The sequence below is a fragment of the Aegilops tauschii genome, chromosome 3, assembly GCF_002575655.3.
Source record: "Aegilops tauschii subsp. strangulata cultivar AL8/78 chromosome 3, Aet v6.0, whole genome shotgun sequence".
Classification (NCBI taxonomy): Eukaryota; Viridiplantae; Streptophyta; class Magnoliopsida; order Poales; family Poaceae; genus Aegilops; species Aegilops tauschii.
The window spans coordinates 372,288,759-372,360,847 of record NC_053037.3 but is presented as its reverse complement, the minus strand read 5'-3'; the positions used below and the strand labels follow the sequence as shown (position 1 = coordinate 372,360,847).

General features: G+C 47.0%; 1 protein-coding gene across 12 annotated transcripts; it reads left to right on the top strand.

Annotated features, from left to right (window-relative positions):
* Positions 1 to 29,101: 29,101 nt before the first annotated feature.
* LOC109738290 (serine/arginine-rich splicing factor SR30) lies at positions 29,102 to 33,686 on the top strand. 12 transcript variants are annotated; one of them, XR_012205108.1, is made up of 15 exons: positions 29,102 to 29,212; positions 30,075 to 30,166; positions 30,398 to 30,463; positions 30,640 to 30,714; positions 30,800 to 30,905; positions 30,991 to 31,037; positions 31,154 to 31,211; positions 31,392 to 31,441; positions 31,617 to 31,673; positions 31,783 to 31,856; positions 31,934 to 31,969; positions 32,818 to 32,912; positions 33,142 to 33,175; positions 33,251 to 33,313; positions 33,395 to 33,686. XR_012205108.1 is itself a non-coding variant. In XM_020297388.4 (14 exons), the coding sequence occupies exons 2-14, from the start codon at positions 30,080 to 30,082 to the stop codon at positions 33,407 to 33,409; spliced, it is 768 nt and encodes a 255-aa protein (XP_020152977.1). In that variant the 5' UTR covers positions 29,103 to 29,212; positions 30,075 to 30,079; the 3' UTR covers positions 33,410 to 33,686. The 12 variants fall into 12 exon arrangements, 7 of the variants coding, with proteins under 7 accessions (XP_073366725.1, XP_020152977.1, XP_073366723.1 ...); XR_005773102.3 differs by having other exon boundaries at positions 29,152 to 29,397; XM_020297388.4 differs by lacking the exon at positions 32,818 to 32,912 and having other exon boundaries at positions 29,103 to 29,212.
* Positions 33,687 to 72,089: the final 38,403 nt, after the last annotated feature.

Below are 72,089 nucleotides of genomic sequence, written 5' to 3'. Positions count from 1 at the left end.
TGAAACTACTCCATCTCACGTGTTAATCGGACATGGTTTAGTTGCTTTGGATCACGTAATCACTTAGATGATTAGAGGGATGTCTATCAAAGTGGGAGTTCTTAAGTAATATGATTAATTGAACTTAAATTTATCATGAACTTAGTCCTGATAGTATTTTGCAAATTATGTTGTAGATCAATAGCTCGCGTTGTTGCTTCCCTGTGTTTATTTTTGATATGTTCCTAGAGAAAAATTATGTTGAAAAATGTTAGTAGCAAAGATGCGGATTGGATCCGTGATCTGAGGATTATCCTCATTGCTGCACAGAAAAATTATGTCCTTGATGCACCGCTAGGTGACAGACCTATTGCAGGAGCAGATGCAGACGTTATGAACGTTTGGCTAGCTCAATATGATGACTACTTGATAGTTTAGTGCACCATGCTTAACGGCTTAGAATCGGGACTTCAAAGACGTTTGAACGTCATGGACCATATAAGATGTTCCAGGAGTTGAAGTTAATATTTCAAGCAAATACCCGAGTTGAGAGATATGAAGTCTCCAACAAGTTCTATGGCTAAAAGATGGAGGAGAATCGCTCAACTAGTGAGCATGTGCTCAGATTGTCTGGGTACTACAATCGCTTGAATCAAGTGGGAGTTAATCTTCCAGATAAAATAGTGATTGACAGAATTCTCTAGTCACCATCACCAAGTTAGTAGAACTTCGTGATGAACTATAATATGCAAGGGATGACGAAAGTAATTCCCGAGCTCTTCGTGATGCTGAAATCGATGAAGGTAGAAATCAAGAAAAACATCAAGTGTTGATGGTTAACAAGACAACTAGTTTCAAGAAAAGGGCAAAGGGAAGAAGGGGAACTTCAAAAAGAATGGCAAGCAAGTTGCTACTCAAGTGAAGAAGCCCAAGTCTGTACCTAAGCCTGAGACTAAGTGCTTCTACTGCAAAGGGACTGGTCACTGGAGGCGGAACTGCCCCAAGTATTTGGTGGATAAGAAGGATGGCAAAGTGAACAAAGGTATATTGGATATACATGTTATTGATGTGTACTTACTAATGTTTATAGCAACCCCTTAGTATTTGATACTGGTTCAGTTGCTAAAGAGTAGTAACTCGAAAACGGGAGTTGCAGAATAAACAGAGACTAGTAAAAGGCGAGGTGACGATGTGTGTTGGAAGTAGTTCCAAGATTGATATGATCATCATCGCACACTCCCTATACTTTCGGGATTAGTGTTGAAACTAAATAAGTGTTATTTGGTGTTTGCGTTGAGCATGAATATGATTTGATCATGTTTATTGCAATACGGTTATTCATTTAAGTTAGAGAACAATTGTTGTTCTGTTTACATGAATAAAAACCTTTTATGGTCATACACACCAACGAAAATGGTTTGTTGGATCTCGATCGTAGTGATACACATATTCATAATAATGAAGCCAAAAGATGCAAAGTTAATAATGATAGTGCAACTTATTTGTGGCACTGCCGTTTAGGTCATATTGGTGTAAAGCGCATGAAGAAACTCCATACTGATGGGATTTTGGAATCACTTGATTATGAATCACTTGATGCTTGCGAACCGTGCCTCATGGGCAAGATGACTAAAACGCCGTTCTCCGGAACTATGGAGAGAGCAACAGATTTGTTGGAAATCATACATACAGATGTATGTGGTCCGATGAATATTAAGGCTCGTAGCAGGTACCATTATTTTCTGACCTTCACAGATGATTTGAGCAGATATGGGTATATCTGCTTGATGAAACATAAGTCTGAAACATTTGAAAAGTTCAAAGAATTTCAGAGCGAAGTGGAAAATCATCGTGACAAGAAAATAAAGTTTCTATGATCTGATCGTAGAGAAGAGTATTTGAGTTACGAGTTTGGCCTTCAGTTAAAACAATGTGAAATAGTTTCACTACTCATGCCACCTCGAACACCATGGTGTAATGGTGTGTCCGAACGTCGTAATCGTACTTTATTAGATATGGTGCGATATATGATGTATCTTACCGATCTACCACTATCGTTTTGGGGTTATGCATTAAAGACAGCTGCATTCACGTTAAATAGGGCACCATCAAAATCCGTTGAGACGACGCCTTATGAACTGAGGTTTAGCAAGAAACCAAAGTTGTCGTTTCTTAAAAGTTTGGGGTTGCGATGCTTATGTGAAAATGTTTCGTCCTGATAAGCTCAAACCCAAATCGGAGAAATATGTCTTCATAGGATACCCAAAGGAGACAGTTGGGTACACCTTCTATCACAGATCCGAAGGCAAGACATTCGTTGCTAAGAATGGATCCTTTCTAGAGAAGGAGTTTCTCTCGAAAGAAGTGAGTGGGAGGAAAGTAGAACTTGATGAGGTAACTGTACCTGCTCTCTTATTGGAAAGTAGTTCATCACAGAAATCTGTTTCTGCGACATCTACACCAAGTAGTGAGGAAGTTAATGATAATGATCATGAAACTTCAGATCAAGTTATTACTGAACTTCGTAGGTCAACTAGATCAAGATCCGCACCAGAGTGGTACGGTAATCCTGTTCTGGAGGTTATGTTACTAGACCATGACGAACCTACGAACTATGAAGAAGCGATGGTGAGCCCAGATTCCACAAAATGGCTTGAGGCCATGAAATCTGAGATGAGATCCATGTATGAGAACAAAGTGTGGACTTTGGTTGACTTGCCCGATGATCGGCAAGCAATTGAGAATAAATGGATCTTCAAGAGGAAGACGGACGCTGATAGTAGTGTTACCATCTACAAAGCTAGAATTGTCGAAAAAAGGTTTTCGACAAGTTCAAAGTGTTGACTACGATGAGAGTTTCTCACTCGTATCTATGCTTAAGTCTGTCCGAATCATGTTAGCAATTGCCGCATTTTATGAAATATGGAAAATGGATAAACAAAACTGCATTCCTTAATGGATTTATTAAAGAAGAGTTGTATATGATGCAACCAGAAGGTTTTGTCAATCCTAAAGGTGCTAACAAAATATGCAAGCTCCAGCGATCCATCTATGGACTGGTGCAAGCATCTCGGAGTTGGAATATACACTTTGATAAGTTGATCAAAGAATATAGTGTTATACAGACTTGCGGTGAAGCCTGTATTTACAAGAAAGTGAGTGGGAGCACTACAGCATTTCTGATAAGTATATGTGAATGACATATTGTTGATCGGAAATAATGTAGAATTATTCTGCAAAGTATAAAGGAGTGTTTGAAAGAAGTTTTTCAAAGATAGACCTCGGTAAAGCTGCTTACATATTGAGCATCAAGATCTATAGAGATAGATCAAGACGCTTGATAAGTTTTTTTCAATGAGTACATACCTTAACAAGATTTTGAAGTAGTTCAAAATAGAACAATCAAAGAAAGAGTTCTTGCCTGTGTTACAAGGTGTGAAATTGAGTAAGACTCAAAGCCCGACCACGGCAGAAGATAGAAAGAGAATGAAAGTCATTCCCTATGCCTTGGCCATAGGTTCTATAAAGTATGCCATGCTGTGTACCATATCTATTGTATACCCTACACTGATTTTGGCAAGGGAGTACAATAGTGATCTAGGAGTAGATCACTGGACAGCGGTCAAAATTATCCTTAGTGGAATAAGGATATGTTTCTCGATTATGGAAGTGACAAAAGGTTCATCGTAAAGGGTTACGTCGATGCAAGTTTTGACACTAAATCTAGATGACTCTGAGTCTCCGTCTAGATACATATTGAAAGTGGGAGCAATTAGCTAGAGTAGCTCCGTGCAGAGCATTGTAGACATAGAAATTTGCAAAATACTTACGGATCTGGATGTGACAGACCCGTTGACTAAAATTATCTCACAATCAAAACATGATCACACCTTAGTACTCTTTGGGTGTTAATCACATAGCGATGTGAACTAGATTATTGACTCTAGTAAACCCTTTGAGTGTTGGTCACATAGAGATGTGAACTATGGGTGTTAATCACATGGTGATGTGAATTATTGATGTTAAATCACATGGCGATGTGAACTAGATTATTGACTCTAGTGCAAGTGGGAGACTGAAGGAAATATGCCCTAGAGGAAATAATAAAGTATTATATATTTCCTTATATCATGATAAATGTTTATTATTCATGCTAGAATTGTATTAACCGGAAACATAATACATGTGTGAATACATAGACAAACAGAGTGTCACTAGTATGCCTCTACTTGACTAGCTCGTTAATCAAAGATGGTTATGTTTCCTAGCCATAGACATGAGTTGTGATTTGATTAACGAGATCACCTCATTAGGAGAATGACGTGATTGACTTGACCCATTCCGTTAGCTTAGCACCCGATCGTTTAGTATGTTGCTATTGCTTTCTTCATGACTTATACATGTTCCTATGACTATGAGATTATGCAACTCCCGTTTACCGGAGGAACACTTTGTGTGCTACCAAACGTCACAACGTAACTGGGTGATTATAAAGGTGCTCTACAGGTGTCTCCAAAGGTACTTGTTGGGTTGGCGTATTTCGAGATTAGGATTTGTCACTCCGATTGTCGGAGAGGTATCTCTGGGCCCATTCGGTAATGCACATCACTATAAGCCTTGCAAGCATTGTGACTAATGAGTTAGTTGCGGGATGATGTATTACGGAACGAGTAAAGAGACTTGCCGATAACGAGATTGAACTAGGTATCGAGATACCGACGATCGAATCTCGGGCAAGTAACATACCAATGACAAAGGGAACAACGTATGTTGTTATGCGGTCTGACCGATAAAGATCTTCGTAGAATATGTGGGAGCCAATATGGGCATCCAGGTCCCGCTATTGGTTATTGACCGGAGACGTGTCTCGGTCATGTCTACATAGTTCTCGAACCCGTAGGGTCCGCACGCTTAAAGTTACGATGACAGTTTTATTATGAGTTTATGTATGTTGATGTACCGAAGGAGTTCGGAGTCCCGGATGAGATCGGAGACATGACGAGGAGTCTCGAAATGGTCGAGACGTAAAGATCGATATATTGGACGACTATATTCGGACTTCGGAAAGGTTCCGAGTGATTCGGGTATTTTTCGGAGTACCGGAGAGTTACGGGAATACGTATTGGGCCTTATTGGGCCATACGGGAAAGAAGGAAAAGGGCCTCAAGGTGGCCGCACCCCTCCCCTTGGTCTGGTCCGAATTGGACTAGGGAAGGGGGGCGCCCCCTTCCTTCCTTCTCTTTTTCCCTTCCTCTTTTCCTATTCCATATGGGAGGTGGAATCCTACTAGGACTAGGGAGTCATAGTAGGACTCCACACTTGGTGCGCCCCCTCCTAGGGCCGGCCTCGTCCTCCCTTGCTCCTTTATATACGGGGGCAGGGGGCACCCCATGGACACACTTGATATACGATATTTTAGCCGTGTGCGGTGCCCCCCTCCACCAGATTACACCTCGATAATACCGTCGCGGAGCTTAGGCGAAGCCCTGCGTCGGTGGAACATCATCATCGTCACCACGTCGTCGTGCTGACGAAACTCTCCCTCAACACTCGGCTGGATCGGAGTTCGAGGGACGTCATCGAGCTGAACGTGTGTAGAACTCGGAGGTGCCGTACGTTCGGTACTTGATCGGTCGGATCGTGAAGACGTACGACTACATCAACCGCGTTATGATAACGCTTCCGCTGTCGGTCTACGAGGGTACGTGGACAACACTCTCCCCTCTCGTTGCTATGCATCACCATGATCTTGCGTGTGCGTAGGAATTTTTTTGAAATTACTACGTTCCCCTACACCCGCCCCCTGGCTGTGGCCTGGCTCATAATGGAGCCTTTCACGCAGCCGACCAGGACAGAGCGCGGCAAGAGGCAGAGCAGGTGCCTCAGTTGACGGCTTACCAGACTCCCCCGGCTTACCCGACGGCTTCCGTCGACGTGGGTATCCCTACCAAGACTGGGGGTGTCCCTTGTTTAGTGCCAGCTATCCGCAATGAACGTGTACCCAAGGATTTCAAAGGCCCTAGGAAGGTGCCTAATTACACGGCAGACTTACAACCCGCAGCCTGGATCGAGAGTTACGAGATGGCCATGGAACTGCTGGAGGTCAGTGAGGCGGCAATGGCCAAGTACTTCACCATGATGTTAGATGGGACTGCCCGCACTTGGTTGAAAGGGCTACCACCGAATTCCATCGGGTCTTGGGCTGAGCTGAAAGCCCGTTTCATCCAAAACTTCAAGGATACCTGTAGGCAGTCTATGTCAATTGTGGATTTGACTAACTGCAAGCAGCAGGAGGGTGAGTCCACGACACATTGGGTTCGCCGGGTTAAGGAGATCATACATTCGTCAGATAAGATGGATGCCGGCTCAGCAGTCTTAATGTTGGAGCAGAATTGTCGTTTTGTGCCCCTGAAGATGAAACTCGGGCGGCTTAAGCGCGACTGCAATGATATGGGTACACTGATGGCGGCTCTTGTCAAGTACGCCGATTCTGATGGTACCAAGGACCCCGCTTCAGATGATGAAAGGACAGGGAAGGGAAAGAAGAACGGCAATGGCAAGGGTCCTCAGCATAACCCGGGGAACCAAGGAGGAGGCAAGCGCAAGGCCGATGGCAGCCTAGAGTTTGTAGCCAACGCCAGCTCACAAGGTAATAACCAGCGACGCAAGGGGAGGCCCCCTCCCCGAGGCGGCGGGTCAGGCCCGACGCTGGAGCAGCTGTTGAATGAGCCTTGCCCAAGGCATGGTTCTAGAGAGAAGCCAGCGACTCATCTATGGAAGGATTGTGCAATCATGAAGGCCTTTAAGAATTACAATGGCCCGGGCGGCGGCTCAGGCGCCGGCGGTTTTCATGGCCCGGGCGGCGGCTCAAATTCTAATCCTCAGAACGGTCAAGGGGGCTTTAATCAGCAGTCTGGCCAGGGTCATCAACAGCAGCAGGGGGTTATCAGACCAATCCAAAGCAACTTAGCGGTGGACAGTACCATGTATTTACCACCAGTCTGTGTAAGCGAGATCAGAAGCTTCATAAGAGGGCTGTGAATGCTGTTGAGCCGGCGGTTCCACGCTACTTGCGGTGGTCTGAGCAGCCTATAGTATGGAGTAGAGAGGATCACCCTCCCCGGGTGGACAATCTGGGTCACTTGGCCTTAGTGGTGGCTCCTCAGGTGGGAGGATATAAGTTCACTAAGGTGCTCATGGATGGAGGCAGCAGCATCAACATCCTCTATTATGAGACTTTTCGCCGTATGGGGTTGGTTGATAAGAACCTCAGCCAGTCAAACACTATCTTCCATGGTGTGGTACCTGGTAAGTCGGCTTATCCAGTCGGCAAGATCGAGTTGGAAGTGGCCTTTGGAGATGAGAACAACTACAGGGTGGAAAAATTGACCTTCGAGGTGGTCAAGATAAGAAGTCCGTACCATGCTATATTTGGGCGGCCGGCTTACGCCAAGTTCATGGCACGGCCGTGTTACGTGTATTTACAGCTCAAGATGCCGGGTCATAATGGGACCATTACGGTTCATGGAAGCCGGAAGGTGGCTCTGGAGTGTGAGGAAGGCGATGCAGCTTATGCAGAATCGGTTTGCGCAACGGAAGAGTTGAAATTTTACAAAGACAATGTTGACCCAACTGATATGACCTCTCTGAAAAAGCCGACTACGGAGCATGAGCCGGCAATGAAATTTAAGTCGGCTGATGAGACTAAAATTGTTGATTTCGTTCCGGGAGATTCATCTCAGCAATTTAGCATCAGTGCCAATCTGGATCCAAAATAGGAAAGCGCGCTCATCGAGTTCGTCCGTGAGAATAGGGACATCTTCGCATGGAAACCTTCTGACATGCCAGGTGTACCTAGAGAACTCGCTGAGCACACTCTCAATGTCGATCCGAAATTTAAGCCGGTCAGGCAGTTCCTTCGGCGGTTCAATGAGGAGAGGAGGAAAGCTATTGGTGAAGAGGTGGCCTGGCTCTTGGCGGCCGGGTTTATTGTTGAAGTCTTTCACCCAGAGTGGTTAGCTAACCCGGTGCTCGTGCTCAAGAAGAACGGCACTTGGCGGATGTGTGTGGACTACACGGACTTAAACAAGGCGTGTTCGGCTGATCCTTTTGCCCTTCCCCGTATTGATCAAATCATTGATGCTACGGCCGGTTGTGCGCGCTTAAGTTTCCTGGACGCTTATTCTGGATATCATCAGATTAAAATGGCAGTTAAGGACCAGGAGAAGACGGCGTTCATCACTCCCTTTGGAGCCTTCTGCTATGTGTCCATGCCCTTTGGACTCAAGTGTGCACAGGCGACTTATCAGCGTTGCGTGCAGAACTGTCTTCATAAACAGATTGGGCGCAATGTTCATGCTTATGTGGACGATATTGTGGTTAAATCTATAAAAGAGGAAACCCTGATAGATGATTTGAGAGAAACCTTTGATAATCTCCGGGTTTACAAGATGATGCTTAACCTGGCCAAGTGTGTTTTTGGTGTTCCTGCAGGCAAACTCTTGGGTTTCTTGGTTTCTGACAGAGGCATTGAAGCTAACCCGGAGAAGATCAAGGCCATCACCTCCCTGGCTAAGCCGGCGTGTATAAATGATGTTCAACGCTTGGCGGGTCGCATCGCTGCTTTAAGCCGGTTTATAAGCCGTTTGGGTGAGAAGGCCATGCCATTATATCAGTTGATGAAGAAAACTGATAACTTCGTCTGGAATGATGCAGCCAATACTGCTTTTGAGGATTTGAAGAAGCAGCTGGCAGAGCCCCCCGTCCTTGCTGCTCCGGTTGATAAGGAGCCCTTATTACTGTATGTGGCGGCGAACACACGAGCCGTCAGTGTGGCTATGGTGGTGGAGCGCAAGGAGCAGGGTAAGGAGCATCCGGTTCAGCGGCCGGTTTATTATGTCACCAAAGTGCTCATTGAGTCCAAGCAGCGGTATCCGCATTGGCAGAAGCTTGTTTATGGTGTGTTCATGGCGAGCCGGAAACTTAAGCATTATTTTCAGGGTCATCCCATCACTGTGGTCAGTTCCGCCCCTCTTGGTGATATCATTCAAAACAGAGAGGCCACAGGGAGAGTGGCTAAGTGGGCCATAGAGCTCGGACCCCATGGTCTGAAATACATGCCACGCACTGCTGTTAAATCTCAGGCCTTGGTGGATTTCATCAATGACTGGACAGAGTCACAAGTGCCCGAGCAGAAGCCGGATAACACATATTGGACTATTCACTTTGATGGGTCCAGGCAGTTGGAGGGCTCGGGGGCTGGAGTCGTGTTGGCTTCCCCCAAAGGTGACAAGTTCCATTATGTGCTACAGTTGCTGTTTCCTTGCACTAACAACGTGGCTGAGTACGAGGCCTTGCTCCATGGTTTTCGGATGGCTAAAGAGATGAGCTTGAGCCGAGTAAGGTGCTTCGGCGTTTCAGACTTGGTGGCTCAACAAGTATCTGGCAAGTGGGACTCTAAGGACCCTCTCATGGCGGCTTATCGCCGCGAGGTTGATGCCATTGCTGGGCACTTTCAGGGCTACCAAGTAGAGCACATTGATCGCAGGAAGAACGAGGCGGCTGATGCCCTAAGCCGGCTGGGCTCTCAGCGAAAGCCGGTGCCGCCTAATACTTTCTTGGATGTCCTGTATAACCCTTCTGTTAAGTTACCTACAGAGGAAGACTTGGCTGTCCCTGACCCGGAGGCACGACTGGTGGCGGCTCTCCACATCATCCCGGACTGGACAACACCTTATCTGGCTTACATGACCCGGGGAGAGTTGCCTGAGGATGAAACTTTGGCCAGACAAATAACTCGGCGGGCTAAGTCAATGATTGTTATCAATGGTGAGTTGCATCACCGCAGTGTTACGGGAGCGTTTCAGCGTTGTGTTTCCCCTGAGGAAGGTCAAGAGATCTTGCGTGAGATCCATGAAGGGGATTGTGGCCATCACGCCGGCTCAAAGTCTCGTGTGGCCAAGGCTTTTCTTCATGGTTTTTATTGGTTGACGGCTCATGCTGATGCAGAGGACTTGGTCCGTAAGTGTGATGGTTGCCAAAGGTTCTCGCGACGGGCTCATGTACCGGCTCAAGAGCTGAGGATGATCCCAATTACTTGGCCCTTTGCGGTCTGGGGGCTTGATATGGTTGGGCCTTTCAAAAGGTCCAAGGATAAGAAGACCCACCTTTTGGTGGCAGTTGACAAGTTTACCAAGTGGGTTGAAGCGGAGCCAGTTAGCAAGTGTGATGCAGTCACGGCGGTTCAGTTTATGAAAAAGGTGATCTTTCGCTTTGGTTTTCCACACAGCATTATAACTGACAATGGCACCAATTTATCCAAAGGCGCCATGGAGGAGTTTTGTCAACGAGAGCATATCCGACTTGATGTTTCCTCGGTGGCTCATCCTCAATCCAATGGTCAGGCTGAGAGAGCTAATCAGGAGATTCTGAAGGGCATCAAGCCCCGGCTTTTGGTCCCTTTGCAACGGACGCCAGGTTGTTGGGTGGAGGAGTTGCCCTCCGTGCTATGGAGCATCAACACTACTCCTAACAGGTCTACAGGCTTTACGCCTTTCTTCATGGTTTATGGAGCAGAAGCAGTCCTCCCCAGTGACATCCGTCATGACTCGCCTCGAGTGGCGGCTTATGTTGAGGCGGACAATGAACAGGCGCTCCAAGATGCTCTTGACTTGTTGGACGAACAACGTGATGTGGCCGCAGCTCGTTCAGCGATTTATCAACAAGACCTGCGCCGTTATCATAGTCGACGGGTTAAATTCCGGGTCTTCCAGGAAGGCGATCTGGTGCTCCGGCTCATCCAAGATCAAACAGATGCACACAAGTTATCCCCACCTTGGGAAGGGCCCTTTGTGGTCAGTAAGAATTTGCACAACGGGTCATATTACCTCATTGACATTCGGGAGCACAAAGATTCACGTAAGTCGGAGGAAGAAACCCGTCGGCCGTGGAACATAGCTCAGCTTCGGCCTTACTACACTTGAGCCACCGGCTGTCATGATGTACATATTTCTCTAAGCCATGTATATATTATAATAAGCAATAAAGCAGGACCTCTGTCCTTTTTTCTCCTCCAAATGTGCATGTGTTGTTTTCATTGCAAGATTACATGGTAACTTGAAGGAGGATCCGGCTTATGATCGTATTCGAATCTAGCCGTAGGCAATAAGGTCACTTGGGGGCTTCCAGTTCAAACATAGGTCGTATTCGAACCAAAGAGAACATAGTTGTCGATACCCATTTGATTGGCAAAGTGCCGAGCTCATTGGGGAGTTTTCTTTGATCATATTTGAATCTTAGTTTAACCCCTTTGGGAACCGACATGGATCGTATTCGAATCAGCGTCGTTAAACAATTCTTAAAGTCATTTGGGGGCTTCCTGTTCAAACATGGGTCGTATTCGAACCAAAGAGAACATAGCTGTCGGTACCCTCTTGATTGGCATCGCCACACCCACGGGGGGCTATATGATCGCATTCGAATCCTACCATAACCCCTTTGGGCCGGGTCTCTGGTCGTATTCGAACCGGAAGCCCCTAAGTTCTTCTGCTCTACAGCAAGTTTCTTCTGAATATTTCAAAGTGTATACGGCCGGGTCTCACTTTGCCGGCTTAACGTTGATTTACAGTATTAACTATTACGACAGGTAAATCGGAATTAAGGTACCAACCTTATTACCCGGGTTATCTAAACCGGAAGTATGCTTGCAGACCGCTAAGTGTGTTATCACAGCTGTATTGAGGACATAATTGAGGGATAGTCTTTTTTGATTCATATTCCGGGTTATATATCTAAAGCTTATGATTCTCAGTGCGGTAAGCCGCCTAGAGACTTGTGATTTGTCCTTTTATGCAGGATGATTAAAGGCAACTATTCTTGAGCTTAAGGACAATAATGATCAATTATGACCCGAAGACATATAAGGAAGCAACTTTCATAAGGATTCAGCATTCAATACGTGCGCGATGGCACGGCACAGTTAAAGTGTTGAACCTATTCTATTACAAGACTCATCGAGTCCAAAGGGTGGAGCATTGTTTTATAAGCCGCCTGCCGAGTTAAGATGCCTGCTGGGTTGACGTCTCCGGCTCATCCCTCTCTTCTCCTCTGGCTGTTCCCAAGACCTGGAAAGTTGATGACTTCCAGTCGATGCCGCTCAGAGCTTCGAACTGAGCTTCCTCGTCAATTAACCCCGCCGGGTCAATCTCCGGGGCGAAGGTGTGCTGACGAGCCGGCGGGATTAAGCTGAGGGCTTCATAGCGCGGGGTCGGGATCCTCTGATTTTCCGCATTGTAACCCGGCTGGTATTTGGTCAGATCTGTGTCGTTTCCGATAAGGGTGGCCACCGGGTGCACGACCTTCACGCAGGCGGCAAAGTCTCTTTGGTCGAAGGCCGTGCCGTCTTCCTTCAGACTTGGGTAGCCGAGGGCGATGTCCGCCGGGTCTAACTCGGGGAGGAAAGCCTTGGCCCGGCTCAGCGCGGCGATCGCTCCGGCTCTTGCAGAGGCCCGTCGTAGCTCTTGGATACATTGAGGCAGAACGGCAAGCCGGCGAAGCACTTCTGCCAGGTGAGTCGACACCTCGTTGGATAGGGCCACCACAGCTAAGGCACGCTGTGACCCGGTGTAGAGTTGTTCCACCAGGGTGTACACGGCCTTTAGCTTGGTTACCACACTCTGGTTGAGGTTGGCACTTATGGGGCCTGTTTAACAGAATCAGATAAGCCGCTGACAAGGATGAGTTATGAGATATAAAGATTCTAAAATTTGATGAAAGCCGGTGAGATGACTTACCGAAGATTGCAGCCACCATCTGGGACACTTGGCGCTTTAAGCCGGAGAGTTCGGCGGTCTTCTCGGAGAGAGCCTTCTCCGCCTGTTCAGCCCGGGTCACCAGCGCGGCCTTTTCTTCGGCCCAAGCCTTCCGTTCATCGTCAAACTCCGTCTTCAGCTTTTCTTGCGCGGCGATGCTGGATACAAATTTGGCATTTTCCTTCCGGGTCTCCATTTCTTGCATCTTCAGCTGGTTCTTGAGATCAGCGATGTCAGCCTCAAACTTTTTGCCAGCAGCCTGCATAAATGTCTGGGTTATGGCATGAACAGTTACTATGTAAATTTAAAGTCCCAAGTGTTTTCCAAGCAAAGACACTTGGCACTTGGGGGCTAATGCATATCGAAGGTTCCTATCTGCAAACTACCGGCTCATGGAAATAAGCCGGAACATAAGTCTACAACATACTCAATCATAAGTCGTCGACTTGGGGGCTAGCATGGTAAAGGTAACTATGCAGTAAGTAAGAGGACAGAAGAATAATACCTCAGATTTCTGCTGGATCTGGTTCACCATGGCAACCTCTGCGTCCCGGCTCTTGTGCACTTGGCTAACGTAGCCGGAGATGAGCTCTCCGATGCTCAGATTGGCGTAGTCGGAGAGGTCCAGATTAGCCCGGCGGGGCTGTAGCAACTCCCCCTTGGCGGAGCACTTGGCCAGTGCAGTAGGTCTCCCCGGCTCAACAAATTCCGTCCGGGTGATTACCATGTCCGGATCATCTGCTGGTTGAGCCGAGCTGGAGGCCTCCGGGTTAGCAGAAGCTTCTGCAGTTGCTTTGGCGGTTGGAGCGGTGGCTTCGGGAGCGGAGGCAGCTGGCGGTTCTTGACCTGCTACCTCCGGCTCAGGCAACTCCGGCTCTTCGACCAGCTTAGTCTTCTTCGCCCTCTTGGTGAGCTTGGCCTGGGCACTGAAAAGACAGAAAGGTTAAGCACAATAGTGTAAGTAAAAACAAAGTACAACATGAGGTGATTATCATTACCCGGGCACGGTCTTGAAAGCCGGCAGGCTTGACTGCATAGAGTCGCCAGAAGAGGGGGAAGTTTCCTGATAATTTGAGTCAGAGAAATTAAGTGGTTGACGTATAACACCCGCCAAAGGATGAAAAGGGTACAAAGTTGAGATCACCTCGGTCCGGCGCTTCCTCGACGCGTCTGGTAAGCCGGAAGAGAGGTCGGCGTCCTTGTTGGTCCGGGTGTGCCGCCGGCTCTCATGAGTCTGTTGCTTCAAAATAAATTGAGGATCTTGATAAGCTAAAGGATGTGAAAAGCTTACTTTCCGGGTTACCTTCAGACTTTCAGCCTTGGCAAGGGCTCCGAGTCGGAGGAAAGTGACATTACCTCTTCAACCACCGGGTTACTTGCTCCGGTGTCATCCTGTTGATGAACAAGTGTTGGTAAGGCGGACAAGAAATAAACAATAAACACAACAAGAGCTTACAGGTTCAGGGGTTACCTCTGACTCGGAGCTGTCGCTTAGTTGCATCAGCTCTGAAGCAGTTGGCCTACTTCCCTTCTTGCGGGGAGCGGCTTTCTTGGCGGCTTTCTTCGCCTTTCTGGCCTTCTTGGCCGCCTCATGGTCATATTTGACCCGCCAGAATTTGTCATCAGCCTGAAAAATACAATGATGATTTCTTAAAAGATTCAGATGAAGGTTATCTGTAGACAAAGATAAAATGTTCAAATCAGTGGCTTACTGCTGGGGCTGGGTTGATCTTGCAGAAGGGGGCTAACCCGGTCCTCCCGCAATCTGCCAGGCTCTCGTTCAAGAGAGCCTTGGTCATCTCCTCTGCAACATCTTCAGGAAGATCGTTGCGGCTGTGTCTCTAGGGGTCATCCTTTCGGCCCGTGTACTCGCACATTAAGCCGGGGCGGCGGCTCAATGGGATCACCCGCCAGGAGATCCAGACCCGGACCAGATCGATTCCGTTGAGACCATTGCCCAGAAGATCCTTGATCTTGTTTATGGTGGGGAGCAGAGGCTGGCGCTCCGCTTGAGTCAGCTTGTCTGACAGTGGGTGTGTTGACTCTAGACGCGAGGGGCGAAAGCCGGGCAACGGACTTTCATCAGCCGGCGACGTGTCTTGGCAGTAGAACCACGTCAGATTCCAGTCTTTGGGGTGGCTTGGCGGCTCTGCGTACGGGAAAAGGCAGTCCCTCCGCCGCTGAATGGAGATGCCACCTAGCTCCAGACTTGGCCCATTGGCGCACTCATTCTGACGGTTCAAGTAAAAAAGCTCTCTGAAGAGCAGCAGACTAGGTTCTTCTCCAAGGTAAACCTCGCAGAACACTTGGAAGTTGCAGATATTGGACACTGAGTTGGGTCCTATGTCCTGAGGCCGCAGATCAAAGAAATTCAGAACGTCTCTGAAAAACTTTGAGCCGGGCGGTGCGAAGCCCCGGCTCATGTGATCCGCAAAAATGACCACCTCTCCGTCCTTTGGCTGTGGTCTCTCCTCTGACGGGTCAGGGGCACGGTAGGACATGACATCCTTCTTGGGCAGGTGGCCTGACTTGACAAAGTCCGCTAAGGTCTCATTGGTGACGTTGGACCTCATCCAATTGCAAGTGATGGAGGCCTTAGGAGCTTTGGGAGGCACGGTGAAAGTCGGCAGCCTATGATAAAAGGAAACGTCCAGTTTAAGTATAAGCCGGAGGAAAGTTATAGTTCAGTCTTAAGTGGCGGCTTACGGAGGGGCCTAATGATATATATCTGAGTACATTGAGTTATCTAAGCCGCAGAAAAGATGTCAAGAGTAATTCAATTTGTTTATGGCCTTATCGCAGATGAGCCGGAAAATTCTATGGCGCATGGTTTCCTTTGAGTCGGAAGATTCTACGGGGCGTGGTTTCTTTAAGCCGGAAATATAAACCGCCATGACTCAATGAGTGCAGTTTTTTACTAAGTGTGGTGAAAACAGGTTTCACACTTTGCGGTAAATATTTTGGATCAAAATGGTCGGGTAAAAAGAAAATTTCTAGACCTAAAAGCAGACGCAGGGGAGTTCCTGAGCTCGAATGAGGCCTTTATGCAGTGAAGGAGGGGTCTACTTGCGTGTGAAATGGATGCTAAAACATCTACCGCTGTGGTTATATACAAGGCTAAGATCAAACAGGGGCAGTAACAATCAGAACTACCGGAGCTTGTGGGCAACGGCGACGAACACGGACGAACACGGATGAACCCTACTGCAGATCTATTCTACGGGGTAGTGAGGACTTACTGGTGCTGAAGAGGTGCGGGGGTCGCCGCCGTTTGTCTGGACCGAGTCAGGGTGATGCAGCGGCCAAGGTTGACGAAGACCGGGGGCGCGGCAGCGGCGGTGGAGTTCGAGCTCGAGCAGAGGAACAGTGGCGCGAGGAGGAAGAAGAGTGGCTGAAGGCCCGTCGGGCCGGCCTATTTAAAAGGGCGAGCTCATAAGTGGGCGCGAGAATCAAGGAGACCACGGCGTGGTTATCTCCCCACGAAACGCCTCGATTTTCGGGATGACAGTAAAGATAAGATCTGTTGCGGATCTGGCGGAGTAAAAAATGGGCTTAATGGAAGATGACGTCACGGCGGATTACCCGGAGTCCAGAGGATGACGTCACGCCGGGTTATGGCCTTCACACAATTGTAAGCCGGAGATTTTCTGTCGAAAGGATTGAAGATTGACATGAGCCGGCTCAAATCAATCTGGGGCCTAATGTTGAGGATATAGACCTTAGAGTCACCCGCCAGGAGGGGCCGGGTTACTCATAAAGGTCATTGCCAGAAGCCCGGCGCCAAGCTTGAAGACGGTGGGCCAAAGATGGGCTTAAGACCCGGATATGGCTTAAGGCCCGTAGTTACAATCATTATCATGGTAGAACTTGTAGTGTAAGGCAAGAATAGTTGAGAGTCCGAGCCGGACACTCTTATGAGCCGGCCGGGATTCTGAGAGCTACTGGGCGTCAGCCTCCCTATATAAAGGGACGACCCGGCAGCGGTTTAGGGACGAGCAAGATCTCATCGAGAGCCAGGCATAGCAGTTTAGCTCCCTGGTCATTGAAACCCTAATCAATACCACCTCAAACTGGACGTAGGCTTTTACCTTCACCGTAAGGGGCCAAACCAGTATAAACCCTCGTGTTCCTTGTCCCGCTTAACCCCTTCAAGCTTCCTAGTTGCGATGGCTCCACAACTAAGTCCTAGTTCGAGGACATCTGTCGTGACAATTCCACGACAGTATTCCTACATTCGTAACTAGGTACAATCACCACCGCAAGATGAAATAAGCTTATTCGTACGTTGATTTGCTGATTGCAGTGCGGAACGATCCTGTCATGTGTGGAGTAGCAAACAAGCAGTGCAGTCGAAGGTGGAAATCAACCAAGGACTTATGAAATTGTATATAATCTTCCTCAGGCAGGTCAGTATCCCCTTCGTCCAGATGATCATGTTTTGTCATGCCGAGCTATTGATATGTGCTACTGTTTTGCAACACCGTTTAAGTATAGCTATTGTTTTCCTATCTTTTCAGATTCAGGACAATGAAGATGATTTCAGGGGAACTGCACAATATGGACTCATGTTGAGTCATCATCTCTATTGCATCATGTGTTTGCTGCAAATGTGTCAGCATCAATTGCAAGATGAGGCAGCTAGCTAGCTGTGGAGTTGCCAACATGCTCAAAGTGCTCGCAAGATTGAGAAGAAACAAGCATGCCTAGGAAATTAATGTGTGCGTAGGGAGGCCCTTTGCTCAGAGAAGCATCGACCGATTTTCTTTATTTCCACACCTTCTCACAGCTTTGTGTTGGTTATAGTATGGTGAATCATTGAGATGCATAAACATGCTGAACTTTTGTTCTTCTGAATGTTAGTATGCATATCGTATCTTCTGAAGCTTAGTTTAATGTAAATGTTGACTAGCCTGTGAACCTTCACAATCTAGTAAGTATATTGTAGGCCTGTTATTTGACACCTCACTTTGCCGCGCTACGCGACCAGTGTGAGTGTCTGCATCCAGTACCGCATCCTCTAATTTGGTGGATGCCAAGTTGAAAAAGGTTACCGATGAGTAGCCATAAGCTGTAGGCGTCTTTTTTTTTCTTTCGAATGGGCAATAAGCTGGAGAGTGTCTCGGGCTGCCTCTAGCACAAGGCCCTCCAGTACGAAACACGGGCAGCCGACTGGGCCGATACAAAAGCCTATCCATCTTAAATCCCATTTGTTATTTTTTGCGAGGAGAAGCCCATATTTCTTGAAGAGGGGGCGATCCCAGGAAAACCCTCCTTCCTCCTCGCTTCCACTTACGCTTCCGTCTCGCCCCAATCCCCCCGCTCCCCATCTTCCTCACTCTTCCAAAAAAAACCGCTCACCTTCTTCCTCACTCGTACAGAAAATGCCTGCTCCTCTTCTTCCACTCCTACAGAAAACCCCAGCCCTCCTTCTTCCCCACTCGCACTACCACTAGGCTCGTCTCTGGCTACTCTGCTCAAACTCATGAGCTCGGCGCGACGCCCACAAGGAAAATGGAGTTGGCTGGCCCCAGTGCCAAGAAGATGAGGCTCCCGCCAGCGGCGACGCCGGTTGTAGATCCCGCACCCGGCATTGCGGGGAGAAGCAGCGAGCCCCCCCCCCCACCCAGATCTAAGGAACCGGTAGAATCTCCGGTGGACCGCATCAGCGATCTCCCGGACGTCATCCTTGAGGAGATCATCTCGCTTATCCCCACCAAGGATTGCTGCCACACACAAGTCCTCTCAACTTGGTGGCACCCTCTATGGCACACCGCGCCCCTCAATCTCGACTATCGTCAGATATCTGTCCTTCCTGAATTTGATCTCCTCAGAGCCATCGTCTCCTCTCACCAGCAGGGCCCCGTTCAACGCCTCTGCATCCCGACACGCTACCTGCTGTCCATACCCGGCACGGTGGACGCTTGGCTGACATCCCCTGAATTCGAAAAACTCCAGCAGTTTGAGTTCTACCATTACCACGAAAGTTTAATACCACGAACATACCAAGAATTCGTGCCCACACCACCATTGTCCATCTTGCGGTTTTCCTCCTCTCTCCACACCGCTACCTTCTCCTGGTGCCATCTACCAGAAGATCTGGTACAAATGCTTCGACTCCCACTGCTAAAAAGACTTTCGCTTGTGGTGGTTTATCTGTCGGAGGCCTCACTGCACAGCATCATCCACTCCAGTTGCCCAGCCCTAGAGCACTTGCTGATTGTTTTGGGAATAGAAATCCCTATCAGTTGTCTCCAAATAAAGTCACCTCACCTTAAAAGCATTGGAATTTGTTTTGAAGGACAGCAGCTCATCATCAAAGATGCCCCTTCACTTGAAAGGTTGCTCCTTGATAATTGTTATAAACCTTCGCAAATAACTGTCGTCTATGCGCCCAAACTGGAGACCTTGGGTGTAATTCGTGATCCGTTAATGATCACAAGAAGTTGGTGTTTGGCTCCTCACTTTTTCAGGTACCATATATTATCATCTACACATTTGTAATCATAAGCTGCGTTTTTCATTTGTGCGCATAAGTTTTATATCATCTTGGAGTACACTTTGGGTACTAATATTATGTTATATGCTCAATGAAGAGTTCGTCCATGGATAGCCTATCAATGCTGCTGGATTCTGTCAAGATCTTATATATCGGAATGTATAGTTATGATCTGAACATAATTATTGGCTTGCTGCGATGCTTTCGGTCTCTGGAGAATTTATATATGGAGGTGATGATTTCATGCACATTGAAAGATTGTATATATTGTACTAGAATTAACCGTTCAGCTGTTGCTCTTTCGACATACTCTTTTTCAGACCTTAACTGTTTTCAAATCTTCATGTCTACTTAGGTACTGCAAGCACATGGACAAAAACGTATAACCAATCAGTGGCGTAATAAGCACCAGGATTTTCTCAGTTCTCATGACATTCGTTTGAGGACAATAACAATGGAAGGATATGCATCCAACTAGGCAAACAGAAGCTTTGTCACATTCTTCCTGTTGAATGCGAGGTTACTATTGTCCCTGAGGCTTAAGTTTTACCGCAAGAGATTTCTCACGGACGGACACGTTGAAGAGCAAAAAAAGAAGTTTCAGGTGGACAAATGGGCTTCTAAACGTGCTCGGCTTCTATTTACAACAAGTTGTAGTCATCGTGCAATAAATTTTTATGCACAGGATGTTGATTTTATGGATCAGACAGATCCATTTGTTTGTGACTGCGAAAAAGAGTGGTTGGATTAGATGTTACTGCCATGTTCAATCTGGGTTTTGTCTAAAAATTTGATGAACAATTAATCATTGGGCTTTTTGTACCGTTCGTAAGCTTGAGTTGCATGTTGTTGCCCTCGTACTCCCCTCCACTTGCCACTACACTCCCGCATCTTCCACGGCTGCTATTCCTTCCCATCCGAGGTCTCGCCGTCATTCTCAGCCTTGGCTCGATCGCTGTGCCCGCCTCCGTCTGGCGTTGTCAACATGGTTAACAACCAAGAGGAATCAGGAGATGATTGTATGTGGAGAGGCTGACAGTAGGGACCCACCAGGGTTATTGCATTACGCAAGCAGGTGCCTCATTATTACAAGCCAAAAAAAAATACTTCCTCCTAATTCCTTACTGCTAGAAAATCACTTAGATGTCTTAAAAGGTCAAATGACCCCTGAAATTTTCCAAAATTTGACATGACAGTTGTATTAGTACTACAAAATTTCTCGTTCATTTAAAACACCATCCGTTGCCACTTTACTCCAAATTCGTCTTTCACGGCTAATAAAAAATATGTACAACATCACACACAGTTGTTTTCTAGGAACCATTTGCGATGAAAATATCTGGGTTTATTTAAGTCCCCCTCCTTAAGCTTCGCCGGCTCGTCTGCTCCAGTGCCGGCAACCCCCGAATCCACGAATCCCAATCCCCATTCCCGCACCCCCTTCTTGCAAAGATGACGTCGTGGAAACGCTTCGTGAAGGCCTATACGATGGCCGCATCCCCCCCGAGCGCCGCCGCCTACGTCGAGAGTGCCGCCGCATCCGCATTGAGCGCGGCCGCTTCCGCCGAGAGGGCATCTGCGGCAGCCGACCGGGCAGTCGCGGCAGCCAAGACGACTGCAGTTGCTGCTGCGACGGCGGCTGCAAACGCCGAGAGCGCTCGAGCTGCCGTTCGTGCCGCCGATGTCGCCCTGGCCCGGGTCGAGGCCATCCACGCCAAGATCGAGGATGCACACGCCAAGATATTCCAGGCCACCTCGGACTCCAGCATGCAACCCACGTCTGAAAAGGCGGCGGTGGCCATGGAGCACCTGCTTCCTCATGAGGTCGCCGAGCGGGAGCTGGAGATGCAGGAGGTGGCGGAGATCGAGGAGCGCCGGGAGGAGGAGTTGCGCGTGGCCGAGGTCGATGTAGAGAAGAGTCTGTCCGTCGAGGAATCGGCGGTGGAGTACCAACGCGAGCTCTGGTGCAGCCACTACTACGAGTACTACAACCTTGAGGGCGGCGCCGACGACGAGGACGAGGACGCGGTCGACTTTAGCAAGGGGGATGCGGAGTCCACCAACGGTGGCATGTCGCCAGGACAAGTCATCGACGTCTCATCTCACACCAGCGATGCATAGGCCGGCGCGGCGGCAGATTTGTTAAAATTACACAACGAGCGGATAACACCAGGGACCCAGCAGCTCGCCCAGTTGTTTTTTTAGTTTCAGAGACGGAGCTCAACTGCGCGTTGTGCGGGGGCTGTGGCCCGTCTAGCCCACGCTTACGCTTTTATTTAAGTACATGACGAGCCCAGTTGATATCTTTTTTCTTTCTGAAAATGGCTAGCCCAATTCTTTTATTTTGGAGAACAACAAAACCGAGGCCTACTTGCTTTTCTCAGCCCTGCTGGGCAGCAAATCTTTCAAGGCGAGGAGGGAGGGATGTAAAGTAGTAAGAAATGGGCTTCCCCAGAAAATGGGCTATAAGTTGTAAGAAATGGGCTGTAAATTTTTAAACCAAAGCCAACCGGCAATTACATTAAAATATCATTTTTTTGTGGATTTCCCTACTCTCTACTCTTATAAAAACCAAAGCCAACTGGCAATTACATTAAAAGATCGTCTTTTCTCCCACAAGATAAACTACTCATACAAATGCATCTTCATGTTCCGTGCAACGCACGGGCATCTTGCTAGTTAAGATTTTAAATTTCATTCATTTTTTTGCAGAGAATTGTTTTTTGAATTTTATTTTGATATAATTTTTTAAAAGTTATTTTTAACGCGACTCGAAATTTTGTGATTAAAAGAGTTCGGACACCACTGAAATATGAAAAATTTCGTTGAATTTTTTAGCATTGCCCAGAATATATGGTCTGTAATGCTAATAAAAAGAATATGGGCTTCAAATATCCTTAAGAATTAGCAAATGGGCTGTAAATTATTGAAAATAATGGTTAATGGGTTGTATGTTGTTTTCCACATATTTGGAGGCTGACTTCTGGGCCTACTAGGTTGACGATGACGTTGTCCTAAATTTTTTTTACGTGTACGCAACGCTTTGTCAACTTAGTTAACACAGAGTAGTGACTGTTGGATGTCCATCCAACGGCCGCCGTGCTTCTTCAATCTCTGATCTTCCTGCTCCAGCCGCCCAAACCAGCGCCGATGGGACTGCCTGCTCCCTCCTCCCGTGGCTGGCTGTGCTGCCGCCAGGCCATCCCTCTACACACCCGCACATCCTGTTATTTTCCGGCGACGTCAGCCTCACCTCGCAGCCGACCAGTCAGCGCTCGTACACCCCTCAGCGTGGGCATCCGCTGTGGTGGCTTCGCCAGCTCCGGGTCGTTCCCTTCCTGGGCCTCGTCCTCGTCCACCGCGTTTGTGCTCTCGGCGCGGCGAGGTCAACATGGTCAACAAACAACAACTATCGAAAGAGGCTGACAGTAGGGGTCCACACAAGGAAATGCCTCCTTATTACGCGCAAAATAATGATTCTTCCACCTAACAGCTGGGCCCACCGGAAGGGCCTCTGTATTTCTTGAAAAAAACGTTCCCCCCACTGTCAGCTCAGACCCACCAGCTATATCTTCGCACACAAGGAAGTGCCTCCTTATTATGCACAAAAAATGAATACTCCCCATGCTAGCTGGGACCCACCATTGTGGGAGGCTGACTTGTGGGCCTACTAAGATGACGGGGACGGAGGGCTTTGTCAACTTAGTCAATATGAACGATTCTAACTCTAGTGACCGTACGATGTCCATCCAACGGTTGTAGTGCTTCTTCAACCTCTGGTCTTCTCGCTCCAGCCGCCCAAAGCAGCGCCGGTCGTGCCGCCTGCTCCTGCCTCCCGTGGCCGGCTGTGCTTCCGCGGAGGCCTCACCGCCCCTACTACTCCCACCGCTGGCCAGGCCATCCCTCCACTCACCCACACCCCTTGTTATTCTGCGGCAACGACAACCTCACACCGAAGCCAAACCAGTGAACCCTCGTACTCCTCTACGCGTGGGCATCCACTGCCGCGTCTTCCCCGGCTCCGCGTAGTCCCTTCCTAGGCCTCGTCGTCGTCCGTCACCCTGGTGCTCTCGGCGCGGCGTGGTCAACATGGTCAAGGAACGACTTCCATCGGAAGAGTACTGTACGTGGAGGGGCTGACAGCTGGGTCCACGGCTGCAGTAAGGAAGTGCCTCCTTATTACGCGGAAAATAATGATTCCTCCACCTGACAGCAGGGACCCATCGGACAGGCCACCGTATTTCACGAAAAAAACGTTTCCCCCCTAACTGCTGGGACCCACCAGCTACATTTTCGCACGCAAGGAAGTGCGTCCATATTACGGGCAAAAAAATTGATTCGCCCCCCTGACAGCTGGGACCCACCAGCTACATCTTCACACACAAGGAAGTGCCTGACAGTCGGGACCCACCCGATCGAAGCGTATGTAGTGTTGTCATTCTGGTCGCGAACGTGTACGTACATACTAGTCGATCGGTCTGTCTGCAGATTGCAGGGATGAACCGTGGCCATGTAAGGAAGGGCACTTGTGGTAGTAGAGGCGCGCACGTAGCATGTACACGTACGTACAGCGGCCAGGGTGCAAGAAAGTAAATACGACCACGTACGTACATACGGGCGGGGTCTCGAATGCCTACTCGCGCATACGTACGGCCAGGGCTCGTGTACATGGTTGTGGCTGGGTCGGAACGGAGAAACTGCGTCGTTGTCGTGTTCATGGGGAGGCAACGAAATGCGTCATGTTCATCGGGAGGCAATGGAACGCGTGCTGTTCATCGAGAGCCAACCGGCTTGGACGGAACATGCGATGGAAACGAGGTCTAGCGTACCGCAGAACGGAGGAAACGGCCTTGTGTTCGACCGGCCACGGTGGAAACGGGATCCTGTTCATCGGGAGGGGTCTGGCGTACCGCAAAACGGAGGAAAACGGACCTCCTACGGTCGAAACGGGGTCCTGTTGACCGGGAGGGGTGTGGCGTACCGCAAAACGGAGGAAACGGACTTGTGTTGGAGCGCTACGGTCGAAACGGGGGTCTTGTTCATCGGGAAGGGTGTGGCGTACCGCAAAACGGGACTCCAGGGGATTCTGTTCATCTCCACCGTCAACCTCCTCCAGCCTCCACGGGCTACTGTTCATCCACCGTCGACCTCTCCAGCTTCCACCTGCGAATGTTCATCCACGGGCTCCTGTTCATCCAGCCTCCACCGCGCGCTCCTCCACCGGCTACTGTTCAACCAGCCCTCTCCACGGGGGTCCTGTTCAACCAGCCCTCCACGGGCTACTGTTCATCCAGCCCTCCACCGGCTACTGTTCAACCAGCCCTCCACGGGGTCCTGTTCATCCAGCCCTCCACGGGGTCCTGTTCATCCACCGGCTCGATCGATCGGGATACTGTTCATCCAGCGGCAACGGCCTCTACTACCATGGGTTCCTGTTCATCCAACCCCCACCGAGAACTGTTCATCCAAACCCCCCAACAACGCTCACTGTTCATCCAGAGGCAGCATCGATCGGCTTCAGTTAGTAGCAATAGCGAAGGAATTGCTCGATCGGGTTCAGTGAACAGCCATCGATCGATCGCTCGGGTTCAGTAACACGTAGCCTGCAGTGCAATCGCTCGGGTTCAGTTAGAGCCCAACGCCTCGCTCGGGTTCAGTTAGAGCGCAACGCCTCACACACACGCGCGTACGTACGAGAGGAACGCGCATCGCTCGGCACCCGACCACCCACCGTAACAGGGAACTCCCCCGATATTTTCCTCGCCCTCGCTTCTACCACGGTTTTCTCCGTCATGGACGACCCAAAGAATGTCATGCAGCTGCATCTCCGGCCCGCCTAGGACGAAAAGCCCATTTTCTTTCATGATTTTTTGTCATAGAAGTAGGAGCCCACCACATCTATGATGATAGGTTTTGTCACAATTATCGTCATAGAAGTGTCATAAGCATGACAGGAAAAAAATTTGTTCGACCCAAAATGTCACGGGTGTGTCTTTTTTTGTAGTGCCAGTTTGAGGGGCCCAAGTACCAGCCCGCTGTCAAGGCATGGGAAGCAAGGAAACGGGCCCGAGCTCTATCTCTGTTTGAGGAGCCTCCCTACGCTCCACGTAAATAGGGATACGCCCCCCACAGCATGCCCACCGTAGTCGCACACTACGTGATGCGTCAGCACAACTTTACACTCAAAATACCATGGGCAGTTGCGGGGCCTAAGCCAAACTACACGCCAGGTGTTCGGCTCGACCGAACTATGGTCACACATGTCTTCGGACGCCAAAGGGTACCATCTAGGACTTATCCGGCATTAAGCTAGAACAGCCCGGCGACCTCTCAAGGGCCCGTCGACCGATTATCACCCCCACCACGGAGTTCTTTTTCCCAACAGAAGCAAAGGCACAGACGTGCAACAGGGCACAGTAGGGACATCAAACCACGCATCAAGGCCCTATGTAAACCTTTCATCTATAAAACTTTTTCTTCTTCTTATAAACATCAAACTCAAATACCAGGATTCAAAAGTAAGCAAGAAACGATCACCTCATATTCATATACACGGATTCTGAAGTAAGAAAGTATATTAACAAAGGCCAATAGCATAACAACAGGGATTTTACTTACACATTTACAAAACCTGAGGTGAGATTATCAGTGTCCTCGTGATCAACTCCTTGATCACTATACATGTTATCCTTGTTACCGGTTTTGTTCTCTTTACCCATGTCTATGTTTCGGCATCCCATGATCATCATCACAAGTGTCTGGCCAGACGATGATGATACTGTAACACCGAGTGGGCCTACAGAGTATCTCTCTATCGTGATCACCTCAAATTCGAAGAATGTCAGATGATGACACATGTGTGCTCTGTCCAGCTCTTGTTCATGCGGACATTGTGCATCTCTTCTTCACCTGCAATTTTAGCCATAGGGTCTGGAATTATCTTAGCATTCATTGGGTGTCCCTACCAACCATGACCACATATCAGATGGCTGCTGCCACTAGAAGGTACTTTGGAAGGTCTTTCTTCAGAGAGATTGTGTTCATGGCTGCTTCGAACATTTGGATCATCAGAAATGCAAAGGTGTTCAGAAATGAAACACCATTGTTCAGGACCTGGAGGCACAACTTTCTGCATGACATAACTCTACTCACACATAGGATTAATTGTAAATACAAGGATATTTTCCCTCCTTGGATTTCATGTTTACCGTAACTACGTAGGTGGTAGGTAGTTCAACACTGTAAGTTATCTTTCTTCTGTTCCCTTTGTACAGTTGAAACAACTTGTATTCTTTGTATTATGTTTTAATAAAGAGACTTATAGTAGATAGTCAAAAAATCGGCCTAGGCCTGCCATAGGCCTGTGGCGGCCCATGTGGGCCCTGTGGGGCCCACTAGGAGTGGTCATCTCATGACGTCCTTTCACAACTTTCTTCCACAAATAAAATCCCAGATTTTTCGGATGACTCCGAAACTCATTCCGAGACCCCCAAATACTTTCCATAAAACTGGAATCATGCTATACCCTTCCGGAATTCCCAGAACCCTTCTGGAACCATCCAAAACATTTTCGGAACTATCCAATACTCTATTAGTACTCTTTTAACTCATTTCTCATTTTTCCGCTAAGTGGGACTAGAACCCGTTAAGTGTGTGATCCTACAAGTTTGGAAATAAACTGACCTAGAACACTTTTTGATCAATAGTTAACAGCGGGATCTGGACACCCTTATTAACACCTGCATATTCACGAAGTTCTCGAGCGAACCTTTGTTTATGAATATCATTACCTTTGCTTTGCGATACGTATACAAAACCCGAGGTGAGATTATCGGTGTCCTCGTGATCAACTCCTTGATCACTATACTTGTTATCCTCGTTACTTTTTTGTTCTCTTGTGCATGAACTGTGTGTACGGTCGTTTGGGTATAAAGACCCAAAGTACTAAAGTTGTCCTTTGCTCTAAGGTTACAAGTCAAGTGTTTATGCATAAGAAAAAGGGTAAAGTGGTTGATTTCATCATTTCTAGGTATACCCTCTCCCTTTTCTACGAAGGTTTGCTGCTCCGCCTGCACCAGTGAATTAGTCTTGTCCATGTTTTGGTATCCCATGATCATCATCACAAGTGTCTAGCCAGATGATAATGACACCATAACACTGAGTGGGCCCAGAGAGTATCTCTCTATCATGAGAGGAGCAAATCCCAATCTTAAACTATCGATACAGAGACATACGTTTCCAGTATACCCGTAAGTCACCTTTATTCACATCCAATTACAGAGTGACGTTCGGTAACCCCAAAGTAACCATATGGTATGTTGACATACGATATTCTCATGGTCCAAGGAACTAAGCAAACGTTAACATGTCATATGAAAACAACGATAACATCTCTCAGTATTTAATAACTTGGGTCTATACAAGACCATTGTTTTGGTAACAACGTGTTCTCGTTATTGATAGCATCCTTGATCTAATAATAATGCTCATGATCAGAAAAACAACAATATCATCAATACATGAGCTAGTCTTAGAGGCGTGACTAAGGATCATATTGGTGTTCATGTTTCCTCACATGCATCGGGTTTTCCTCCGAATCTCATATTCAACAACCAATACAGAAACATAAACTTAATTATGAACATGGAAATAAATAACATTTTATTATTGTGTCTAGAACATATTTTCAACATGTCATTCGTATAATAAAGATAAAAGATGCAAGCCACGTAGACACCGTCCTGACAAAACTGAGAAGATAGCTGAACGCTAGCCTTTGGACAAAGGAGCACCAACCAAGAAAGAAAATTACAATCAAGACCGAAGAATCCCCTGAGCTTGACTCCAATGCTCGCCGATTGCCTCTGGCACCACAATAGTCACCAAAGAAAAATGTGAAGGGTCACCTCTTCACCCGAGTTTGACGCTGCTCCATTGTTGATACAGCTTTTCAGACCTCCAAAATAGCTTACTAAAGACGAAACCATTGATGTTGAAAGAATCTAGACGGAGAAGCACCCTGGACATGCCATTATTCTCCAGATCTGGCACCCCTGCTCAACTGAAGCGTCGGAGGAGGAAACCATACTTGTCAGCCACCAACCACAAAACCCAGCACATGCCGCCGACGCAGACAACTATCTGCATCTGCTTCTGGACTACCTCCCAAACTCTAGCCAGCGCTAGAGCAAACACTATCGCAATGACGGAACCCTAGGACACAAGTCCACCACAAGAATGTCGCCGCCCCCACGTCATCCCCGTTTGAACAAACTAATTCCCAAATCCTTCACCGGCCATAGAGTAAAAAGCCTCATCGGGGACAGTCTGGCGCTTCTTTATTCGACACCATTATCGGCGTTGCCAAAGGCAAAACGTCGAGCAATCCAAAAACTTGAGCTACTAGGGCACTAAAATCAATAGCTACAAGATCCGTGCGCGGTGATCTGACGACCCTCATCATTGACAACAATGAGGTTGTCGACGGAGGGAAACCGCGAAAGGACGGCACCACAAGTCTAACCACTCCTCGCAAGATCGCCTTTTTTCTCAGGAAGAAAGAAAACGAGCTCGCAAGTAATTCCGAACGAAAGGAGTGGATGACACGCTACCAAACACGAAGCATCACTGATGGCCCCTAATCACTGAGGTGGTAGTGTACCTCGAGTCAGATTGTGCCACGTGGGAAAAATAGACATCTAATCTGGCCGTGTTTTTTTTTTCTGACGGGTATCTAGCCGTGCTTATCACTTTGTGAATCACCGACTAAATTGCGCGCACGGGACAAAGTTACCGTGAACGAATTTTACTCTTTTTTTGCTGTTGAGAAAACCAATACGTACCTTTGGCGTAGTGACATTTCCACGCGGCGTCGCCTGCGGAGTCCTGAAGCTTCTCGACCCGCCGGCCCTACCTCTCTGCCTCGCAGGTACTTCAGCCGAAAACCTCGGAACATTTATCCATCTTGATTGATTTCTTCGATCGCCACCGCCCAGTTGAATTCTCCGTCAGTTTCTCCCGTCTCCGCCGCGCTTGCCCCCGCCCGAATCTGTCGGCAACTTTTCCCGTCGTTCTACAGGTGGTGGCAAGGTTTCTCGCGACTAGAAATTCGCGGTTCGTCCCCCTTCCACCTCTGATTTGTGCCGCAAGCACGGGATAAATCTACCCCTTTCGTGAATCGCGATGCGGGGCTGATTGTATCCAGTTTGTCTCATCTACGCCATAGAACGTTACAGATACCGTGAAATCTTATTCTCGAGCAGAGAAAACCTTGGTAGTGCGTAGTTGCGTACCAAGATTGGGCAAATTTTCCTCCTACTGGTGACCATTGAGATCGGTTTTGGCCTTTTGGGTATCATGCTCATGTAAGATTTTGTTTATATCGTATATAAGGTGTTCTGTGCAACTGTCCAGAGTCTGCTGAACAATTCTGAAGTTTTTACTAGCACTAATTCCTGTAGTGAGAAGATAGACGACGGAAGCTGAGGTCGCACTCTGATTCTGACAGTTGTATTAGCTATTCTGTAGTTAAATCGGAAAAATCTGGTAGACATATAATATTCTGGAAATACATGAGTATGAAATTTGTCTTCCTGCTTTCTTTCCTGTCAATTACTTAGGCAACTGTCAGAATTTTATTCTATTTCTAACAATTTTATTTTCTTCTATTGCTATACCAGTTTGTGCTTCTATGTTTATCTGCGCCATTCTAGCTAGTAGTATCTTTTGCATAAAAGAACATCTACATATTCATATATAGGCTGTATGACCTTTATTTTCTTTAACCGCAGACACAATGGGCAGGCGCAACAGCTGCACCATTTATGTAGGCAATCTCCCTGGGGACATTCGTGAGAGGGAGGTTGAGGATCTCTTTTACAAGGTAAATATTCAATTTTGTGTAATGATTCTTGCACTAGCTTTTCTTGTGGCTTTGGCAATTATGTAAAGATAATTGGCTATAGCACAAACTGATGAAGTTCTTGACCATTTTTCAGTTTAACTTGTACATAGTAAGGAAACTAGTATGATATAGGTTGCAGCTCATGTACATCGCATTGTAAGGAATTAAAACAGATTTATTCATGCCTTAATTTTATGTATCATTATGCAGTATGGCCGTATTGTCGATATTGACTTGAAGATTCCTCCAAGGCCTCCTGGTTACGCTTTTGTTGAGGTCAGTATTCTTTCATGGTCATGTAGAATATTTCGCTGTCCTATGAGGCTTATACTCACAATTTCATGATAGAAGCCTTATTGTTCTTATTTTGGCATTAAACTTAGTCTCTTAACTAAGTTTTCATTTTTTATATAACTAATTATTGGATGCTAACAAAGAATGATCTTCTTTAGTTTGAGGATCCCCGTGATGCTGATGATGCAATTTATGGCCGTGATGGGTATGACTTTGACGGCTACAGGCTGCGGGTATGCATGTACTGCGTGTTGCCTTTTTTGGTTCAAAGCAAAGACTGCTTTCTTGTGCCTGTTGTTTGAAAAGTTCATCTCTCAGGTGGAATTAGCTCATGGTGGAAGAGCTCAATCTTACTCGTATGATCGCCCAAGCAGCTTTAGCAATGGACGCCGTGGAGGTGTTTCTAGGCGCTCTGAGTTCCGAGGTTTGTACTTCTGTCTTGTTAATGAGTTGATTGATATGTCCGGATGGGAATTCTCATTTTTCTTTTCTTGTTGTGAGCCACACAGTTATGGTTGATGGTTTACCTTCGTCAGCGTCATGGCAAGATCTCAAGGTACAAGAATTGTGCACGACTTCTGTTTATACATTTTGAGTTTGATGTCCATTGAGTTTGGTTGGCGATGTCTGTTCTTCTTTATTTACTTACATTGCTTAAGTTTACTTATTCAGGACCATATGCGACGGGCTGGCGATGTCTGTTTTTCTGATGTATACCGCGAGGGCGGAGGTTAGTGACAATGCTTCCAATTATATCGACATTATAGCAGTGTGCGCACTAGAAATTTGAGGAGCTAATTGCCCGGCTCAGCTGCCTGAATTGTAACTGCACTGTCCTTTGGAAATCAGAATCACGGTTTAGCATGATGCACTCCCTATTGATGACAATCGTATTTTGTTTGTGTTGCAGCAACCGTTGGAGTTGTAGATTATACAAACTACGATGACATGAAATATGCGGTAGGTTGTCATATCATCTCTACACTCCGCTTTTTTTTAGTGATAAAGTTCTTGTGAAACTATTCTCTATCATCGATTGCTGTTGGAGAGGATCTGCTAAGAGGGCACCTTGGCGATGTGTGGTTTGTTCTTGTTTTAGTTGGTATATACCTCTCTTATCACTGCAATTTTGCAGATTAGGAAGCTCGATGATACAGAGTTCAGAAATGCATTTTCAAGGGCATATATCAGGGTATGGGTTTACTTCTTTTTCACTGATAGTTCAACAGTAGTTAAGATGGCATCTGCATGTCCATTTGATTTTACACTAGCATGAATCTGTTGTTGTTATTTTATTATAGGTGAGGCAGTATGATGCTAGATCAAGAAGCAGGAGCCGTAGCCTCTCTTACTCAAGAAGTCGCAGCTATAGCAGGTATCTTAAATTTCTTTCTTTCGTATTTACACCAAGTTTCATGACAAGTACTGATATTTGAGTGCATTGTTCCTTAGATCTGTCTCTCGATCACCCTTACCTGTGGATGAAAGGTTTGTCATTCTGTATATATAAATAGCTGCAAGTTTTTCTGTTAGTAGTACCAGTGATTTCGCTTTTGGAAGAAATAGGAACAAATTGATCTTGATATACAACGTGATACACCTGAAAGGATCGAATTACTTGAACTCCGTTTTTGCATGCATGTCATTTCTTTGGTTACAAAAACAGAAATAGGTCTTCGAATGGTTGTTTTGATGTACAACCTCTGTTTCTAAATATAAGATGTTTTGGCAGTTTAAATTGAAATGCCAAAACGGCATATATTTAGGAACAGAGAGGGTATCTCTGATTCTCCTCAAGATTATATAGCTAGTTTGTTTAAATCTTGTAGAGAATCTATCTCTTTTCACTGTTAGCTCGGACTCCATCGTTTTTCTATGTTCCAATGAATGATGAAACATGCAGAGCTGGCTAGTTAACCTTGCGGCATTTAAGGTTTTCTTTTGTTTTTCCTAGATCTGGCCATGCGGCAATCTGGGGACTGCTTCCATAGAAAATTGGATGCGTTGAGTTCAACATGATGGTTTGGAACTATGGATAGTAGAGCTGGATTATCAGCATGTATGGCCAGTGAGCAACAAGTCCTAGCAGCAAGATGGTCCTGATAGTAAGGATATGTGGAGTGGGTCTTGTGGTATTCTTTAAATGATATTAATTCTTGGCTTAAATTTCATATAATCACTAAAAGGCCCTTGCTTTCATTAAACTTTTAAGTTTTGAGTTAGTTAATCTTGCATTCTACTGTAGAGAAGATGAATGAGAAATGTTGTTTGTTAATCATTTTCTGGGGCAAGTTTGCTAAGAGGTTGGCAATTTTTTTTTTTTTGCGGGAGCTAAGAGGTTGGCATTAACAACTGGATAGAGAAGGATGAAGGGCAAATGGTTTTATGGGGCAAGTGTACATGCAAAGAGGTTGGCATGACAAATGCGGATGTATGTCTTGGTTACTTTCTATGTTCAGTTTCATATTCAGTAGTCACATCTGGTGGTAGGTATAAAGAGCCAAATGCATAAATATGCACTGTGATATCGCTCTCGTATAATCTACTTAGGCTGTTATATTCCGTAGAGGATGGGTAAGGTTGTCAGGTTGTTTTTGGTGTTAATTTTGGATTACGCAACACTTCTGAGTAATGAACTTGGTTTCTGAAACATTTTGCAGGTCACCGTCAAGATCTCGGTCTCCTGTTTCTTCGGTAAGTCTCGACAATCAGTTGGCAGAATCTTTACTCGAGCCACTTGTTCGAAGCAGCTAATGAACTGTTTTGCAGGTTTCTGGAAAATCCGTGAGCAGAAGCCCTCGGAGCAGGAGCTTATCCCGCTCTGCATCTCCTGTAATACAATAGCACTCGCTCGCCTCTTTCGTAGAAATTGCTTATGGTTAACTTGTGCTAATATGGTGTCTATTCTGGCAGGCGAGGTCGGATTGATCTTGGGCACACCTGGAAGCAGCAAGTTGACTACTTCAGGATCGCAGTATTCGTCGTAGGTGGTCGCATATGCTTTATCATATTCTGCACAACGCTATGTTTGCGAGACTGGAGCATTGTGCTTATCATGATGCCTGTCTGTCTACTTGTTATGTGTCTGCTCTCAGATTTAGAGTTGTATATTCAGAGGAGACCTGTACCTTTTCTTGAATGACTTGGAGATTGATCTGCAGTTTGTGGTAACTTGAATTCAGAGGAGACATGCACTTTGTGGTAATGTGTTATGTTGTCACATTATGTTTTTCCGTAACTCTATGTTTGTAATAAGCACGGCTGGCATAGCCACATTGTGTTTTTCAACCCCAGGTGGTTGTCGTGGACGCCGGTGACCGATCTCGAGCGCGTCGCCATGCTGTGCGCCAATGCCACTGGTGTCCCAGGTGCTCTGATGGGTATGATAGCCAACCCTGGCCGCCGAGTGCCCACATACATAGGCGATCCATGCTGTGCGCCAATGCCACTGGTGTCCCAGGTGCTCTGATGCGTATGATAGCCAACCCTGGCCGCCGAGTGCCCACATACATAGGCGATCGAGGTTGTCTCTTGGTGCGATCCTCGTGGCGCATTGTTTTTGACTAACAAACTCCCTGTGAACCGACAGACTGGTATGCTTGTATTTCAGCTAAGAGCACAGATTAGTTGGAAAGAATTACGAAGCAAGCAAATGGCAAGGTGAAAGCTAGCCTATGTCCCTATTATTACATCGTTGACATTGCTATGTTCCCAACTTGTAGTACTACATTGCTTGCACGGGTTGTCGTCTTGTTTCCATTTCTTCTGTGAGCTTGCTCTGCATCAGCATCAGTTTCTTTCCACGCGGGCTGGGAATGAGACACACCAAGGGGTTATTCTATCTTGATAGTTTGTAAGTGCCAAATTGGTTGATGTGCATTGTAGGCTTTGTAGCCGTATGCTCGTCGAGTTCACAAGGGCCTTTGGATGTTAGGCTTTGGAGTACCACTTGTATTGTGTTAGCTAAACAAAGCGTGGCTTGCAAAACAAAGTTAGCGCTGACAAGAACGAATGCGGCAGAGATAGCAAGCTTAGCTTTATAAGAGACTACTGCACATGAGTGCCAACTTACCCAGACATGACGAGCCTACATTGCTTGCACTGCACTGTGATCAAAAGCACGGGCACTAATAGGCAGCAGGAACACTTACACAACTAGACAAGAGACGCAGCACAAACTGCGACGGTGCGGTGCGACAACGTACACGTAGGCCCTATATGGCTGGCTGGCTGGCTCACTGGTCGGACTTTACTCCCGTCACGAGGAAAATATGACGCCTAGCCAGGAGAAGAGAGACCCTAACCCTGCGCTGTGCCTGTGACGGGTTCCAGTCATTCCACTGTGGAGTGTGGGCCGTACCTCAGCTCAGATTATTAAGGTTGTCACGTACGTACTTTACGCTGTTGCTCGCCCCCTCTTGCCATGATCGGTCGCCGATACACTGTTGGAGATCACTGAATGCATAGTACTAGCAGTGCAGTACGCACACTGCAACGTAATAGGTGAGCGATGGTACATCTGTCCATGGTGCTTTCGGTGAGCTGCATCTGGCAGGCAGAGAGAGTATAGGCTCCACCCCAAAGTCTACGCTTAATACTGTATGTATGTGTAGCTGTCCAGTGCTTGAATGTTGAATCTCGTCGTCCCGAAATTGAGCTTATGACGATGGTTGGAAGTCAAGTCAGAACATGCGTGCTTCAGCCAGCAAGACGACTTTGACAGAACGGCCGGGAAACCAGCCCAGCTCTGGTCAGAATACAGGGGAGACTACGACGCATTGTTTAGGAAGTTCTATGACACAAGTGATTCGCGAACCGATCCACGCACAAAGCAGAGCAGAAAAGGCGCCTGGCTTCCCGTTAACTAGGCCCTAGTGGCCAGCGGGGGCAGATTTATAAGACTCCATCAGCTCGTCCGTGATCAGTGTTCACACATGTGGAAAACAATCTTCACATGCGTGGAGGTGAAGATGGAGATGATGTACAACAAAAACAAATGGCACAGCAGAGCAGGGGGGCTCCTCCAACACCAACCACCCCCCGCCTGGTCAAAAGGCCTTGCTGTCCTAAACAAACAAACCATTTGAATCGCGGGCAGGCTAAATATGCGCCTAATGATACCGTCTACCGACGATGACGGAAAGAGCCCACGTTTTCTATATCCTTTCTCCGGCCGGCCAGCCTTCACATGCCTTGATCGCCCAAACACTTTAGCTTACATATTGCATTTGTACTGCACGCTAACCACCGCCAGGTCAGCCTCATTGGTTCGCCCCTGCCTGCAGCTTGATCGATTTGTTACCAAGCAAAACGCTCAGGTTAGCTGGTGGATCGCGTGGATGTGAATGTGGTGTGAAACGGAAGCTTAGAAGTACTCCGTCCGTCCCAAAATAAATGTCTTCAGCTTAGTATAAATTTATAATAGAGCTAGTACAAAGTTGAGACATTTATTTTGGGACAGAGGGAGTATGAGCGACATCCTGCCGCATGTGTTTATCGAGCATGCGATGCGATGCGAGCACCGGGCCGAGTGAAAGCTAGCCATGCACACATAGCTAGATTAATTAACTGAATATGTGTTAGGAAATATCGCGTGCCTTTTGTTTTCTGGTGAGGGCGGGCGTGCAGTGCAGACGAGGAGTACACACGCCTTTTCCCGCCCGATCTACCCTCCACCCGTCCACGGCGGCGTGATCATAGCAGGATATTGCAGCAATACTACTATATTCACCATTTGCAACGTACGTTGGCTCCATCTGCTGTTGAGCTGGAGGAAGCCCTTGTCGACGCGCCATGACAAAAGAAGAAGAAGAGAGACTCAGCCGGATCGTCTCGTCGTGCTTAATTAAGCGGCAGTGGTACAACGGGAGTTACGGAAAGACACGGCATACGCATGGCGCCATGGCCATGGGCACTGTGAGATAAGGACGGGTACGTGGTGCCAGATTTTTATTATGGAGTACTTTTTGTTTACGTATACTCTGCACTAGTAGTAGTACTGTACAATAGGAGTAGAGTAACTTTTTTTTCGCATGGTACGGTAGTACTATATAATACAGTAATAACGTTGAATGGATAGGAGCACGCACCAAATCACGCTATACCCTCGAACTAATGCCATCGGACAATTTTCTGGCTTCTAAACTGTAGAATGATATTACTCCTACTGTTATTTATTTTTGAAGAAAAACTCGCGCTTCCGTGGATGGATATATATAGAAAGGCCAACAGAAGGCAGCTTATCACCTGATGATGTTGTCGGTTGCTTCACTGCCCGTCGGCGCTCCCGCCAACAGAAAGAGAAAGAATCCGTCAGCGCACAAGAAAATCGAGGTGCTCCATCAGCGGCGCCTAATTATCCCTTTCACTTCCGTCCAAATCATGCAGCTGCTCTACACCTCAGCACTCCCAGCAGTTTCCGTTTCCTCGCCCCTCTCTCTCTCTCTCTCTCTCTCTCGTACAGACGCATAATGACATGTAAACAAGTGCATAGGTGCTAACTGCGAATGTTTATCATGCGAGCTACTAGTGCATAGGTGCTAACAGCGAATGTTTATCATGCGAGCTACTACCTGAGATGATGAATTCAGCAGAGAACGCACCGATTACTTCTTTCTTATTACGAGAAAAAAATGCCAGTGTGTATACTCGGGTAAATTTTAACGAGGGGGAGATGGAGCGACGTAGAAGTTAATGAGACCACTAGCCACCTGCACAAGTAGTTTAGCACATAGGCCAGATAGATAGATAGATAGATATAGACAAGCTAAGACAAACAAGTGGCTTTGGAGGGGACAGCTAAGTTATCTTGTTTTCTCATCGGCCTGGCCCTTATCTGGAACACAACACAATTGGCAAAAAACCAACAGCCAAATCGCAGATAGAATCTTGCCCCCCATCCTAAAAGACAAGAGGCCCATGCGAGCGTCTCTGCATTATTCGAGCACTGCATAGAAAAATATACTCCAAGATATATAGAGAGATAAGCCCTAGAGACACACAGAGAGAGAAAGAAACAACAGCAGGAGATGGAGACGGAAATGAATTGGAACGAAGGCAGCGGGCAATGTCAGCGGTGAGCACGAGACCGGCCAACAGCTGCAAATTGTTTCAGGGGGGAATGCACTTGGCTGGCGCCACTGGTCTGGCCTGGTCCACACTTCATGTGAAGGCCACGCCCCTCCCTCATCCACCTGCCCACCTGCCTTCTTTGGAGCCCCATACTGGAGGCTGGCCCGGTCCCTCCGTCCCCAGTCTACATGCAAGTTTTTTTTTTCCGAAAGTACGCCAATAGCGTACCATATTTTTATAGAACATAGAAATAGTATTTATAAGATATGCTGCTCAAATGCGTACATTTGTGCGAGCACGACACCCCACACCAACACCTATGATTACATTAGGGCTATCCTCTCACAAATCGTTGTAAACCTCCTACACCACCGGCCGACTGCCTCCATTCTTCCAGTTCCCTTAGGATGGCGTGAGCTAAATCCCGTGGCCTCATTTGTTGCTCAAACCGGTTGAAAACCCTCGCATTCCTTTGCTTCCATAACGACCAAGTGACCGTAATGATCAAAGTGTCAAACCCTCGCTTTTCCGCCCTGTAGAACTTGCCTCTTTCTCTCAGCCACCAACCGGGGGTGGTATCCGTGGGCAACGGGTCATTTGCATTGACATGAATTGTGTCCCATATCGTGTACCAGACCTCGCGGGCGTATGTACATCGGATGAGAATGTGGTCTGCGTTGTCCTCATCTTGAAGGCACGTGTAGCAGGGTGAGGGTTCTTCCTGTAAGCCATGTCGTGCTCTCCTATCCGACGTGCATATCCTGTACTGCATCGCGAGCCACACGAACAGCTTACATTTGAGGGGTGCCTAACTCCTCCAAATGCAAGCTGCCATGGGGGATCTTGGCCAATTGGAGCAAAGGCTGTTGTACACCGAATGAGTAGAGTAGTCTCCCGATGCCGAGCATGTCCAGGAAAAAGCATCCAGCACCTCCGGATTTCGGCGAACCGTAGCAATGGCATGGCACAGGTGCATGCACTGTAGTAGTGCTGTGAAGGAAGACTCCGGCTGGTAGTCACCCAACCAGTTGTTGTCCACTAGGGCCTGCTGCACCGTTTTGGTGTTTAACACTCTTGTATGCACCGTAGCAAGCAGCAAGGGCGCGATATCAGCAACCGCAAAACCGTGAATCCACCGGTCTCTCCAGAACAGTATCCTATCTCCTTTGTCAACCACAATATGCACGAGACTATCAAACACTGCCCGGGCTCCTTGATCTTCTACCATAGGCAGACCTTGCCAAGGTCTGTTTGGCTCTGTCCTCTTGAGCCATTCCCAGCGAACTCTGAGAGCAAGTGATTGGAGTTTCATATTTTTTATACCGAGCCCACCATGGCATTTGGGTCGGCAGATTGTGTCCCATGCGACTAGGCATTGTCCACCATTTACCTTGTCTTTCCCTGCCCAGAAAAAAGACCTCATCCACTTGTTGATCTCCTCAAGAACCCATGCAGAGGCCTCTGCGATCATAAGATGATGCACTGGTCTAGCAGAGATGACAGACTGTACTAGTATGAGCCGTCCAGGCCGCTGTATCAGACCTCTTTGCCATGCCGGGACAACTTGTCTCACCTGGTCGAGCATTGGCTGCCACTCTACCCTAGTTAGTTGCCTAATTGCAAGCTGGAGACCCAGATACTTACAGGGAAACTCCGTAAGATTACACTGCAGCCACGTCGCTACCCTTTGCTTGTCTTTCATATCGCCTCTGATCACCACTGCAGCAGACTTCTGATAATTTACCCTTAGCCCCGAAGCCTCCCCAAAAGCGTCGAGCATGGTTTTGACACACCACAGATCCTGAATTGATGGCTTGATGAACAAAGCCACGTCATCCGCGTACACTGAGACCCTTTGCATGGCCGAGACTCCCGGTAATGCACTTAGGACTCCGTTGTCCAAAGCTTTCTGAACCAGCTTTGTCAGCACGTCCATTGCAATTATGAACAACAAGGGAGAGACAGGGTCCCCTTCGCGCAAGCCGCATGCATGCCCGAAGCTTTTTGTTGGCACTCCATTGACGATCACTTTTGTGGAAGCAGTTTGTAGCAGATTCGCCACCCATTTCCTCCATCTTTCTCCGAAACCTTTAGCTCTCATGACCTCAAACAAGAAAGGCCATGAGAGAGAGTTAAACGCTCGCGAAATATCCAGCTTGAGGAAGACCCCAGGTGCCTTGCGGGCATGTATCCTCCTGGCCACTTGCCGAACGAGGAGGAAGTTGTCGTGAAGGTGTCGCCCCTTGATAAACGCTGACTAGTTTAGGCTGACTATCTCATGCATTTCTCTCCTTAGCCTGTTTGCGAGCACCTTGGCGAACAGCTTCGGTATGCTATGCGTTAAGCTTATGGGGCGGTAATCGCCTATCTCCTCTGCCTCCGGTTTTTTAGGGATGAGAACGATGTGCGCCTTGTTTAGTTTTGTCATACCCCTTCCATCGCCTACATAGAATTTCATCATAGCAGCCATTACATCCGGCTTTATAATATGCCAGGCCTTCTGATAGAACTCTGCAATATATCCATCCGGTCCTGGTGCTCGATCCAAGGGAAGCTCCTTAATGACCTCCCATACTTCCTGTTCAGTTATCTCACCTCAAGCTCACTCAAATTATGTTGCTGTATACCCAGATATTGCAAGTCCAGGGAGTGTTCCCTCGCCTGATCTTTCCCCAGCAAGCTTTCATAGGCCTCAAAGAAAGCTTCTTCCTTAAGCTTCTGATCTGTGATGATATCTCCATTACGCTTGATGTGTGTGATAAAGTTCTTGGCCCTACGACCGTTAGCAACAGCTTGAAACAATTTCATGTTTGCGTCCCCCTCCTTTAACCACCTCATTCTTGACCTTTGGCGATCTATAGCACGTTCCAGTGCCGCTAGGCCAAGAAGTGCATGCTTCAGGGTCCGGCGTAGCCACAATTCCGGTTGCTCCAGAACCCGTTGTTCTAGTGCAATATCTAGACGGTGTATCACCCAGTTTGCCACCCTCATGAGTAACTTCACATTGCCTATCTTGCGCTGGCCCCATGCTTGCAAGGACTTGGCCGTATTTCTGAGCAAAGCATCCAACCTTTTGTATGGATCCACAATCGTAGGTTCACATACCCATGCCGTCTTGCAGCCTCCTCAAACCCCTCGAGCTTCAACCAGTACTTTTCAAATCGGAATCGACGTTTAGTGTAGAAACCAACGCTAGTGGTTAGCAAAAGGGGCGCATGATCCGACACACTTGTTGACAATGCCTGGAGGAGGTAGTCCGTATTGTCAAGCTCCCAGTCCACAGAGATAAGAATCCGGTCGATTTTGGTCAACGTAGGCGCGTCCCTCTCATTAGACCACGTATACCTCCTGCCATGCATGTACATTTCCTTTAGTTCCTGATCATCCACGAAGTCCCTAAACCTCGTCATCATCCTCCGATTGATGTTATTATTGCTCTTGTCCGATGCCCGCAAAATCATGTTGAAATCACCCAACAGCAACCACGGCCCCGGGCGCCCCAGCCGCGTGGTACGCAAGTCATCGAGGAAAACAGTTTTCTGCTCATCCCCTTGCGGTCCGTAAACCACTGTTATCCACCATGGGTCACCCATTTTGGTACGTACCATCCCTGTGAGGAAATTAGCATTAAGAGTTATGTTATCCACCGTGATCACCGTACTATCCCAAGCCAACAAGATGCCTCCCCGGGTTTCCATCGCCGACAAGTACGCAAAACCATCAAAAGATGGCCCTAAACATTGCATAACGGTGAAATAGTCCATTACATCCATTTTGGTTTCTTGAAGGCAAGCTAAGTTCACCCGCACCGAGCTAACAAACTCTCTAACAACCTTCCTTTTAGCCGGGCTATTTAGGCCCCTAACATTCCAACATAGCACCTGTGGGTGTATATCCATTGGTATAGGGATACACCAACCACCCGAGCACACTCCTAGTGCGAGCAAACGACGACCGTGGTGCCGCCCTCCATCTCCTGAACCGTTGGCACCGTCTTGCCGAACAGACCCGCTATGATCCTGACATGCTACTCCCGTAGAGGCGAGTCAAAGAGAGCCTGCAGCTCGTGTACCATCCCATCATCCACCACAAGGTCCTCCGGCACCAAACCCAGTGCGTGTAAGAGCACGTTCTCAGCTGGGTTCTCCTTTCGGCTGGAAATAGCAGATTTCTTGGGCGCCCTGGTAGTGCGCTTTGGTGTGTACGGCGTCGCCTCTGGCCTCAGCTTCGCGGCTTGAACTTCCTTCAACAGTGGCGGAGCAAGTTTCTTAATGATGTTTGAACAAAAGCCCTTCAGCTTGTTGTAAGCTGCAGCTTCCTGAACGGTCATGCCCAGCATCTCCTCATCGGGCTGATGCACCACCAGTGTGCCATCCTGTTGCTGCGTCTCCCCCATAGTCTGATCTACGTGACTGGTGTCTTTGCATGCATGTGTTCCCACTTGCATGGCCTCTTCCTGAGCTCTCATTGGTGGTGCTGCAATAGAAAATTCCAATCCCCTGTCCTGATCCTCAGCATGATTCCCATCAGGTGGGGTCTGTGTCACAACTGCCGTGTCCACTAGCTGTTGATGGGTCCCAGCCGCAGCTCCTGCATCCTTGCTCGCCACCTATCCGTCCGCTCCGGCCGAGGCAGATTCGGTCTCACCCGGCTTCCCTACCAGCCTGCCCTGGTTGGCCTGCGCAGTATCGGGCCTCGAGGCCTGAACTTCTGTGTCTACCGGTGCGCCCACCGGATCAGTGGGGATCTGCGCGTGCCCGGGGGGCCTGATCCCATTGGCCATCGATCCCCTCCCACCAGATTCCACATTCCTTTCGGAAGCCTCCACCACCGCAATTGCCTGTGCGTCAGTCGGCGGTCCCATCCCTCCTGCTTTCACAGATTTTCCGGCAGCCTCCACCTCAATTATTGCCTGTGCATCGGTCGCCTCGTTCCTGCCAGAGTGTGTTGTTTCTCTCTCCATGTCCAAACTCCTGCGAGCCAGCCACTCCCCTGATTGGCTACTAGCATTTGCCAGCTGTGGTCCAGAAAGCCGGGGAGGAGTGGTGTCGACATGGGGTTGCGGGCCCCCAGAGATTCCAGCTCCAGAAGCCTCCACCCGTTGCTCTGGGCTCTCCTCCTGATTTGAAATCCCAACTGCCCGCCCCGAAAGTCGGTCAAAAGCCGAAGGCCTGACCGCTATCCTGTTCCATACCGTCACCGCGGGGCCCTCATGCGCCATGTTAGCCACGCGCTCCATCGGCGACAACCTCCATTCCGGGATTGCTTGATCCGCGCGTCCGCCATCGCCGCCGGCGAAGGAACTCCGACGAGCGCCGTGAGATTGGCCTGAATGCTGGCCCCCTCTCAAGTCCCTTGTCCCAAACTGCCATGTCCGGTGACGTGTCACCGGCCTTGCTCCTCCGCCGCCGCTGCCTGAGGAATCTGGCATGCCACTCTGCCCGCTGCTCGAAGACCCACCAGAACGCCATGCCGGCTCGACCACCGCAGAGTAGTCCGTCACCGACTCCAAATGGATGAGAATCCTGTACTCCAGCAGCGTCGGCTCCATGAACGGTGGCACCACGCCCGGCTCCGGAATCGCCAACCATCGAAGAGACGGAATGGCTTCAGGGCCCAAACAGCGGTCGCCATCCTTGACACTGTGCAAAAGAAATAAAAAAATCATTGACACTGTTTATAAATAGTTTTTGTTGGTTCAGTATAGAGAGATAATGGCATCAACTCCAATCTACAATGCTTCGTTGGGTTCTAAGGGCATCTTCAACGCGGACCCTCAAGCCGCCCCATCCATCCGGACCGTGCGGGTTTGACGTGTTTTATCATCCAACGCAGTCTCGCATTAGTCCCCGCACCGGTCCGAACATTTTTTTCTCGTACTGCATCCGACATTAAAGCGGCTTGAGGGCGTCGCACCGGCCGCGGGATGTGCTCCCCTTTAAGAGCTTGTAAATTTCTCATGCCAATGGGGGCGCCGTTGGTGTCATAGCCACCCCACATCGGCTTTGGCCATTAGACATATTGTAAGATGAGTTTCCTCCTTTGAGAAATGAACCATGTAAAGGTTGTCTTCAACATGCCAAGCAAACACAAATTTGAGATTGCTCCTCTTAAAGACGATCACATGGAATTGAACCAAATGCGAATCATAACCGGCACAAAGACTATCTTTTGTTGGGGCGGAGGATTTGGACCGATCTTATTCTTTTTGTTCTCTTCCTGTTCATTTTCTTCCAAGAAGAGGGGCCAAGCACAATTCTCCTTTTAGCCTTGAATGCAAGATACAAGACCATTCTCAAATTGGGCTTTCAACGGCCTATTTTCCTCTAGCATAGAGGTCACTCAAGGACAGATTTAGCGACACCTGAATCATCATGCAACTTAATACGAGGGAAATAATTAAGAGCCTTAATGGTAGTAGCTTTAAGTTAAACATAAGACTCGATGGGGGCAATGAGGTCACCTTTGACAACCTTGGAACTTTTCACAAGGAGCTCATATTCCTCAACAAGTCTCGTGTGAGTAACTAGAAGCTTTTCATTTTTAACCTTAAGGGCATCTTTGTTCTCAAATGCAATTTGCCATTCATCATTAGTTTTAACAAAATCAATTTGGTTGGAAGACATGGCTTCCTGAAGTGGTGCTCTCAAGGCACTCTCTTCATGTAGTTCGTGCTCGAGGAATTCGAGTCTCTCTTTTTTCTCTATAAGGAGGTTTTCAGCATTCTCAAGAAAGTCACCGCGTCCGGCGAGTGACTTATGGAGATCGCCAAAACGAGCACACGCCTCACCATGAAGAGTTTTCATGAAAGCCATTAAGGATTCCTTATCATTATCCACACTATCATCACACTCATCCTCCAACACCTCACATCAGACATTGGGAGTGTGCAAAGTGTGTTTTGGAGATTTGCATTTTGTTTTTACCTCTTTAGCCATGAGGCGATGATGAGAGAAGGGCTTGTCCTGGTTGTGGGAGTCGAAGAGGCTGGTGGTTAAGGAGGAGGCAATCACATGCACGGGAATGGCGGCCGTGCCCACATGTTCATGCATCATCACCATCATCTTCACCTCCCGACATGTACTCCTCATGAAAAAGAGCCTTGTCTTCATTCCTCTTGGTGAACTTGGAGAATTTCTTCTTCATGGGCACAAGCTTCTCGGATTTGTCTTCACGTCCCTCATACGGGAAATCATGCACAAAGTGTCTTGGCCTATCACAATTGTAACACTTTCTCCTTCCAAAGGATTTTCCATTGAGGTTCTTCCCCTTGTTTGTCATGGTGCCCGGATATTTCTTGACCAGAAGAGCCAAGTCTTTCGCAAAGTCATTTGCCACACATAAGGTGTCATCTTTTTCCTCACAACTTTCTTCAACAACATCTTCCACTCTTGATGGTTGCACAACCACTTTATTGTCCTTCAATGCAAGGTTTGTGTTCCAAGTTGCTTGAGCAATGCCAAAGGTCTTCTCGGACTTGGTCTCCAAAAGAACATGAGTTGAGAAGGTTGATATAACTTGTGCCACAGTCAACTTGTGATAGTCCGGGCGTTGGTGTATCATCATCACCATAGTGTGCTCCGTGAGGACCATGGCATCAATAAACTTGTCGTTGATGAAATCATCACTTGCCCAAGATCATCCAAAGGTTCTCAACTTGAGCACAAGGGACGTCAACCGACGATACACCTCATCCGCGGTCTCACCCTCATTCCTCACAAATAGATTGACCTCTTGCTTGAGCAAAGCCAACCGAGATCTTTGAGTGGCTTCATCACCTTCAAGGGCCTTCTCAAGACAATCCCAAATTTCCTTGGCGGTCTTGAGAAGAGCAATGGAGTCACTATAGCCCCTCTAGTTGTAGGTGGTAGCATTGAGTTGATCATCAACTGCTTCTCTAGAAGTGAGATTTGTGGGATCCTTGGGTTGAAATTGTTGACCACAATCCACCATAGTTGCGTAGACACACTACGAATGTGAGACTCCATATCTAGTTTCCACTTAGCAAATGCAATAGCTTTCAAAGGAGGCGGAGGCCCACAGGGGTATCCAGTAACCTTCTATTGTAACAAGGTGGATACCTCTACAGGAGCACTAATATGGAAAATATGGTGGTTGGTGTAGGAGGGCTGGTGTATAAGTTTTGAAGCGCTCCCACATAAAATTCGTCCATGATGACCCCTCTTAATAGTGCGGCTTTTCCTACGACTCAAACCGAACCAAAACGAAAACCATCGAGCCGCCGGGAAAACCACGCATTTTATCTTTTTCAAATGGGGCGGGGGTGAGGGGTCAATATCCCGAGATAAACTTTAGCGATCGATATTAGTTCCACTAATCATACTGTCATCACACCAAAATATAATTAAGTGCAACATACACATTTATCGTCCAACACAAATTGAAAAAAAACACGGGGCCAGGCAGCAAATCTTCACTATGTTGGGAGAGGTTAGAAACGCCAGGGATTTACAACTGATCAATGCGGTGGCTTACAAGGGGTATATATAACAGCGATGACCTAGGTCAATACTGATCTGCTCCTTCCCAAGCCTTATTTTTTCCCCGGCGACGGGCCTCCGCTCCGCTCGTCACAAGTTAGCTTTTGTACTTATATATGAATTTGGATCACAAGATAGGCCGAGAAAAGGTTTAAATCATTGGTCAAAAACTATTTCCAACCTGGGCGCTACCATCAAGGCAATCAATGTTGTCATCTTCATGTGGTGTGTTTTTGAGGAATATAGGCCTCTCACTCTAATTGGAATAAATAACAGAGTAATCCTCAAAGAACACTTGCTTAAGCTACTTCATCATCGCAAGATTTACTCTAAGCAGGGAGCAACCGTCGGGTGGGTGAAGTTGCGAGATGGAAATTCTAAATTCTTCCAAGCAAAAGCCACAATTAAATATAAACATAATCACATATCTATGCTACAAGATAAAAATGGTGATGAACATGTTACCATAATAGTAAAGTTGCTCTACTTTGGAGAGCTTTTAAGAGTTAAGACAAGACTTCGTGAGTCCATGCAGTCCAACAATTTATTGGAGCTCTCTCATGTGACAAAGGCAAGATAATATTGATCTTCTTGAAATCCCTTCCTCCAAAACAGAGATCGATGCTGTGGCGGAGACCTACCCATTGATAAAGCACGAAGACCCAGTGACTTCAATGGTGCTTTTATAAAATCCTGTTGGGATATCATTTCCAATTATTTCTATAGGCTTATTGAATATTTTTACCATGGCAAGGTTAACCTGGAGAGTAGCAATGCTTCATTCTTCACTTTAATGCCAAATAAGGACATTCCCTTGACTACAAGTGATTTTAGAACAATTTAACTACTCAACTGTACTATAAAAATCATCGCCAACCTTCCGGCCATAGGCTACAAAGGGTTATCTTAAGTCTTCTGAGTTAGAATTAGTATGGTTTTATTTAAACAAGAACTATCCAAGACTGACTTTCTTGGGCTTTGAGTATCACTGGTGCAGAGACCTACTATACAAACGGTTTTTAACCCCTTTCCGCGATGGGGTTGGAACCGTCGCCAAGTGAGTGTGGGCGATAGGGGGGGTCCTTCCCACACGACCCAGAAACCATCGGGGATAGGCCCTCCTGGCACATAGGCTGGGGCAAAATGAGCTCGTGTGCGATCTAGCGAGGCTTGAAACCCAATCGTTTCCGTTCGTATGTATCCCACACGGTGAGTCCCAGAAAAACATTTCCGTTCGTATGTATATCACACACAGTTTTGTGTGTGGAAACGTTTGTGCAAGGTGGCCTAACGCAAATAGTTCTCTGCCGGAAGCCGTGTGTGATTGTTAGTTGATCGAACACGCCTACTTTCTAGAAACCGCGTGGGTTGTTTGAGTTCATCGCCCATGGTGCTTTCTGAGTAACCGTCTGCAATAGAAAACCCCAATCAGCAGGGTAATTGGCCTATTATTGATAATCCATGTAGTAATCAAATTGATATTTCTTATAAAACACACAGATATTTCATATCCATATAACGGCAACCAGGATTTCATAATCGAATTACATCAGATAGCTTCGGCACTCAGTTACGCCATTACACAACAGCACCACGTTTCACATGCAACATCGAAAACCTTTGGAAAGTAGCATCATACATGATAAATAGACAGATGAATCTCATCTGGGAAACTATAGAAGCGGAAGGCAAATATTGAGCCTTCAGTGATGTTGAATGTCCTTGCAACTTTAGGCCATTGGCTGTGGACAATTGCCCGCCCAACCTTCGTCCTCTTCAGGAAGACTTCAATATTGTACCGTGGGTGTTGAATGAATACCTTCCTCGCCTCTTGACCATGCAGATGGTTTGAGAGGTAATCATCGGTGAACTACTTTGAAAAGTACTAAAACAAAGATATGCATAAATCGCTGTTATAAATTTTGAAATGGCGCAAGGGGTAAAAACAAGGTAAAAGAGTTAGTACCATCCTATAGTTGACTGATGTCTTCTTCATTGTGCAAAAAAGGATCTTGCTATTATTCGTCGCAAATATCTTCATCCTAACAATCTTTTTGAGTTTCTTGACTTGACTGATATTCATGGACATCTCATTTCCCCATATGCAAAATGGGTCGAACAGTGAGTCTAAGCCTCTGATAGCAGGACCTACATGTGCAAGACCAAATTGTAAACCTAAATATTAGCATGATTCCTGCAACCGCACAATAATGTGCTATTAGCGAAAGGACCATGCATGAGCAAACCTCGATGGTAAACCGCAGTGTCTCCCATTGTTTCCCTGCAACACACATAAGGAAGATCTTGATCAGGTTAACTGAGAGTTGCCATACTATCAGTAGAATATGTATCGAGTACAGCCAAATTCGATTTATTTCTCACATGCATAACAATACAAAATTGTACCCACAACAAATGAAAATCAAATTGCAGAAGTGAACCAAATAGTTAAATGGACAGCAAACCAAATGAACGACAGTTAACTGAGCACGACATTGCAGAACAGAAACATTTACTAGAAGATAAGATAGTTAACAAAACAAAGAATGCTTGAGAACAGTAATACAAAATTTTGCAATTGTTGGACCAAACTGTTAATTGGACATTACATTTCAGAGAACCAAACTGTTAACTGAACATTACATTTCAGAGGACCAAGCTGTTAACTGAACATCAGATTGCATATTAACATTACAGAGGACAAATCACTAGAAGGCACTAGCGGTGGCCTCGAGAAAACAGCATGAACTATATTTTAAAGTAGACAAGCGCGTGGCAGTGTCGACGATGGCCTCGAAGGCGAGGTGCTCCTCCAAGATCTGGCGGTCGGCACGCATGGCAGCCATAGCGACCTCGTGCGCGCGTGCGGCCACGATTTGCTTCTCCGCTACCAGATGCTATTGAGCTCCACGTTATACTGCGTGCAAAATGGCTGTGGGCGGTGCTTAATTGGAGGACGGGGACAGTGGTTTCGGCGGAAGGTGTCGCGCCGTCGGTCGGGGCATGTGGGATGGGGAAGGAGGAGGATGGTGTGGGTGGGGTGTGGATTACCTGACCATACCGATAAGGCCGCGCAGCAAGAAGAAGGGTCGGCAGCAAGGAGGCCGCGCAGCAAGAAGAAGGGTCGCCGGCGAGGAGGCGGCTCTGCAAGAAGAAGGGTCGCCGAGGAGGCGGCTGTTGGAGAACGTAGCAGAAATTCAAAATTTTCTACGCATCACCAAGATCAATCTATGGAGTAACTAGCAACGAGAGAGAGGGGAGTGCATCTTCATACCCTTGAAGATCGCGAAGCGGAAGCGTTGCAAGAACGCGGTCGGTGGAGTCGTACACGAAGCGATTCAGATTGCGGCCGAATCGGATCTAAGCACCGAACAACGGTGCCTTCGCGTTCAACACACGTGCAGCCCGGTGACGTCTCCTGCGCCTTGATCCAGCAAGGGATAGGGGGAGGTTGGGGAAGACTCCGTCCAGCAGTAGCACGACGGCGTGGTGGTGGTGGAGGAGCGTGGCACTCCAGCAGGGCTTCGCCAAGCACTGCGAGAGACTAGGAGGGAGAGGGGTAGGGCTGCGCCAAGAGAGAGGGAGACTCGTCGCTTCTGCAGCGTCAAACCCCCCACTATTTATAGGAGGAGGGGAGGAGGGTGCGCCCCCTCTAGGGTTCCCACCCCTAGGGGGGCGGCAGCCCTAGATGGGATGGAGGGGGGCGGCCAAGAAGGGGAGAGAGGGGGGCGCGCCCTAGGGTGGGCCTTAGGCCCATCTGCGCCTAGGGTTTCCCCCTTTCCCCTCCAAGCTGCGCCTTGAGCCCTGGTGGGAGGCGCACCAGCCCACTCAAGGGCTGGTCCCTTCCCACTCTTGGCCCATGCAAGCCTCCGGGGCTGGTGGCCCCTCCCGGTGGACCCCCGGAACCCTCCGGTGGTCCCGGTACATTACCGTGACGCCCGAAACTCTTCCGGTGGCCAAAACCTCACTTCCTATATATTATTCTTTACCTCTGGATCATTTTGGAACTCCTCGTGACGTCCGGGATCTCATCCGGGACTCCGAACAACATTCGGTAACCACGTATATTTATTCCTAATAACCCTAGCGTCATCGAACCTTAAGTGTGTAGACCCTACGGGTTCGGGAACCATGCAGACATGACCGAGACGTTCTCCGGCCAATGACCAACAACGGGATCTGGATACCCATGTTGGCTCCCACATGTTCCACGATGATCTCATCGGATGAACCACGATGTCGGGGATTCAATCAATCCCGTATACAATTCCCTTTGTCAATCGGTATGTTACTTGCCCGAGATTCGATCGTCGGTATCCCAATACCTCGTTCAATCTCGTTACCGGCAAGTCACTTTACTCGTTCCGTAATGCATGATCCCACGACTAACTACTTAGTCACATTGAGCTCATTATGATGATGCATTACCGAGTGGGCCCAGAGATACCTCTCCGTCATACGGAGTGACAAATCCCAGTCTCGATTCGTGCCAACCCAACAGACACTTTCGGAGATACCTGTAGTGTAACTTTATAGCCACCCAGTTACGTTGTGACGTTTGGTACACCCAAAGCATTCCTACGGTATCTGGGAGTTGCACAATCTCATGGTCTAAGGAAATGATACTTGACATTAGAAAAGCTCTTAGCAAACGAACTACACGATCTTGTGCTATGCTTAGGATTGGGTCTTGTCCATTACATCATTCTCCTAATGATGTGATCCCGTTATCAATGGCATCCAATGTCCATGGTCAGGAAACCATAACCATCTATTGATCAACGACCTAGTCAACTAGAGGCTCACTAGGGACATGTTGTGGTCTATGTATTCACACATGTATTACGGTTTCCAGTTAATACAATTATAGCATGAACAATAGACAATTATCATGAACAAGGAAATATAATAATAACCATTTTATTATTGCCTCTAGGGCATATTTCCAACAGCGGCGGCGCTGCAAGAAGAAGGGTAGCCGCGAGGACGCGGCGCTGCAAGAAGAAGGGTCGCCGGCGAGGAGGCTAAGCTGCCAGTAAGCAGCAGTGAAGGTTTGAACTTGGAAAGCAAGGAGGAACAGTGGAAATGTGGCTTTTGGTGGGAGGGAGGGGGCGGGGAGATAGATATTTCCGCGGTGGCAGAAATATTTCGCTCAGTGCCGCGAGAAACTGGCGCGCAAGTGTGGTTCAAGCGCGGGCTATGGACTGTTGATGGCGAAGCTTCCTGCGTAAGCCAGACAAGATGTGTAAGTGCATCTAGTGCCACCCCTAGTTAGTTTGGGAGTATTGACGGCAAACGTGGTTGAGGGACTAATGTGTTTGTGAGAATTCCAGGATAACACAGGTAGAAGTCCCTCATTGATTCGATTTTCCTACCAGAGAGGACCCCTGAAAATGTATGAAGACAATGGTGGTTCGTGAAGACATTCACGTTGAAGATAATGACCTGTGAAGACATTCACTTGAAGACTATGGAGTGCAAAGACATAGTTTCTTTCGTAGTTTCATTTTCTTCTTTATTGAGTCATAGGAACCACCATACTATTAAGTGGGATCCAAGTGAACAAAGTCAGAAGACTGACGTGATGCTCAACCAAAATCCTATGTCTTCGAGCGAAGACAATGAGAGCAAATCTTATCCAGAGTTGGATGACTCAGCTTTGCTTGTAGCCCAAGCCAAGCTGCCGCGTGTGTTTGAAATCCGACCGTTGAACACGTGTCGGTTCCTTAGTGACCCAGGGTCATTTCGGGTTGCCTCATGGCTATAAATAGCCCACCCCCTACACCATAAATTGGTGGATGCTCAGAGTTAGTTCATATATTTTCTCATTTGAGAGCAACCCACCTCCGAAGCCTTTGAGAGAGAGATCCTTGCAAGGAAAAAGCCCAAAACGCCCAGAGCCAAAGAGTGTTAGGCATCATTGAAGTCTTTCAGTCTGCGTGACCTGAAGACTTGTTACAATTGAGGATCGTGTATCCTCCAGCCGGTTAGGTGTCACGTTCTGAGGATCCAAGAGTCATTGTGGATCGCCGGTGAATGGAGTCTGTGAAGGTTTGGGAGTCTACCTTGAAGACTTATCAGAGTGATTGGGCGAGGACTGGGTGTCCTTAACTCAAGGGGAATAAGGTGAAGACGTGGTCTTCTGAGTTCAATCTCAGCCTCCCTAACCAGACGCACAGTTGTCACAGCAACTGGAACTGGTCTACCAAATCCTTGTCTTCACCAAGCTACTGGTTCTATCCCCCACCTTCTTTGCATTTCAGTTTTTCTTCGTGAAGTCATTGCTTGCTTGCCTGATCTGTTTGACTTCACTATGCGAATACTATTACCTGTTTGGCTTCATTCTGTCTTCCATTCCGATCTGTACTACCTAGCTGCTATTAGTCTTCATGCTTTCATTATATTGCTTACTTGACTATGGCCTGTCTAGTGTAGTCCTTCTTCCGCTGCATATCATATAGGTTCCATTTAATTGCTTGTCTTCAAAGACCTCGTGTTTTGAAGACTTTCGAAAAAATCGCCTATTCACCCCCCTCTAGTCGATAACTAGCACTTTCAATTTGTATCAGAGCAAGGTGCTCCCTTGTCCTATGTGATTCGGTTTAACCAACTGGAGTTTTAGCTATGTCGACTGCAGGGATAATCAAGGTCTCCGCTGCGTGCCCCGTCTTCGATGGCACTGATTACCCCTACTGGAAGAATAAGATGCGCATGCATCTTGAAGCCATTGACATTGACCTCTGGTATGTCGTCAAGACAGACATTCCCAAGGTCGGTGATGGTGTCACTGCCGCTGATGTCAAGACATTCGCGCAACTGTACTCAACCGCCAAGAACATCATCTATGGTCATCTGACCAAAGGACAGTATGGCCGTGTGAGTGCTCTGGAAACAGCGAAGCTAGTCTGGGATTGATGTTCTTCGAAATCTCTTCAATTGATTGAAGAGAAATGACAATGAGAATGTCCAGCTCACGCTCGACCGTGAGTGCTCTGGAAACCGCCATGTGAGTCCAAGGTCAACGAAGGCGTCTCAACCCAGAGAGACTCAAGGATTGATGTTCTTCGAAATCTCTTCAATTGATTCAAGAGAAATGACAATGAGAATGTCCAGCTCACGTTTGACCGCCTCACTGATATCACAAATGAGCTTCGCGCACTTGGCGCCACTGAGATCACCAAGCATGAAATTGTGAAGAAGCTATTGAGATCACTTGACAACTCATTTGACACTTTGGCCTAGATGATACAAGAACGTCCTGACTTCAGAGAACCCGATCCATCTGATATACTTGAGAGGCTCAACACACATGAGTTCCAGCTATCTGAGAAGAGAGATATCTATGGCCCCAACTATGGCCGATCCCGTGCTTTGAAGGCAAAGGTTGTTTCGTCATCTGAAGAAGTATCTAATTGTAGTTCTGATGATCCTGAAGACATTGGCAAAGAGCTAGCAATGCTTGTGAAGAAGTTCCAAAAGTTCTCCAAAAAGAATCGCTTCAGAAAGTCCTCAAGATCCAGTTCCAAGAATGATTGATACATCTCCAACGTATCTATAATTTTTTATTGTTCCATGTTGTTATATTATCATTCTTGGATGTTTAAAATCATTTATAGTCATTTTATATCTTTTTTGGTACTAACCTATTGACATAGTGCCAAGTGCCACTTGCTGTTTTCTGCATGTTTTTTTTACATCGCAGCAAATCAATACCAAACGGAGTCCAAACGCAGCGAAACTTTTTGGAGATTTCTTTTGGACCAGAAGATATCCAATGGGCCGGAGAAGCGCCTGGGGGGTGCTTTGAGGGGAGCACAACCCACCAGGGCGCACCAGGAGGCCCAGGCGCGCCCTGGTGGGTTGTGCCCACCTCGGGTGCCCCCTGAACCGACTCTTTGCTCTATAAATACCCCAATATTCCAGAAACCCTAGGGGAGTCGACGAAAATCAATTCCAGCCGCCGCAGAGTCCAGAACCACCAGATCCAATCTAGACACCATCACGGAGGGGGTTCACCACTTCCATTGGTGCCTCTTCGATTATGCGTGAGTAGTTCTTTGTAGACCTTCGGGTCTGTAGTTAGTAGCTAGATGGCTTCCTCTCTCTCATTTTATTCTCAATACAATGGTCTCTTGGAGATCCATATGATATAACTCTTTTTGCGGTGTGTTTGTTGGGATCGGATGAACTTTGAGTTTATGATCAGATCTATCTTTTTATATCCATGAAAGTTATTTGAGTTTCTTTGATCTCTTATATGCATGATTGCTTATAGCCTCGTATTTCTTCTCCGATATTTGGGTTTTGTTTGGCCAACTTGATATATTTATCTTGCAATGGGAAGAGGTGCTTTGTAGTGGGTTCAATCTTACGGTGCTTGATCCGATTGACAGAAGGGGAACCGACACGTATGTATCGTTGCTACTAAGGATAAAATAGTGGGGTCTATTTCTACATAAATAGATCTTGTCTACATCATGTCATTGTTCTTATTGCATTACTCCGTTTCTCCATGAATTTAATACACTAGATGCATGCTGGATAGCGGTCGATGTGTGGAGTAATAGTAGTAGATGCAGGCAGGAGTCGGTCTACTAATCTTGGACGTGATGTCTATATAATGATCATTGCCTGGATATCATCATGATTATTTGAAGTCCTATCAATTGCCCAACAGTAATTTGTTTACCCACCATTTGCTATTTTTCTCGAGAGAAGCCACTAGTGAAACCTACGGCCCCCGGTTCTCTTTCTCATAATTATTTGCCTTTGCGATCTATTTTCGTTTCCTTTTATTTTTAGATCTATTAAACCAAAAATACAAAAATATCTTGCTGCAATTTATTTTATTTGGCATTCGATCTATCAATATGTATAACTCTCTCACGTCCGTTTGCCTATCTCTGGCGCCGTTGCCCGAAAGGGATTGACAACCCCTTTAACACGTCGGGTTGGGAGTATTTGTTATTTCTGTGCAGGTGCCGTTTACGTATTGTTGCTTGGTTCTCCTGTTGGTTCGATAACCTTGGTTTCATCATTGAGGGAAATACCTACCATCGCTGTGCTGCATCATTCCTTCCTCTTTGGGGAAATACCGACGTAGCTTCGAGCCGCAGCAATGATGAGGCTTCCTCTCGTGACTACAAGAAGAAAACATGCCACAAATGCAAGAAGCCAGGCCACTACATATCTGAGTGTCCTCAATGGGACAAGGAATCTAAGAAGAAGAAGAAGAAGAAGAAGAGCAAGGAATATGATTCTGACGACAATAAGAAGAAATCTGGCAAGGCTCGTGCATTTATTGGCAAGGAGATGGATTCAGAGGAGGAGTCTGCTTCTGAGGATGCGGAGGTGAAGTCTGAGGAGGAGTCTGATTCAGGTGTGGCAAGCCTGGCTCTAGCTTCGGCATTCGTCGCCTAGTCCATCTTCAACACTAAAGACAATGGTCACGCCGCCGACGCTGAAGCCGATGATGAGGATGACTCTGCTCCAACCTACTGCTTCATGGCACGAGGTGCCAAGATAAACTCACATGATGCTTACTTTCAAACTTCCAGTGAAGGTGACACTGGTGCGCGTCGGTGCTATACAAACAGTCTTTAACCCCTTTCCGCGACGGCATTTGGAACCGTCGCCAAGTGAGTTTGGGCGATAGGGGGGGTCCTTCCCACACGACCCAGAAATCGTCGAGGATAGGCCCTCCTGGGACACAGGCTGGGGCTGTGTGCGATCGGGCGAGGCATCGAAACCCAATCATTTCCGTTGGTATGTACATCCCACACGGTAATCCGAGAAAATCATCCCAGAAAAACATTTCCGTTTGTATGTATATCACACACAGTCAATCCAAGGAATACGTTTCCGTTCTTATGTACATCCCACACAGTCAATCCAGGGAAAACGTTTCCGTTCGTAAGTACATCCCACATAGTTTTTTGTGTAGGCTCGTGTGTGAAAGGTGTAACTATCACACACGGTCTGCCTTGGTTAACTGTTTGCTTTTATCAACTATACCACACATGATTTGATGAAGAAAACTGTGTGGCATTGGGCTATCCATCGCAAGCGCTTCTACTGCTAGAACCGTTTGCAAAGGTCCATGACACATTTAGCAGGTTTATTAGTTTACAATTAATAATTCCAGTATTACGCAAATTCACATTTAATATCGAACAACTGTTTGCCAATTTCATATCAGGCGCATAAATATATTATAACATCACAGTACGGTAGCTACATGAAAACAACACAATACAACATATAGCTAGTTCAACTTCATAAGAACAATATATTCATTTCCCTAATCGAGATCATCCAGGCTCGTCTTATCCACCTTTGCTTTCAGTTCAATAAGAACCTGTTTTGCACGGGCCAACTGGGAAAGTGCCTCCTCCTTCGCCAACACCATCTTAGCAAAGTCTGATTTAAAAAATCTGAGCTCATTCTCTACCTTCAACTTTTTATCCCGCATCTTCAAATATTCTTCAGCGTTGACAACATTTTCTCTAAGCCTACGTCTGTTCACTTCCTCATACATGCTCCAGAGCTTCGCTAGGCACATCTTGAAAGACTGTGGCCACTCTTGATCAACCCATTCCAAGTAAGAACACTTCCGTTCATCCTATAATATTTAAAACTAGATCAGTAACAATTGTAGGGGAAATGGGTTTATAGCAACATAGAAAATCACCAATGCTTATTTTGAAAAATGAAGAAACATGTTAATTATGACATATCTTCTCAAAAAGATCAATGTGCAAATGAATTAATTGCTACTGAGACAACAAGCAAATTCTGGAATATCAGAAGCTATAATTAACTACAACGACGCTACAAGTTCTTACTCATGTACAATAAATAACAAATTGAACATTTTATGAGGAAGGTAAATATAACTGCAACAGCATAGCGACAGTGTTTGGATGACATCAAATTGATACTAACAGGTGTGTAGATGCACAAATTTAGTAACATAGAACCAATAGCACTAAGGCCGTCCACTATGTATGCCAAAGCTGGGGTAAAGACAACTGTTGCTACATCTCGCATCGGTGCCCTGCACTGGCGAGCCGATGCAGCCGAAAAAAAATCAGGGACCCGGACTCCGGAGCACGTAGTTGCTCTGATGCCCAGTTCCTTCGTGCCATAAAGATTTACTATTTTACTGCTTGGCTGCTCGGATGTGTGGACCAAAGTTGGCTGCACAAACTGCTGAAGCGGTGCCAAATAATTTTCTAATGGCACCGCTGATGAGATGGCAACAATTTAAGATACTAGGTACAAACTGTGACACTGTCTTAGGATGCGTTTGGTTGAAGGTGTGGTATGAATGGGCTGGGACTGTGACAGTGTCTGAATCACATCTAACAAATGATTTGTAACAACAAAAGAGGGTCTAACCTTCTCTGCACATGCCAGAAACTTCCTCCCACTGTCCACAGATTCAAACGCAACTAGCTTCATGCATGGAGATTGATGGTGACAACGAGCAGATAGATCTTCAGCCACCCCGCTCCAGTCGTTTCCATTGATGGTCCTAGGGAGCTACAAGAGGAAGAAATGACTCAAATCGACCGCCGGGGGTAAAATTCCTTCGCTCCAAGTCATAGCCCGAGAGAGAGAAGAGAGGCATACCCGGGTGGTGAAGGAGTCGTCACCGGAGGAGGAACCGCTGGAGAGGTCTTTGAAAAAGACCGTGGCGACCCCGGCGGTAGGATGCGAGACGACGAGAGCGAGGAAGCGGCTCTATCTTAGCAAGGAAGGAAGGAAGGAGGAAACAGGGGAAATGTGACTTGTGGTCGGGGAGAAAAGGGGGTGGGGAAGGGGGGAAGGGGGCGGGGTAGATATTTTGGCGGTAGGCCAAAATTTTGGGAATGTGGAGGGAAACTTTGTGCGCGGTGCCGCTGGACCATTTACTTTGAACGATTGTGTGCATCGCAAACGATTCTTCTGCTTTGCGCGCATGGGATGAGTTTGATAATTCAAATTTTGGTGGAAATTCCCGGGGTACGTCATTGCATAATTTAACATCGCTTGCTAATTTGGGCACACAAAAGAGCGTACAGCAGACAGACCACACTTACTGAATCGAGAAATTTTAGTAATTAAACTGAGCCAGTTGACCTAAACATTGCTCTAACAAAAGACCAGCATTGAAAACAAAGCCTAAGTACGCATTATTTTAACAAATCCGCCGCCGCGCCGGCCTATGCATCGCCAGTGTGAGATGAGACATCGATGACTTGTCCTGGCGACATGCCGCCGTTGGTGGGCTCCGCGTCCCCCCTGCTGAAGTTGACCGCGTCCTCGTCCTCGTCCTTGGTGCCACCCTCAAGGTTGTAGTACTCGTAGTAGTGGTTGCGTCAGAGCTCGTGTTGGTACTCCACCGTATATTCCTTGATGGACAGACTATTCTCTAGCTCGACCTCGGCCATGCGCAACTCCTCCTCCCGGCGCTACTCGATCTCCGCCGCCTCCTGCATCTCCAGCTCCCGCTCGGCGACCTCATGAGGAAGCAGGTGCTCCATGGCCACCGCCGCCTTTTCAGACGTGGGTTGCATGCTAGAGTCCGAGGTGGCCTGGAATATCTTGGCGGGTGCATCCTCGATCTTGGCGTGGATGGCCTCGACCCAGGCCAGGGCGACATCGGCAGCACGGATGGCAACTCAAGCGCTCTTGGCGTTTGTAGCCGCCGTCGCAACCGCAGCTACAGCCGTCTCGGCTGCAGCAGCTGCCCTGTCGGCTGCCGCAGACGCCCTCTTGGCGGACGCGGCCATGCTCAATGCGGATGCGGCGACACTCTCGGTGTTGGCGGCCGCGCTCTCGGCGCAGGCGGCGGCGCTCGGGGGGACGCGGCCATCGTACGGGCCTTCACGAAGCGTTTCCACGACGTCATCTTTGCAAGAAGGGGGTGCAAGAATGGGGATCGAGATTCGTGGATTCGGGGGTTGCCGGCACTAGAGCAGACGAGCCGGCAAAGCTTAAGGAGGGAGACTTAAATAGACCCAGATATTTTCATCGCAAACAGTTCCTAGAAAACAACTGTGTGTGATGTTGTAGATATTTTTATTAGCTGTGAAAGACGAATTTGGAGTAAAGTGGCAACGGATGGTGTTTTAAATGAATGATAAATTTGTAGTACTAATACAACTGTCATGTCAAATTTTCGAAAATTTCAGGGGTCATTTGACCTTTTAAGACATTTAAGTGATTTTCTTGCCATTTAATGACCGTAATCGAAATTTGAACTACATGTACATGCAACGGCTAACCATAACGGTTTGAAAACTCATATTTTGTGTACTTGTGTATGATTTAATTCCATGTGCAGTAAATTGAAAGGAATTTTCAAACATATTGGTCTAACGGCTATGACACAATTAAGCATGCAGTGACATGGCATTTTAATTCCAAAAAAATCAGAAACACATGAAACCTTGGTTGATGTTTTGTCATGCCACCAAGATGATGTGGTAAAAAAATTGGCATGTTTGATGAAAGATTGGACACACAGCCCTCACAAACGGGAGCAACTCACTAGAAGGCTCGTGGTTGCGAGAGGGAACAATGCATGTTTGATGACGAATGGGAGATAGCTTCCTCTTACGGCCTTCAATTTTGTTCTACGCCTAACGTGCACTACTACAATTGTAATGTGAAATTTTGGAAAATTCTAGGGGTCATTTGACCTTTTAAACACATTTAAGTGATTTTCTAGCCATTTAATGACCGTAATACAAATTTTAACTACATCTACATGCAACGCCTAACCAAAACGGTTTGAAAAATCATATTTGTGTACTTGTGTGCGAGTTAATTCCATGTGCAGTAAATTAGAAGGAATTTTCAAACATATTTGTCTCACGACATGGACACATGCATACGTATGCATGGAGTGACATGGCATTTTAATTCCAAAAAAAATCAGAAACACATGAAACCTTGGTTGATGTTTTGTCATGCCACCAAGATGATGAGGTAAAGAAATTGGCATGCTTGACGAAAGTTTGGACACACACCCCTCACAAACCGAAGCAACTAACTAGAAGGCTCGTGGTTGCGAGAGGGAACAATGCATGTTTGATGACGAACGGGAGATAGCTTCCTCTTACGGCTTTCAATTTTTTTCTACGTCTAACGTGCACTACTACAACTGTAATGTGAAATTTTGGAAAATTCTAGGGGTCAATTGACCTTTTAAAGACAATTAAGTGATTTTCTAGCCATTTAATGACCGTAATTCAAATTTGAACTACATCTACATGCAACGCCTAACCAAAACGGTTTGACAAATCATATTTGTGTACTTGTGTGTGAGTTAATTCCGGTGCAGTAAATTAGAAGGAATTTTCAAACATATTTGTCTCACGACATGGACACATGCAGACGTATGCATGGAGTGACATGGCATTTTAATTCCAAAAAAATCAGAAACACATGAAACCTTGGTTGATGTAATGTAATGCCACCAAGATGATGTGGTAAAGAAATTGGCATGTTTGACGAAAGTTTGGACACACACCCCTCACAAACCGAAGCAACTGACTAGAAGGTTTGTGGTTCCGAGAGGGAACAATGCATGTTTGATGAAGAACGGGAGATAACTTCCTCTTACAGCCTACAAATTTGTTTCTATGTTTAACATGCACTAATACAACTGTGATGTGAAAAATTGGAAATTTTCAGGGGTCATTTAACCTTTTAAAGACATTTAAGTGATTTTCTAACCATTTAATGATCGTAATTCAATTTGAACTACATCTACATGCAATGCCTAACCAAAACGGTTTGAAAAATCATATTTTTGTGTACTTGTGTGCAAGTTAATTCCATGTGCAGTAAATTAGAAGGAATATTCAAACATATTGGTTTCAAGGCATGGGCACATGCATGGAGTGCCATGGCATTAATTCCAAAAAATAAAAAAATGATCAGAAAAACATGAAACCAAGATTGATTTAATGTCATGCCGCCAAGATGATGTGGTAAAACAATTGGCCTATTTGACGAAAGTTTGGACACACACCCCTCACAAACCGGAGCAACTCACTAGAAGGTTCGTGGTTCCGAGAGGGAACAATGCATGTTTGATGACGAACGGGAGATAGCTTCCTCTTACGGCCTTCATTTTTTTCTATGTTTAACGTGCACTAATACAACTGTCATGTGAAAATTTGGAGAAATTTCAGGGGTCATTTGACCTTTCAAAGACATTTAAGTTATTTTCTAACCATTTAATGACCGTAATTCCAATTTGAACTACATCTACATGCAATGCCTAACCATAACGGTTTGAAAAATCATATTTTTGTGTACTTGTGTGCGAGTTAATTCCATGTGTAGTAAATCAGAAGGAATTTTCAAACATATTGGTTTCAAGGCATGGGCACATGCATGGATTGCCATGGCATTTTAATTCCCAAAAATTAAAAAATGATCAGAAAAACATGAAACCATGTTTGATTTAATGTCATGCCACCAAGATGATGTTGTAAAAAAATTGGCCTGTTTGACGAAAGTTTGGACACACACCCCTCACAAACCGGAGTAACTCAGTAGAAGGTTCGTGGTTCCGAGAGGGAACAATGCATGTTTGATGACGAACGGGAAATAGCTTCCTCTTACGGCCTTCAATTTTTTCTACGTTTAACATGCACTAATACAACTGTCATGTGAAAAATTGGAAAATTTCAGGGGTCATTTGACCTTTTAAAGACATTTAAGTGATTTTCTAACCATTTAATGACAGTAATCCAAATTTGAACTACATCTACATGCAACGCCTAACCATAACGGTTTGAAAAATCATATTTTTGTGTACTTGTGTGCGAGTTAAAAAATCATCAAACGATGTAAATATCTGGTGTTCAAAAAAGAAAATATAAAGATCTGGCAAGACAACCGGACCCCACACGATTGGCACTCTATCTCGCGGCTCGAGGTTTGGTAGGTGAGCACTGGGGATCATTAATCAGACACAGTTCTGTATTGGAAACCGTCAGCTATTATGTTCACACACGGATTTGGCTGCGGGAATCGTGTGTAATTCAAACTACAATACTCGTAAATTTCGGCGACCGGAGTGTGTACTGTCCCTGTCGATCTAGATTCCGGCCGCCAATAAATACGACCTTGCTCATGTCGTCCCGCCTACATTCTCATCTACATCCTCCCCTCGCTCGCCCTCTCTCTCTCTCTCAAATATCTGCCATGGCGTCGATGGTCTGCCCACGCGCCGACGAGGACTCGCCGCCCCTCGAGGACGCTCACTCGATTAGCAGCGACGAGGACCCCTACGCGCCGCCTGACGAGGTTGCGCCGGACCCCCCAACTTTGGATTGGTTTTGGGGCCAGTACAATCTTTGTCTGTGGAAGTCGCTGCCGCCGGCTGAGAAAGCCAGGCAAGTGGCGTTCAAGAAGGAGGTGGCGGAGGAGGAAGCCAAGTACCAGGCGGCCTGTGAAGCCCGTGATGCCGCTTGGAAAAAGGAGGCGGCGGAGCTTTAGGGGCGGGCGCGTCGTCGTGCCGAGGAGGTGTACGAAGACGGGTACTTCACGAGGAAGGTCATAGGCGCTGGGCACCTCGTCGTTGCATGGAGGTGGGCCGATAAAATCCAGCGTGCCACCGACGAGGAGCTCCGGTGGGCGCCCAATGAAATGGCAAGATCGTCCGCGCGCGTCCGCCAGCAAGAGGCAGATCGGTACATCAAGCGCTGCAAGGCGGAGGAGGCGGAGTACTGCCTCCGCACTGGGAAGACGCCACGCACCAGCGAGCTGCTGGCGAGGGGCTGCCAGAATACTGGCCCCTGGAGGGACTATTAGTTTTAGTATTGTTTGTTTTCAATTTTATGCATTGTACCTAGTAGTTAAGTATCATCACGTATATGTGATGATATTATATATATATATATATTCTATGATGAACTAATGAACAATTAATATATATATATATTATGAATTCCATTTTCTATCTATTTTTGTATACTAATTTGAATCTAGCTGTTATCATCCACATATACAGAATGGAAAGCGTATACACACACATTGAAACAGAACATATAAGAATGGAAAATGGAGTAGACACATTGAAACAGAGCTATACTACGATTGTTGTGAATACATAGCTATCCACGTCGAAATGACTCAACAAAATAAACGCGTCCATGAGACCATGACCAGCAGCCCTTGCCTACGGCAGCTCTTGGCTCTGCCTAAACTCGTGCAGGCATTCGTCCAAGCGGTCGACACGCTCGCGGTACATCCGGAGCGCGATCTCGAGCTCCAAGTTGGCTATTTCATCGGAGATCACCAGCTCGAGGATGCGACGGCCATGTTCCTCTACTGCGCCCAGGTGGACACCTGGGCCAAGGAGGCGGTTGAGCCTACAGACCAGCGCGTTGGCATCCAGCGGGCCGCGGACAAGGCGAACGATGGCACCCATGCGAACGGCATGGCGGGCATCCGGTGCAAGTACGACGCGGCCGTCCTCTGGTGCAAATACAGCGCCGAGGGCCTAGCCCACTCCTGGCGAGGCATGGGGGTACTGACGGGACATGTACCCAGCTGTGACGCCGTGTCGACAGCAGGCAAGTGCCGATGGATCTTCTCTTTCTATGTAGTGCGCCGCGCCTCTCGCTCTGCGGCGCTCCAACGGTCTTGCCGTGCGGCGAGCCGCAGCCTATCGGCGAGGACGCGCCTAGCTTGCTCTGCGGCGCGCCATCGATCATGTTGTGCAGCGAGCTACAGCCTGTCAGCGTTGACATGCCTATCTTGATCCGTGGCACTCAAGCGCCATGCGCCAAAGGTCTGCTCAACCCTGGCGATGACGCGCATCACGACATCGTCCATCGCGTTGCCGGGGAGCGCCTCGGCCTCGACGGGCCATGGCGCCTGCTCGTTTTCCTTGTCGACGAGGTTGATGGCAGAGGCGGCGATTTGGTGGGTTGGCATGCTTGGAAAAGGTGGATGTGCTACAGGCTGCGCTTGCCGCCTCCGTGTGTCGCGCGCCGCCTGTGCGCAATATCGCTGGGTGGCGGGAAACAAGTGAGGAAATGGCGGGAAATGGTGGCGTGTTCATAAAACGCCATCAATTAATGGAAACTTAGCATAGAAGGAACATCGAGCTAGCACAAGAAGTAGATGATGATCAGATGAACACGGACCACGCTAGGGAACCCGTCGGTGATGAATTCATCAATCGCAAACGGTTGAATACTAGCAAGCGTTTGCCCACAACACACATGGCCTATTCCATCGCAAACAGGTCGGATGGATCAACTGTATGCCACGTATTGCACATTGTCAAGAAGTAATGCGGTAGACCTTCTTTAACTTGTGTTATAAAATAAAATAAATAAAAAACAAGGACCTCGAGGTTAAATTAACTGATGGGACGGGTCATATTAGTCATTTAATTTGACAGATATGACCCATCCTATTAGTTAATTTAACATCAACACAACTTCCCATCCAGTGACCCATCTGATGGCTGCTCCAGCCTGAGCACACTTAACTTGAGAGTTCTCTTACATGAGCTACTGGTGGAACAGCTTGTCCTTGCTGATTGGATGCCTCTTCGCCTTCTTATGGCATATCCGGATGACCGCCCGTCCCCCAATGGCCAATAGATGTTGTGTAGACAGAGCATATCACATACGTCTTATTAGAAGCAATCGTCTGTGTCATTATTGGTCTTTGCACACATTTCTGATTACAGACCTGTTTGCCGCGTATCACACACATCATATTGAACCGTTTCTGTTCTCTTATCTCAACGCAAACAGTTCATCCGAGTGAACCGCATGCCGTATATCGCACACACCTTCATCTGGCTGCCCGTTTCTTTTGTGTTGCCTAATCACAAACAGTTCATCCGAGTGAACCGTATGCTGTATATCGCACACACCTTCATCTGGCTGCCCGTTTCTTTTGTTCTTCCTCATCGCAAACAGTTAACTGAGCTGAACCGTGTGCCCTGCATCGCACACGCAACTAAAATTTGAACCGTGTTTGATGCATCCTCCATCGCAAACGTTTTGCACCTTTTTTGGCAGTTATTTTACACCATCGTTTGCGATTATGGCATCACACACAGTTTCGTCGAAGGGTCTCTGATCGTAGTGTCGCGTTAGCAGCAACCTGCAGTAGTGTGACTCTGAATGTGAATCCAAACCTAGCTATAAAGCACTTGCTAAAATTTCAACTGAACAACAAACTGCTATGGAACACATTCAAAAGTTGCTAGACAAAAGCAATGACCTGATGGACGAGGAAATGAATCGAACTCAGTCCTTAAACGAAGACATCAAAAACCTTCATGTTAAGTACGAGGAACTTGAAAGTCGTCATGAAACCCTCTCAGCCATTCATGAAAAGCTTTCCCATGACTATCTTCAAAGGAAGCAAGATCTAGAGAAACTAAGAGCATCTCATGAAGATCTTCAAAAGGAGAACGATTCACTACTCGCTCAACAGATCAGTTCCGCTTAGGAAGATTTTGTGCCACCATGTTTAAAATGTCTTGAGCGTGATAATGATGTCTCTGTTGCTGAATGTTCCACTGCCTCTGATGTTGCAATATCTTCAACTGCTGATGTGGTAACTAACCCCTCTACTCAGGATACCACTACTATTGCTGATGAGAATCCTAGGTTGAAGACATTGCTTGAAACAGGCATGTACAAAATCCTCAAAGGGCATCAAACACTACGCGATGTCCTCAAGAAACAGATTCTGAACCGAAACCCTAGGAAAGAGGCTGTTGGTTTCGAGAGGAAAATGAATGTTGATGGTTCTTACTGGAAGCCTGAGCAGTACCCCAAAACCACATGGGTTGCTGCTAAGGATCCTTCAGTGGACCCATCCACCTTATCTGGCTTCACTTGTGCTAACCCCATTATCATTGATGAATCCCTTGACGCCAATTATAAGCTATTTAAGAATCAGAATGGTGAAGTGTTTGCCAGGTTTATTGGTACTAACTGCAGGAATGGGCCACCTTTGAAGAAGATCTGGGTACCCAAGAGTTGTCTTGAGAAACTTCCTGTGAATGTCATCATGACACCTCTAGGGAAGAAGACAAACCCCAGACCAAATGCTTCACGTGGCCCAAAGGTTTCATACAGACAGAGGACCTCACAAGGTCATCCTAACGCCAATGTTTTGCAGGGAAACTATCATCAGACTCATGAATATGAGCGGGTTTCTTCTAACTGCTATGTAAGAACTTTTCTGCATATTCTTATGATTATTATTCACCTCCTGCAAAACCATTTGCTAGGGCTCCAAAGCCAAAGTTCTCAGATGATGCACTTAGACTTATTGCTTCTAAGCCACCCCGGAAGATTTGGGTGGTTAAGAAGAATTAATTTCTCTTGCAGGGAAATGTCTCCAGCCGGAAATCAAAGACTTCTGACGCCAATGCTGGGGACCTAAAACATCTTGTGGACGCAAGATAAAGTGCCAGAATGGTCTTACCATTTATTTCGTCCCAGGGTTTCTTGACGAGCATCCTATCTTACCAAACAAGAATCTTAACTTTGATAATATGCTTGTTCATTATATGTTTGTGCTTCAAAATACTCTTGGTGAAGCCTATCCCTCTAACCGCACTATAGGGTACGACTCCGAAAGCTACTGAGTGGATAATGGACGGTGGACGCACTAACCACATGATTGGTGATCGAAGTCTTCTCATGGATTGAACCCTACTCCCATCTACTAAAAGTCACATCACACTCGCTGACACTGGTAAAAGCAAGGTATTGGGCCTAGGTAGAGTTGCAATCTCAGGATCAACACATAGATAAAGTGATGCTTGTTGAATCCCTTGGATTCAACTTAATGTCTGTCTCAATGCTTTGTGATCTGAACATGATTGTGATATTTGGAAAATATCGTTGCCTTGTGCTTATGGAAACTCTAGTCTTCGAAGGGTATTGAAGAGGTGATCTGTATATGGTAGATTTCTCCGCAGGACCCCATCTTGCCGTATGTCTTCTAGCAAAAGCTTCAGAGTGTTGGCTCTGGCATCGAAGGCTAGGACATGCGGGCATGAGGAACTTGCACACTCTAGTGAAGAAGAAGCATATCATTGGCATCGAGGGCGTCAAGTTCAAGAAAGATCATCTATGTGGTGCTTGTGAAGCCGGGAAGATGACTAGGGCCAAGCATCCCTCGAAGACAATCATGACTACATCACGCCCCTTCGAGCTGCTACACATGGACTTATTTGGGCCTACTCATTACTCTACCCTTACTACCACTGCACATCTTTATGGCTTCGTTATCGTTGATGATTATCCAAGATATACCTGGGTGCACATAAGTCTCTATAAGACTGAAGTGCAGGGTGTCTTCAGACACTTCGCAAATCGTGCCATGACCAATTATGGCATCAAGATCAAGCACATCAGGAGTGACAATGGCACAGAATTCAAGAACACTGGCCTAGGCACTTATCTTGATACATTGGGCATCACACATGAGTTCTCTGCTCCATACGCACCTCAGCAGAATGGCGTCATGGAGCGCAAGAGTAGGACTCTTATTGAGATGGCTCGCACTATGATCGATGAGTACAAGACTCAAGAAAGTTCTGGCCTGAAGCCATTGATACTTCTTACCACATCATCAACAGAGTTTATCTTCATAAGTTCTTCAAGAAGACAACCTATGAACTCCTGACTGGTAAGAAGCCAAACATTAGCTATTTCAAAGTCTTCGGTGCTAGGTGTTGGATCAAGGATCCACATCACACTTCCAAATTTGCACCAAAAGCAGATGAAGGTTTTATGCTTGGTTATGAAAAGGATTCGCACACCTACAGAGTCTTCAACCTCTTTCATTATAAAGTGGTTGAAGCTGCAGATGTGAGGTTCGATGAGACTAACGACTCACAAACAGAGCACATGCCAAATGTGCTAGATGAAGCTTCTCCTAGTGAATCTATCAAGCATATCGGTATTGGAGCAATCATACCCACCGAGGAACAGCCTAGGGAAGAAATCATCATTCCAGCACCTAATCAACATGAAGACAAAGTTCGGTCTGAAGCCAATGCTGAAGATGAAGACAACAATCCGCAAGGGCAAAATATTCGCCCTGTTCATCCTCGGGTTGCAAATGAAGTCCAAATTGAGAAGATCATTGATAGTATCAATGCACCTGGTCCTCTCACTCGTTCAAGAGCAACACGGCTTGCAAACTTCTGTGGGCACTCTGCATTTGTCTCTATATCTGAACCCAAGAAAGTTGATGAAGCCTTCATGGAACCTGAATGGATTCAAGCTATGCAAGAAGAGCTTCAACAGTTTGAGCTGAATAATGTCTGGGAGCTAGTCAAATGTCCTGATCCTCGCAAGCACAATATTATTGGCACGATCTATCTCAATAAACAAGATGAGCATGGTCAAGTTGTCCGAAACAAAGCTTGCCTCGTTGCCCAAGGATACACATATGTGGAAGGAATTGACTTTGATGAAACCTTTGCTCCTGTGGCTAGGCTTGAAGCCATTCGTATACTGGTAGCCTATGCTAACCACAACATCATTCTTCTGTACCAAATGGATGTGAAGAGTGCCTTTCTCAATGGAAAAATTGAAGAAGAAGTGTATGTTGCTCAACCACCTGGTTTTGAAGATCCAAAGCGTCATGATATGGTGTACAAGCTCAACAAGCCACTGTATGGCCTCAAATAAGCACCTCGCGCTTCGTATGACACACTCAAGGACTTCCTGAAGAGCAAAGGCTTCAAACCTGGTTCTCTAGATCCCACTCTCTTCACAAAGACATATGATGGTGAACTGTTTGTATGCCAAATCTATGTGGATGACATTATCTTCGGCTGCACTGATAAGACATACAGTGATGAGTTTGGGCATATGATGCAAGAGCAATATCAGATTGTTTGGGAACGTAGCATGCAATTTCAAAAAAAATCCTACGATCACGCAAGATCTATCAAGGATATGCATAGCAACGAGAGGGGGAGAGTGTGTCCACGTACCCTCATAGACCGAAAGCAGAAGCGTTAGCTTAACACGGTTGATGTAGTCGAACGTCTTCTCAATTCAACCAATCAAGCACCGAACGTATGGCACCTCCGAGTTCTACACACGTTTAGCTCGATGACGTCCCTCGAACTCTTGATCCAGCAAAGTGTCGAGGGAGAGTTTCGTCAGCACGACGGCGTGGTGACGGTGATGGTGAAGTGATCCGCGCAGGGCTTCGCCTAAGCACTACGCCAGTATGACCGGAGGAGTAAACGATGGAGGAGGGCGCCACACACGGCTAAGAACAATTGGTGTGTCTTAGAGGCGCCCCCCGCCCCCATATATAAAGGAGGGAGAGGGGAGGAGGCTGGCCTAGGGGCGCCCTAAGTGGGAGGAGTCCCACTTGGGCTCGTAGTCCAATTCGGCCCCCTTCCTTTTATCAGAGGGGAAAGGGGGGAGGAGACGGAGAAGGCGAAGGAAAGGAGGGCGCCACCCCCTCCCCTAGTCCAATTCGGACTCCTCCCTTGGGGGCGGGCGCCACCCTTGTGGGCTGCCTTGCCTCCCTCTACGGCCCATAGGGCCCATATCTTCCCCTGGGGGGTTCCGGTAACCCCCCGGTACTCCCATACGTACCCGATATATTCTGATACACTTCCGGTGTCCGAATACTATCATCGAATATATCAATCTTTACCTCTCGACCATTTCGAGACTCCTCGTCATGTCCGTGATGTCATCCGGGACTCCGAACAATCTTCGGTCACCAAAACACATAACTCATAAAACAAATCGTCATCGAACGTTAAGTGCGCAGACCCGATGGGTTCGAGAACTATGTAGACATGACCGAGACACATCTCCGGTCAATAACGAACAGCGGAACCTGGATGCTCATATTGGTTCCTACATATTCTATGAAGATCTTTACCGGTCAAACCGCAATGACAACATACGTCATTCCCTTTGTCATCGGTATGTTACTTGCCCAAGATTCGATCGTCGCTATCTTCATACCTAGTTCAATCTCATTACCGGCAAGTCTCTTTACTCGTTCCGTAATACATCATCCCGCAACTAACTCATTAGTCACATTTCTTGCAAGGCTTATCATGATGTGTATTACCGAGAGGGCCCAGAGATACCTCTCCGATACTCGGAGGGACAAATCGTAATCTCGATCTATGCCAACCCAACAAACACCTTCGGAGATACCTGTAGAGCATCTTTATGATCACCCAGTTATGTTGTGACATTTGATAGCACACAAGGTATTCCTCCGGTATTGGGGAGTTGCATAATCTCATAGTCAAAGGAATATGTATAAGTAATGAAGAAAGCAATAACAATAAAACTTAACGATCATTATGCTAAGCTAACGAATGGGTCTTGTCCATCACATCATTCTCCTAATGATGTGATCCCGTTGATCAAATGACAACACATGTCTATGGTTAGGAAACTTAACCATCTTTGATTAATGAGCTAGTCTAGTAGAGGCATACTAGGGACACTGTGTTTTGTCTATGTATTCACACATGTATCAAGTTTCCGGTTAATACAATTCTAGCATGAATAATAGACATTTATCATTATATAAGGAAATATACGTAACAACTTTATTATTGCCTCTAGGGCATATTTCCTTCAGTTTCGCTCTTGCACTAGAGTCAATAATCTAGATTACATTGTAATGATTCTAACACCCATGGAGTCTTGGTGTTGATCAAGTTTTGCTCGTGGAAGAAGCTTAGTCAACGGGTCTGCAACATTTAGATCCGTATGTATTTTGCAAATCTCTATGTCTCCCTCCTTGACTTGATCACGGATGGAGTTGAAGCGTCTCTTGATGTGTTTGGTTCTCTTGTGAAATCCGGATTCCTTCGCCAAGGCAATTGCTCCAGCATTGTCACAAAAGATTTTCATTGGACCCGATGGGCTAGGTATTACACCTAGATCGGATATGAACTCCTTCATCCAGACTCCTTCATTTGCTGCTTCCGAAGCAACTATATACTCCGCTTCACACGTAGATCCTGCCACGATGCTTTGCTTGGAACTGCACGAACTAACTGCTCCACCATTCAATATAAATACGTATCCGGTTTGTGACTTAGAGTCATCCGGATCAGTGTCAAAGCAAGCATCAACGTAACCATTTACGATGAGCTCTTTGTCACCTCCATAAACGAGAAACATATACTTAGTCCTTTTCAGGTACTTTAGGATGTTCTTGATCGCTGTGCAGTGATCCACTCCTGGATTACTTTGGTACCCCCTGCTAGACTTATAGCAAGGCACCCATCAGGTCTAGTACAGAACATTGCATACATGATAGAACCTATGGCTGAGGCATAGGGAATGACTTTCATTGTCTCTCTATCTTCTGCAGTGGCCGGGCATTGAGTCTGACTCAACTTCACACCTTGTAACACAGGCAAGAACCACTACAAAAAAAGACACATCCGTGACATTTTGGGCCGAACAATTTTTTTTTGTCATACTTATGACACTTCTATGACGATAATTGTGACAAAACCCGGTATTATCATAGATGTGGTGGGGTCCTACTTCTATGACAAAAAATCATGACAGAAAATGGGCTTTTTGTCCTGGGCGGGCTGGAGACACAGCTGCATGACATTCTTTGGGCCGTCCATGCCGAAAAAACCATGGTAGAAGCGAGGGCGAGGAAAATATCGGGGTGTTCCCGGTTTCGGTGGGTGGTCGGGGCCGAGAGATGCACGTTTCTCTCGTACACGCACGCGCGTGGGTGCGAGGCATTGGGCTCTAACTGAACCCGAGCGAGGCGTTGGGCTCTAACTGAACCCGAGCGATTGCACTGCAGGCTACGCGTTACTAAACCCGAACAATCGATCGATGGCTGTTAACTGAACCCGATCGAGCGATTCCTTCGCTACTGCTGCTAACTGAAGCCGATAGATGCTGCCTCTGGATGAACAGTGAGCGTTGCTGGGGGCGGGGGGGGGGGTTGGATGAACAGTTCCCGATGGGGGTGGATGAACAGGACCCCGTGGTGTTGCCTCTGGA

Coding starts and splice junctions, on each gene's coding strand:
- LOC109738290 (XM_020297388.4), top strand. CDS start 30,080: ATGGGCAGGCGCAACAGCTGCACCATTTATGTAGGCAATCTCCCTGGG. Junction 30,167..30,397: donor TTGAGGATCTCTTTTACAAG/GTAAATATTCAA, acceptor ATCATTATGCAG/TATGGCCGTATTGTCGATAT. Junction 30,715..30,799: donor TTGACGGCTACAGGCTGCGG/GTATGCATGTAC, acceptor TTCATCTCTCAG/GTGGAATTAGCTCATGGTGG.